The following is a 72,089-nucleotide window of genomic DNA, read 5'->3' on the forward strand; positions in this document are numbered from 1 at the left end:
GCAGCGGTGATGAAGATGGCGGTGGAGATGGCAGCGGTGTCGATGGAGAAGCCTTCCGGGGGCACTTCCCCGTTCCGGCAGCGTGCCGGAACAGAGACTCCTGTCCCCCAGATCTTGGCTTCGCGATGGCGGCGGCTCTGGAAGGTTTCTGTGGGTTTCGTCGAACGTCTCAGGGTTTTCGATCCAGGGGCATTATATAGGCGAAGAGGCGGCGCAGGAGGGCTTCTGGGGGGGCCCACACTATAGGGGGGCGCGGCCCCCCCCCCCCCTGGCCGCGCCGGGGTGTGGTTTGGTGGCCCTGTCCCCCTTCTCTGGCGGTTCTCGTGTGTTCTGGATGCTTCCGGTGAAAATAGGAACTTGGGCGTTGATTTCGTCCGATTCCGAGAATATTTCGTTACTAGGATTTCTGAAACCAAAAACAGCAGAAAACAGGAACTGGCACTTCGGCATCTTGTTAATAGGTTAGTTCCAGAAAATGCAGGAATATGACATAAAGTGTGCATAAAACATGTAGATAACATCAATAATGTGGCATGGAACATAAGAAATTATCGATACGTCGGAGACGTATCAGCATCCCCAAGCTTAGTTCTGCTCGTCCCGAGCAGGTAAAACGATAACACAGATAATTTCTGGAGTGACATGCCATCATAATCTTGATCATACTATTTGTAAAGCATATGTAGTGAATGCAGCGATCAAAACAATGTATATGACATGAGTAAACAAGTGAATCATAAAGCAAAGACTTTTCATGAATAGCACTTCAAGACAAGCATCAATAAGTCTTGCATAAGAGTTAACTCATAAAGCAATAATTCAAAGTAAAGGCATTGAAGCAACACAAAAGAAGATTAAGTTTCAGCGGTTGCTTTCAACTCATAACATGTATATCTCATGGATATTGTCAACATAGAGTAATATAATAAGTGCAATAAGCAAGTATGTAAGAATCAATGCACAGTTCACACAAGTGTTTGCTTCTTGAGGTGGAGAGAAATAGGTGAACTGACTCAGCATTGAAAGTAAAAGAATGGTCCTCCATAGAGGAAAAACATCGATTGCTATATTTGTGCTAGAGCTTTGATTTTGAAAACATGAAACAATTTTGTCAACGGTAGTAATAAAGCATATGTATCATGTAAATTATATCTTATAAGTTGCAAGCCTCATGCATAGTATACTAATAGTGCCCGCACCTTGTCCTAATTAGCTTGGACTACCGGATCATCACAATGCACATGTTTTTACCAAGTGTCACAAAGGGGTACCTCTATGCCGCCTGTACAAAGGTCTAAGGAGAAAGCTCGTATTGGATTTCTCGCTATTGATTATTCTTCAACTTAGACATCCATACCGGGACAACATAGACAACAGATAATGGACTCCTCTTTTATGCATAAGCATGTAACAACAATTAATAATTTTCTCATTTGAGATTGAGGATATATGTCCAAAACTGAAACTTCCACCATGGATCATGGCTTTAGTTAGCGGCCCAATGTTCTTCTCTAACAATATGCATGCTTAACCATAAGGTGGTAGATCTCTCTTACTTCAGACAAGACGGACATGCATAGCAACTCACATGAAATTCAACAAAGAGTAGTTGATGGCGTCCCCTGTGAACATGGTTATCGCACAACAAGCAACTTAATAAGAGATAAAGTGCATAATTACATATTCAATACCACAATAGTTTTTAAGCTATTTGTCCCATGAGCTATATATTGTAAAGGTGATGATGGAATTTTAAAGGTAGCACTCAAGCAATTTACTTTGGAATGGCGGAAAATACCATGTAGTAGGTAGGTATGGTGGACACAAATGGCATAGTGTTGTTTGGCTCAAGGATTTGGATGCATGAGAAGTATTCCCTCTCGATACAAGGTTTAGGCTAGCAAGGTTGTTTGAAGCAAACACAAGGATGAACCGGTGCAGCAAAACTCACATAAAAGACATATTGTAAACATTATAAGACTCTACACCGTCTTCCTTGTTGTTCAAACTCAATACTAGAAATTATCTAGACCTTAGAGAGACCAATTATGCAAACCAAATTTTAGCAAGCTCTATGTATTTCTTCATTAATGGGTGCAAAGTATATGATGCAAGAGCTTAAACATGAGCACAACAATTGCCAAGTATCACATTACCCAAGACATTTATAGCAATTACTACATGTATCAGTTTCCAATTCCAACCATATAACAATTTAACGAAGAAGAAACTTCGCCATGAATATTAAAAGCTAAGAACACATGTGTTCATATGCAACAGCGGAGCGTGTCTCTCTCCCACACAAGCATGATGTAATCCAATTTATTCAAACACAAACAAAAATAGAAACAAACAAACAGATGCTCCAAGTAAAGCACATAAGATGTGACCGAATAAAAATATAGTTTCAAGAGAAGGAACCTGATAATTTGTCGATGAAGAAGGGGATGCCTTGGGCATCCCCAAGCTTAGACGCTTGAGTCTTCTTAGAATATGCAGGGGTGAACCACCGGGGCATCCCCAAGCTTAGAGCTTTCACTCTTCTTGATCATAGTATATCATCCTCCTCTCTTGACCCTTGAAAACTTCCTTCACACAAAACTTCTCATAAACTTCATTAGAGGGGTTAGTACATAATCAAAAACTCACATGTTCAGAGGTGACACAATCATTCTTAACACTTCTGGACATTGCTCAAAGCTACTGGAAGGTAATGGAACAAAGAAATCCACCCAACACAGCGAAAGAAGCAATGCGAAATAAAAGGCAGAATCTGTCAAAACAGAACAGTCTGTAAAGACGAATTTTTAATAAATACTTCCGTTGCTCAGATCAGAAAACTCATAACTAATGAAAGTTGCGTACATATCTGAGGAACACGCACGTAAATTGGCATATTTTTCTGATTTTTCTACAGAGAAAACAGCCCAGATTCGTGACAGATAGAAATCTGTTTCTGCGCAGAAATCCAAATCTAGTATCAACTTTCGATTAGAGGCTTCACTTGGCACAACAAAACACAAAACTAAGATAAGGAGAGGTTGCTACAGTAGTAAACAACTTCCAAGACACAAATATAAAACAAAATACTGTAGCAAAATAACACATGGGTTATCTCCCAAGAAGTTCTTTCTTTATAGCCGTTAAGATGGGCTCAGCAGTTTTAATGATGCACTCATAAGAAATAGTAATTGAAGCGAAAGAGAGCATCCAGAGGCAAATTCAAAACACATTTAAGTCTAATATGCTTCCTATGCATAGGAATCTTGTAAATAAACAAGTTCATGAAGAGCAAAGTAACAAGCATAGGAAGATAAAACAAGTATAGCTTGAAAAATTTCAGCACATAGAGAGGCATTTTAGTAACATGAAAATTTCTACAACCATATTTTCCTCTCTCATAATAACTTTCAGTAGCATCATGAGCAAACTCAACAATGTAACTATCACACAAAGCATTCTTATCATGAGTCTCATGCATAAAATTATTACTCTCCACATAAGCATAATCAATTTTATTAGTAATAGTGGGAGCAAATTCAACAAAGTAGCTATCATTATTATTCTCATCATCAAATATAGGAGGCATATTGTAATCATAATCAAATTTATCCTCCATAACAGGTGGAACCAAAAGACTACTATCATTATAATCATCATAAATAGGAGGCAAAGTATCATCAAAGAAAATTTTCTCCTCAATGCTTGGGGGACTAAAAAGATCATGAAAACCAGCTTCCCCAAGCTTAGAACTTTCTATATTATTATCAACAATGGTGTTCAAAGCGTTCATACTAATATTACTACCAGCATGCAAATAAGATTCCATAGGTTTTTTAATTTTCGCATCAAACAATCCATGTTTTAAATCAGGAAATAGAATAAGAAGCTCATTCTTGTCCATTATGCCAAACTAGTGTAAACAAGAAACAAAAAGTTGCAATTGCAGGATCTAAAGGAAATAGCTTCGAGTACTTACGACGCCGGAAAATAGCTTAGTAGCCGAGGTCCGGAGTGTGAGTACCTTTTACCTTTCCTCCCCGGCAACGGCGCCAGAAAATAGCTTGATGTCTACGCCCCCCTCCTTTTCCTGTAGACAGTGTTGGGCCTCCAAGAGCAGAGGTTTGTAGAACAGCAGCAAGTTTTCCCTTAAGTGGATCACCCAAGGTTTATCGAACTCAGGGAGGAAGAGGTCAAAGATATCCCTCTCATGCAACCCTGCAACCACAAAGCAAGAAGTCTCTTGTGTCCCCAACACACCTAAGAGGTGCACTAGTTCGGCGAAGAGATAGTGAAATACAGGTGGTATGAATAAGCAGTAGCAACGGTGCCAGAAAATAGCTTGCTGGCGTGTAGTTGATGGTGGTAGTATTGCAGCAGTAGTACACAGTAAAACAGTAAACAAGCAGTAGTAACGCAGTATTTAGGAACAAGGCCTAGGGATTAGACTTTCACTAGTGGACACTCTCAACATTGATCACATAATAAATGCATACTCTACACTTTTGTTGGATGATGAACACATTGCGTAGGATTACACGAACCCTCAATGCCGGAGTTAACAAGCTCCACAATTAATGTTCATATTTTAGTAACCTTATAGTGTAAGATAGATCAAAAGACTAAACCAAGTACTAACATAGCATGCACACTGTCACCTTCATGCATATGTAGGAGGCATAGATCATATCAATACTATCATAGCAATAGTTAACTTCATAATCTACAAGAGATCATGATCATAGCATAAACCAAGTACTAACACGGATGCACACACTGTCACCATTACATCGTGCAGGAGGAATAGAACTACTTTAATAATATTGCTAGAGTAGCACATAGATAAATTGTGATACAAATACATTGCAATCATAAAGAGATATAAATAAGCACCTCACTATGCCATTCATCAGTGAATAAGTATTCTGTGAAATATAGCCTAAGAGACCCACACGGTGCACACACTGTCACCTTTACACACGCGGGACAAGGAGTCTCCGGAGATCACATAAGTAAAACTCACTTGACTAGCATAATGACATCTAGATTACAAGCATCATCATATGAATCTCAATCATGTAAGGCAGCTCATGAGATTATTGTATTGAAGTACATAGGAGAGAGATGAACCACATAGCTACCGGCATGACCCGAGCCTCGATGGAGAACTACTCCCTCCTCATGGGAGCAGCAGCGGTGATGAAGATGGCGGTGGAGATGGCAGCGGTGTCGATGGAGAAGCCTTCCGAGGGCACTTCCCCGTTCCGGCAGCGTGCCGGAACAGAGACTCCTGTCCCCCAGATCTTGGCTTCGCGATGGCGGTGGCTCTGTGAGGTTTCTGTGGGTTTCGTCGAACGTCTCAGGGTTTTCGATCCAGGGGCATTATATAGGCGAAGAGGCGGCGCAGGAGGGCTTCTGGGGGGCCCACACTATAGGGGGGCGCGGCCCCCCCGGCCGCGCCGGGGTGTGGTTTGGTGGCCCTGTCCCCCTTCTCTGGCGGTTCTCGTGTGTTCTGGATGCTTCCGGTGAAAATAGGAACTTGGGCGTTGATTTCGTCCGATTCCGAGAATATTTCGTTACTAGGATTTCTGAAACCAAAAACAGCAGAAAACAGAACTGCACTTCGGCATCTTGTTAATAGGTTAGTTCCAGAAAATGCACGAATATGACATAAAGTGTGCATAAAACATGTAGATAACATCAATAATGTGGCATGGAACATAAGAAATTATCGATACGTCGGAGACGTATCACTGGCCGCCGGCGTTTAAACGCCGGTGAGGTCAAACACCACGGTCAAAGTGGACTAGTTGTTGCTTGCGTGGCTGCTGAGGTGGACACAGGTCCCACCTGTCCGTCTCTAGGGCTAGAACTGTCTCGGTACATTTAGTGTTTTAGATTTAATTTAAAAACCAGAAAATCACTAAAACTTTGCAGAAATAGATAAAAATCATTTTAACTCAGAAAAATATAAATAATATATCAAAATGCTCACAAAAAATAAGCTCTACTCAAAAAATATAAAATAAAAATGTGTGTCAAAAAAAATTCACTTATTTTTAACCTTATTAATTATGCCATTTCATTTGATTTAAAACACAATTTGAAATCAATAATTATTAAGTTTCAAAAAACAAATAATAGCTAGTCAGTAACTAAATAAAAATTTAAGATTAGTTTTCTTTATCATAATTGCATCCACTTAAATATTAGTGATAATTCATAAACCATAATTTGCAAATTGTTATTTTCTATTTTTCTTTAAATGATAATAAATCAAGAAAATACTAAAGGATAATATTATTTTGATAATTCAAGACTTGTTTACTTAAACATCTTTAGTTAACAAGTTAATTATTCTAAAACCTAATAACAATTGTTAAACCCTAGTTTTTAATTAAACCTAAATAGGAGTTACCCAAATTATTAATTCTTGTAAGAATTAATAAAATGCTAAAACCATTATTAATTTGGTTTCAAAGTAATTAGTGACCACATCTCTATTAACCAATTATCATTTCAAGAGTTGTACCATAACTAGAAACCCTAATTCTAATATAAATAAGACCTTGAACCATTATTTTATGTGTTCATCATAAATTGTTTCAATTCTAAAACCCTTGGCAGCCTGGGGGGCACACCACCCCTTGGCGCGGGCCCACCCTTGGCCGCGCCATGGGGTGGTCAGCTGGCTGCCCTGTAGCGCCTCTTCGACCCCCCTCAGGACTCTATCTTCATTACGCTAAAATATTGACTTCGTCTTTTGTTTCGTAATTTCGAGAATATTTCCTGTACAACTTTTCTGAAATACAAAACATCAGAAAATAGGGAATTGGCATTGTGGCATATTGTTAATAGGTTTGTGCCACAAAATTTATAAAAGTGAAACGAAGTGTGATCAAAACATATAGGAATTGGTGTAAAACAAGCATGGATCATCAAAAATTATAGATATGTTTGCAACGTATCAACATCCCCAAGCTTAACTACTGCTCGTCCTCGAGTAGGTAAGTGATAACAAAATAAATTTTAAGGTGACATGAAGCCAACACATTCTTGATGAAGTTATTGTAAAACATTGTAAGCTGGGATCAAAGTACTCTAAACATAGTCATGATAGATATAATTCTAACAATAAAACTTAGCAACTATGTTATAACATGAGAAGTAACTCAAACAAAGGATCATGAATAATTGTGTATTGAAAGAAATTTTTTGTTTATGAGCATAGAGAAAACATAGGAAAGTGATACTCAGCATGTCCTTTATGAAGTAGCAAAACATAAATGCTAGGACACCTTTAAAGTTCAAAGGGTGAGACTAGATACAAGTAATTTGAGAACAAGCAATAGCATAATCATGAATCAATCAATAATAATTTTGGGACTATACACATTATACTAAGAATGACAACTATGCTCTCTTAATTGGTGCATAAGTAAGAAGATGAAGACTCAACATAAAAGTAAAAGAAAGGCTCTTTGCAGAGGAAGCAAAATTATGATACTCATTATCTTTGAGCTCTCATTACCCCTATCGTAAGCATCTTGAATGGTTAAAGTTAATGTGAGGGCAAATATGAGTTATATGATTGACAATCACAAGTTGAAAATCTCGTGCCCCTTGAATACGAGTACCTAAATCTCATGCCACTCAACTTAGATCCCAAATAAGTTTGTGTCATTGTAAGTATATATGTATCATCGATAACGCCAACGGGGTACCTCCTACCCCATGATATAGAAGTACTCCTTCCTAGGAGCAATCCCATGCCAAAATGACAAGACACACAGACAATGAGCCTCTCACCAATCCTTTCATTTACTATGGCCATAGCTTTTTTTATTGATGATGCTTCATAGAATGCTCACTATGGTTCGCTATAAATTTCCACCATGAATGACGCATGACTTAAATTGGTCGTCCAGACGTTTCTCTAACATATATACAAACTCCATGGACTTACAAGTTTCCGTTTTATTTCGCACCGCTAGGCATCCATAAACAAAAGAACAAGATATCAACTAAATAGGAATAAGTGCAATGTTGAAAGCGTGCCCCATGAAAGCATGGTTGTGCTAACTCCCAACTCGCAATTTGCAAGCATATAGACTTCATAAGATAGTCACAATGGCTCAAGTTTATTAAGTACAAGAAAGTAAATGTGCCATCAAGTTCGTGATAGCTTTACTAACCATTTTTTTCATGACAAAATTTAATTTGGAAGATAAATAAAAACCTGATGAATATACTTGGAATAGCAATAATGCTAGTAGGTAGATATGGTGGACACAATTGGCAAACTTTAGTTTTTGGTGGTTGGATGCACGAGTAGAGTTCATACTCAGTACAGGCGAAGGCTAGCAAAATACTAGGAGCGACCAAATAAGAGAGCAACAATGGCCATAATCATGCATAGCGACAAAAAGTTATCAATCGAAGCATAAAGTGATATTACAAGTCAGAAACTAAATGATCATAGAGGCTTTAGTTGATTGGTTGTAGTCATAACAAAGTATAAGCATGTGCCAAGTCAACCCAATAAAGCATTAAAGGAGAATACCACAATATTATGCTTTGTATGATGGAAACAACACATGATTCTTTCAATGGCACATTATGCACTCTCAGCTATTTGAGACAAGTCATGCTACAATAATAAATACTAAGCATATAAAAAAAAAAAACATCCAACATGACATGCCAAAGTCTGTGCCATAGTCTAGACAAGCGTCCTTGTGCATCACTATAAGCATGAAACATTTTACTCGTCTCCAACACCAATCAACTTATTTGAAATAACTCTCATAGATGAAAATCAATATGGACCAGAGAGCTAATCATACATAAATATAAAAAACTAATAAGCTCTGGAAAAAATCCGAGTGAAAAAACAAGAGCTAAACGCATTACTAGCAAACTAGAACACTCGCAGAACAATAAGAGCGAAAACTAGAGCTTTCTATGCAATTAAAACGGAGTGTGTCATTCTCCAAAACAAGTATGTTGGGATCCAACCATATTCTACAGTAAACAAAACAAAACAAAAATAAAGATGCTCCAAGAACAATACATAGTGTATGAAGCAATAAAAATATAGCGTATAGAAAGATGATCTGATGCTTTGTTGATGAAGATGGGATGCCTTGGGCATCCCCAAGCTTTGACGCTTGTACCTCTTGGATATTTCTTGGGTGACATGGGCATTCCCAAACTTGAGCTTTTGTCCATTCTTCATCTCATTACATCATTCTTCTCTCCCTGGTGGGGAGGTGAAAGTCATGATGCCCTTCCCCACATCTATCTTTGCTTCCAGGAGTTTTAGCAGAGATCGTCCAAGCGTGATTTGTATCTTTCCTACACATTCAATGACAAGATAATCAGTAGATATCATCCTTCCTAGGATCCTTGTATGCACTCTTAGCAACTCCAGTGGGTAATATAACATCATTATTTGTAAGAGGTATTTCTTCTCCGCCCTCAGAAAGTCCCTAAAGATTTAAAGACTCATAAGTATCTTTAGGCATAAGACAAAACTTAGACATAATATCACAACGAGCATAAAAGATTTCACAACCTATATCAATTTTTACTGAAGGGAGCTAACTTGAGGGTTCAGAATTTATTGGAACATGATCATACTTTTCCCGAAGCATACTATAACATTCTTTCAAGCAAGTTGTATTTGTCTCAAGAGTATTTAATCTAGCATAAATGCTCACAAGGGATGAATCAAAATTACTTGGTGAGCTATATGTTGCAATCAACTTTTTTGTGGCATTAAAAGCTTGATCTCCATCACAATGAAGGAAATCTCCTCCCGGCCACTACAGTGTCCAAAGCATATATATAACAAAGAACAAGACCAAAATAAAAGCTAATAAGAAGCAGACCTAAAGTCATTTTAGGTTCTGTTTTATCATAAGAATTATTAATTCTAGACCAAGATTTCTTAAAACTCTCCTCACTCCCTTGTTTGAAAGTGAAGATCACTTCCTCAGGTGTCATAGTAACAAGATTAGACATAGAAGCAACTTCAAATATAACTAATTTTTGTGTGTTTTTTATATAATGAAGCAAACAAGACAAAATAAAATAAAGTAAGCAAAACTATAACAAAGTAAAGAGATTGGAGATGAGAGAACCCCCTTGCAGAAATCCTCTTTCTCCCCGGCAACGGCGCCAGAAAATCTTGATGGTGCTTGACGTTGACATGGGTATACCCTTCGGGTACCCATTATTAGTATACCTGGCTCGGCCCAATATGGAGAAGGCCCAAGAAGGCAACCCGAAGAAGTAGTTGACTAGGACACTTGTAAAACCCTAGGATGGTTGCATATATAAAGCTAGCTAGGGCACCCGATAGAAGGAGGGAGAAGAGAGAGACAACATAGCTCCGCTACGGCGGCACCCTGTAAACATACATATGATCATATACTAGATTGCTAGCAGCACGGGGATCCTCCACCGAGGGGACCCGAAGCTGGGTATATCATGTGCCCAAACTCGCTCCCGGAATCTCCGTCGTCGCTCTCTCCCGAAACCAAAATCTACAATACGTAGGAATTGACGAGGTGATCCCTCGTCAGACGTAGCGTAAATTTCACTGATGGGGAACCCCAAGAGGAAGGTATGATGAACACAACAACAAGTTTTCCCTCAATAAAAAATCAAGGTTTAGTCGATCAGTAGGAGAAAGGCGTGACTTCTGAAGGTGTTGCTAGCTGACTTGTGGCAGGGCGCACTACCGGCGTCAGCAACAACGTGGAACCTGCACACAACACAACCAAAATACTTTGCCTCAACTTACAGTGAGGTTGTCAATCTCGCTGGTTTTGCTGAACACAAAGGATGAAACGTATCACGTGGAAAGAGATGTTTGCAGTGTAATTAAAGAGAACAGTGCTTGCAGAAAGTAAACAAAACATGATTGCAACAGATGAATTTATCAGTGTAAAAGTAAGAACCGGAGTCCACAGTTCACTAGAGGTCTCTCCATAAAGATAAATGACATGCTGGGTGAACAAATTACAGTTGGGCAATTGACAGAATACCGACCATACATGACAAGATGATTACTATGAGATTTATTTGGGCATTACAACATAATACATAGACCGTAATCCAACTGCGTCTATGACTAATAATCCACCTTCCGGTTATCGTCGAACCCCTTCCAGTACTAATTTGCAAGCAACAGATTATCGCATTAAGCAATATGTGTAAAGTAAACAACAGAATTACACTTGGATAAAACATTGTTGTTTGCTTCCTAGTAGCAACAACACATCTACAATCTTAGAAATTATTGTCACTCTTCCAGAAAACTAGAGGCATGAACCTACTATCGAGCATAAATACTCCCTCTTAGAGTCACAAGCATTTACTTGGCCAGAGTATCTACTAGCAACGGAGAGCATGCAAGATCACAAATAACATATGACAAGTATATAATCGATCTCAACATAGTATTCAATATTCATCGGATCCCAGCAAACACACCATGTAGCATTACATAAAGATGATCTTGATCATGATAGGCAGCTCACAAGATCGAAACATGAGGCACAAATTGGAGAAGACAACCATCTAGCTACTGCTATGGACACATAGTTCAGGGATGAACTACTCACGCATCACTTCGGAAACAGGCATGTCGATGTAGAGGCCTCCGGTGATGATCTTTCCCTCCGACAGGATGCCGGAAAGAGCTTCAGAACCCTCCCGAGCTAGGGTCTGCGATGGCGGCCGCGATTGAACTTTTCATTGATGGAGGCTTGGTGTTTAGGTTTTTACCGAGATCGTGAATAAATAGGCGCAAGGGCGAGGTCGGTGGCCGCCTGGGGGCCCACACCACCCCTTGGCACGGGCCCACCCTTGGCCGCGCCATGGGGTGGTCTGGCCGCCCTGTGGCGCCTCTTCGACCCCCTCTGGACCTTGTCTTCGTTACGGCAAAATATTGACTTTGGCTTTTGTTTCGTCCAATTCCGAGAATATTTCATGTAAAACTTTTCTGAAATACTAAACACAGAAAACAGAGAACTGATGATGTGGCATCTTGCTAATAGGTTAGTGCCAGAAAATATATAAAAGTGCAACGAAGTGTAAGCAAAACATATAGGAATTGGTGTAAAACAAGCATGTAGCATCAAAAATTATAGATACGTTTGCAACGTATCAGTAGGTCAACTACAATGTTCAGCTATGATGAACATCTTCAGTGTAAGCTATATAGATGAACATGAATGTTGGTGACGGGCGTGAAACTCATTGTTTTCATATTAGATGCACCGTCTTACCCTAGTTTGCAACTATATGTTGAACACAAATAATATTTGTCTTTAGAGTTCGATGTATTGTGATTTATCTTTTCAATAACCATTGCAACTGGTTGCGCTGTAGTAATTTAACTAGAAGTTGCGTATGAACTATGCATTAGAAAGTGCCACACAAAGTTGCTCGATATGTATTTCATTGTTTCTTTGGAGTTATGTTAACAATCTTATGTTCTCTTTTAGTTTGCGTTGAAATTTTAATTTTATATTTTATCTTGATAATACCATTCTTGAAACTTGAATATTTTCTAGTTATACTTTGTTATTATGGTTTTTTTGCCTTTTTTATTTGCTTAATGCAGTTTATATATTTGGAGATGTGTGTTGCACATGCACATTTACCAGTGTAACAAATAGTCCTCGCAAATAACGTGATGACAAATGTGGTCCTATTTTCTATTTCGGGTAATTGTCGCTTTCATCTCTTAGGGCACGTACAATGTGATGATATCAACCTTCTCTTAGAGATATCACGTTAGATTTTTGCTTAGTTGGAGGAGAGAGAATGAATAGAGAGAAGGTTGTCTCCCCTTAGCTAAGGGATCATCTCTTAGGAAATAGGGGAAGACTATTTTCTCCATTATATCACATATGTCTTCCCTTAGCAACAAATTTCCTACCAAAATTTAATTATTCGTATTAATTGCTAGAGATGGCTGTAAAAGATAATACATTGTAAGACTTATATCTAATGCTTTCTCTAGCTGATGTGGCAGGGTAAGGGAAGGCATGCCTTCTCTACCATTGTACATGCACTTAGGATCACTTTTATTTTTCGTAAAGATTCAGATATTGGGCACCCGACAAACTAGCAGATGATAGCAGTTTTTTTCGTTGCGCTCTTTGAAACGAAATCTTTTTTTGAACAATCGGGTTTCCTTTTTGAGTTGTCATGATCGTGGTGACGAAGGATGCCACCTTCTCCCCATGTTTGATGAGAACAAAAGCATATTCGTTTTCGTTTGTATAATTGTGCGCCAGAAATAAATAAACTGAGACCCTATCTTATTTGCCAAGTTGACAAAAAGGTCTAAGTGACAGCAAAGGCCCCACAGTTCTCCTCGCCGTTGCTCTTTCTAGATCTTATCGCCCAAGCAATGGCCGGCCGCTTTGCCTGGGCCCAAACCCAAATAATTTTCACGGACACTTAAAACCCACGCAACATTGGACCCACTTGCAGTGACTAAGACTCGTTTGGCTAGCATTGGATCCCGGTAGCAACAGATCTCGGCGGAGTCCACCGCACGGAGCAGCTTAAATCGGCCACGGGCCACCCATTCCGCCTCGTCTCACTATCCTCCATCCCGTTGTCGTCGCCTCCTCCCGAACCACTCTCCCCATCCCCGAACTCCAGAACCGGCTCCAATGGCGGCGAAGGAACCGATGCGCGTGCTCGTCACCGGCGCCGCAGGTACGGCGCCCAGCCTCCTCCGATCCGCGCAGTTTCCGTCTCGGTCGGCTCGGATCTGGCCACGTCCTCGAGATCCGCTTATCCAGTGGGGGTTTGAGTGTGCTTTGCTAGCTAGATCTCTTCTTGCACCGCGTGATCTGATCCGTTCGTTCGTGGTTGAACTGTATTAGCTAGGAGTAGCGGACCAGTCAAGTGCGAGAGCTCACTCTGCGTCGCCTAAATTGGTTTGTTGACTCTAGTTTGACCCCAGTTGCTGTGTTTCCGCTGTTTCATAGGCTGATCTGGCGGTCTATGGTAAGGATTCGTGGGTAGACCTGGTAGTAGTCGCTTGATCCAGGAATATGGTTTATATGTTACAGATTTATTGCAACAACTGATTGTCTTGTCATGCTGTGACTCTTACTCTAGCTGCATGGCTTTAGTGCAGATCTCGGGGTAGTTGCGTGATCTGGTTAGGGATCTGAACTCACTGCTGTTCTTGATTTCATAAGCGAGAGTACTGCACCAGATCGGTGGGCACACTGTAGCTTTAAATTTTGAGAATAGTCGGTCTAGTTTAGTTTAGTTGTGTTTAGAGGGTCAATTTATCTTTTCTTGTCAGATGACCTGATAAGCTTTAGTAGTGTTATGCGTGTAAGTAGTGCTCTATTTTTGTTTAGGGTTATGCTAGTTGTACTCTGTGTATTAGCCCATTTGGTGCCTCAGTGCAATACATCAAGTGTATTTCACGGCATGGTATTGGAACCACATGCAAATACTGGTCTCTACTTGCTACCTAGCAAATCTGCGGTGCTGGCTCATCTTAGACAGCAATGTAAGATTTGGTAGGTAGCTGGTGGGTATGGTTTTGTAAGAGGCTCTGATACCATGTTGGAAAGCATGCTTAATGCATTGTGTCGATGCCCAAATGGCTACTATATTGAATATAATTTATGTAATCCTAGATGAGAGTACAGATAATCCTTACACCATTAACACTAATTCAGTTTGGCTAAGGTACAGCGCATAACCTCCTCTGTTCTGTGCAGTTCTGTATGCTTATCCTGTGGGGTTTTCAGTGTGCTTTGCTAGCTACATCTCCTCTTGCATCTTCTGATCTCATCCGTTAGTGGTTGAACTGTAGTGGCAAGTAGTAGCGTATCAGTCAAGGTGGAGAGCTCACTCACTCCTAAATTGGTTTGTTGACTGTAGTTTGACCCCGGTTGTTGTGTTTGCACGATTTGATAGGCTGATCTGATGGTCTTTGGTCAGGATTTGTGGGTAAACCTGGCAGTAGTGGCTAGTATTGTTTATATGTTACAGACTTGTTGCACTAACTGCTTGGCTTGTCATGATGGGACTTTTAGTCTAGCTGCATGGTTTTAGTGCTGATCTCGGGATAGTAGCCTGATCTGGTTAGGGACCTGAACTGACTCCTGTTCTTGATTTGATAATTGAGAGTATTGCACCAGATCGGTGGACACTCTACCTTTAAATTTTGAGAATAGTTGGTCTAATTTAGTTGTGTTTAGAGGATCGATTTATCTTTTCTTGTCACATGACCTGATGAACTTTAGTAGTGTTGTGAGTAAATGGTACTATATTTTTGTTTAGGGTTATGTTAGTTGTACTCTGTATATTAGCCCATTTGGTGCCTCAATACAATACATCAAGTATATTTGACGGCATGGTATTGGAACCACATGCAAATCCTGGTTTCTACTTGCTACCTCTCAAATCTGCGGTGCCAACTCATCTTGGTCGGCAATGTAAGATTTGGAAGGTAGCTAGTGGGTATCGTTTTGTAACTGGCTCTGATACCATGTTGGAAAGCGTGCTTAATGCATTGTGTCGATGCCCAAATGGCTATTATATTGAATATAATTTATGTAATCCTAGATGAGGGCACAAAATCTCACTTGCACTTTGTCTCAGTTTAGAGGGCACCTTTTTCTCTTCCAAATGGCGTGCCTGAGGAGGCTTAGGGCCACTTCTTTTCGTCTTCTCCAGTGGCTTCTGGGAGAAGCTTCTTCCCAGCAGCTTCTCCTAGAAGCCTGGAATCCTGGATCAGCCTTAGTATTGTTTTGTGTGTAAAATGGCATCTGTATTTAGTTCAGGGTTACTTGTATGCTGTAATGTTATAATCATGGATACTGCATGACATGGTGTCAGTACTGGTTGCGGATTCCGTGCTGCCATCTCCACTACTTAGTTCTCATTTGTTTGCCCTTAAGAGTGGTGATTGCTCCTCCTGGGACAATGGCCTTATAAGGTTTGGTTGGGTGTGGGTAGCAAGTGTGGTCTCGAAACCTGCTCTGTCTTTTTCTTACATGTTGTTTGATATGCTTAAGTTATTCTGTTGAAGCTCGGATCATGGGACGCACATGAGTTTTCTCTGATATTGCGGAAATCTTAGTAAGTAGCAGGAGCTGACTTATTTCTTTGTTGGGCAGGACAAATTGGATATGCTCTTGTTCCGATGATTGCTAGGGGAATTATGCTTGGTGCGGACCAGCCTGTTATTCTGCATATGCTGGATATTCCACCAGCTGCTGAAGCTCTTAATGGTGTTAAGATGGAGTTGGTTGATGCCGCATTTCCACTTCTCAAGGGTAAGTTGATTTCTTTAATTTATTTTTGATTTTACAGCATAACATCTCTTTCGTGAATTATTATGTTTCTTGCCGATGCTTAAACCTCCTGTTGGTGCACTACAGGAGTTGTTGCAACAACTGATGTTGTTGAGGCTTGCACTGGTGTGAATGTTGCGGTTATGGTTGGTGGATTCCCCAGGAAGGAGGGAATGGAAAGGAAGGATGTTATGTCTAAGAATGTTTCAATCTACAAATCTCAAGCATCTGCCCTTGAAGCCCATGCAGCCCCGAATTGCAAGGTATGAATTCCTGGGATATATATACACTGCACCTCTCTCTGTTTTTTCCAGAGGTAGAATGCATTCAGTTAGGTGGTGAACTGGTGATAGATTTTGTATTGAATGTGTCATAATGCATGTGATAAAATAGACGAATCCTAAGTTACAAGATTCAATTGGACACCCCACCTCCTTCACACTTGCATTTGATTCATTAAGGATCACATCAACAAAATGCAGACTAATTAAAGGACAAAACTGAGCATAGTGATGCATTTTATACTGAAACGTGTCATAAGAACATAATAAATACATTGGCCTCTAATTATACTAGTATGTTTTAGTTGGACAATCCACTCTTATCTATCACATTTGCATTCATTAAAAAGGTGCCTTTGAGGTCAAGCATATGACTCAGTTATAATGTTTCCTAGTTTTCTTCAAAAGCCTTGCAAACTTCAGTATGTTTCGCCACAGTTCTGAACTGTAGATTCAAAAAAATTGTGCTATATTTTTGCAGGTTCTGGTTGTTGCCAATCCAGCAAACACCAATGCTCTTATCTTAAAGGAGTTTGCTCCATCTATTCCTGAGAAGAACATCAGTTGTTTGACCCGCCTAGACCATAACAGGGCACTTGGTCAGATCTCTGAGAGACTTGATGTCCAAGTTAGTGATGTGAAGAATGTTATCATCTGGGGCAATCACTCTTCCAGTCAGTACCCTGATGTGAACCACGCCACCGTGAAGACTTCCAGTGGCGAGAAGCCTGTTCGCGAACTTGTTAAAGACGATGAATGGTAAACCAGAAATGCTAAAGCCATTGTTGGTGCTAATTCCATTTTCTTTACAAATAGGATTAATGGTTTAATCCCCTTTACGCAGGCTAAATGCAGGGTTCATTGCCACTGTCCAGCAGCGTGGTGCTGCAATCATCAAAGCGAGGAAGCTCTCCAGTGCTCTCTCTGCTGCCAGCTCTGCTTGTGACCACATCCGTGATTGGGTTCTCGGAACCCCTGAGGTCTGTTTCAGTCGCTCCAACCTGTTCTGTATGTTAGGCTTAGTTACGCGCCTCTGTTAACACATCTAGTTCTTCCATCACAGGGAACATTTGTTTCCATGGGTGTGTATTCTGATGGTTCATACGGTGTGCCTGCTGGGCTTATCTACTCCTTCCCAGTAACTTGCTGCGGTGGTGAATGGACAATTGTTCAAGGTGGGTGCTGACGTAACACTTTGCTTCCTAGGAACAAATTTTCGTGTTCTCACTTTTCTAATGTTCTATGGCCTGTTGACAGGGCTCCCGATCGACGAGTTCTCAAGAAAGAAGATGGATGCCACAGCCCAGGAGCTCTCGGAGGAGAAGGCTCTCGCCTACTCGTGCCTCGAGTAACTGCATACCAGGGAGCAGCTGCCGCTCTGATGTTTTGAATAAAAGGAACATTTTGGCTCCATGAAACTCATCTCCACTCAGAACAGTTGCACATCGTGGTGCCTTTAGCTGGTTTTTCCAGTGTGTATGAATGAGGCTTTTGTAGCTCTATTTTCGCCTGATGATTTACAGGACAGGATATTGGCAGGAAGATTGGAACAATTTGACGTCTGATTAAAACCAACCTCTTATTATCCCTGTGTGTATGAATGAGGCTTTTGTAGCTCTATTTTCGCCTGATGATTTACAGGACATGATATTGGCAGGAGGATTGGAACAATTTGACGCCTGATTAAAACCAACCTCTTATTATTCTTGCCTGCCTAGTTTTACATATTCTTCTATGGATGACGCTTGGACAGTGACTGCTAGTCACTGCGAAGTTTGGAAATAGAGCTACAAAATACTGTTCAAGTGATCAATTTGTGAGGGAGTGGATAAAAACTTGCATCGGCTTTAGAGCATGTTCCTCTTGCATTTTCTCTAGCTTCTGTACAGGCGGTGGCTCCAACAGTTACGAAACGTTTTGCCCTGCTCCTCTGTTTCAGGCGGTGGCAGGAGGGGGAGGGGACCTCATTCCTCCTCCGTTTTGTAGTTAGGGTTTGTCTGCGATGGTGCGTCGTTGGGGTGGTGCGAGTGGCGCCCAGACAAATAAATCTGCCTCAACTCCACTCCCACACCGGCGACGATCTTCATGGTGGCGTCTCGGAGTTGTTGGCAACGTGTGCTTGTCGATCTTTCAGGTCGGTAGTTTGGTTTTCTCGCTGTTCTTCAGATCTGGCGAGATCTGTTTCTCGACGTGTCACTCGCGTTTGTCGTTATCCACGACGGCGCTGGGGATCGGGGCGAGGTGGTTTTTCTGGAACGAAGATGTTGGTCCGGAGGTGGTGGATATGCTGTTCTTCTCCGACTTCGTCAATGGGAATACAGCACGGGGACGTCCCCCGGTCGATGTGCCACAACGACATGTGTCTCGCTGCTTGCAGCAGGCCTGTTCATCGACTCACAAAACCTCGTTGGTGATGGTACTTTTTTGGATCTTCCAATGGTGGAGGCTCGGCGTCACTTCTTGCGTCCGTCTCGGCGGCGTTGGAATTGGGCGGTGGCCGCTGGGTGTGGTGGTTGCAGGAAACCCTAGAGATCGTTTTGTATTTTTCGATCTTTTAGGATTTTATCTGCAAATTCTGGATAATTATTTTATTCCGGTTTGTCTTTTAGTTTCCACATGTGTTGCTTCATGTAACTTGATTTTCGATTAATGAAATATGTGGTTCTAAAAAAAAAAAAGCTTTTGTACAGGCAAAGCATCTTACATGTACGCTTGAGGAAAGATCGGTTTTATATCCTGGTGCATGGACGATTCCAACGCACACAATAATTTTTTTTCTGAAACGGAGGCAAAAGATTTGCCCCATTCTATTAATTAAGGAGAAAAAAGAAGTTTACAAGGTGACCCAGCGAGACTTTACGAACCGCCCACTCTCGCGGCATCAAAATACTCACATGCTTCGCCCCCGTGGCGACCCAAAGTTTTAGCTCTTTTTTAATGTTCCCGAAAACCACCGTTGGCGAGCATGTTTGTGCCTAAAAATTCTAGCGTTTCGCTCATTCCAAATCTCCCAAGAGGTGAGGAGAACAACGGACCCAAGAGCTTTCCGGTTTGGCATAGAGGCACCGGTCATGAGGCTCCACCACTCATGAAGAGACATAGCAAGCCACGTGTGGAGTTCAATGGAATATAAACCGAGCCACTCTTTGATTAGACCCCAAAGCCTTTGGGTGAAACGGCAATGAACGAAAAGATGATCGATGGACTCCGCACTCCTCATGCATAGAGGGCAATTGCCGCAATTAGGCCAACCTCTTTTTTTGCAAACGATCCGCGGTCCAAAGCCTATTTTGAAGGGCAAGCCAAGCAAAGAACTTAACTATTGGAGGTGCCCAAATCTTCCAAACGGTCCTTTTAAAATCTGAGGCAATGGTGCCAAAGAATTGTGCTTTGTAAGCTGATGCTGCCGTGTAGTGGCCATCTTCCGTGAGCGTCCAAGAAATGGAATCCTCCACATCCTCGTCAAAGTTGTAGCCATTAAGCACAGTCCAAAGATCAATAAATTGCTCCAAGTGAGCAAATGTGAGATCTCCTTCAATATGGATCATGCCAATCCAAGCATCATTTTTTGTAGCCTTGTTGATCGTCCAATTCTTTCCCTTAGACTCCGCATAGATGAGAGGGGCGAGGTCTTTAGGTTTCAAGCCATTAAGCCAAGGGGCGTCCCAAAACTTCGTCTTCTTCCCATTTCCCACAACGATATTTGTGGAAGCATAGAAAAGGTCCATGTCCACGTCCGTGCAAGGATTTCCCAAGCCAACGCAAATCTTGGCCGGGTCCGTCCATTGTAACCAAGGCCACTGCAATCTAAGGGCTCTTGCGAATTTCTCAACATTAAGCACTCCAAGCCCCCCAAGATCTTTGGGGCGGCAAACCGTCTCCCAATTAACTTTGCATTACCCTCCCGTGACTTTGTCGGTTGCCGTCCAAAGAAAGGCTCTCTCAATCTTCTTCATGTTGTCGAGAACGGGAGGCGGAATGACAAGGGGAGTTAGGTGGTAGATAGCTTGGGAGGCAATGACGGACTTGACAAGAGCGGTTCGACCGGCCATGTTAATGAATTTGCCATCCCAAGTTGGAATTTTCCCGGCCATCTTATCAATTAGAGGTTGAAAATCCACATTCTTCAATTGCCACACCGATAGTGGAAGTCCGAGGTATTTGATAGGAAATTTTTCTCTACGAATCGGAAGATCTTCAAGTATATCATCCAAGGCAACACCATGACAATGAATAGGGACAACGGAACTCTTTTGGAAGTTAGTGCAAAGGCCGGTGACCTCTCCAAAAGCCTTATCAGACGATCTATGATGTCGTCACTGAGACCTTGAACAAGGCTGGTTGCATAGAAGCCATCTCGATTGGTTATTCATAGGTGAAAGAATATGGACAGCTGGTCGATTGGCAAAGAGAAGTCTGCCGCATAATAACTCATGCTTATATACTGCAAATCAGCCAACAGGAGAGGATGCAAAGCACCTGTTTGTGTATTGTGCAATCACATTGGGTGGGCTGGTTTTCACCAGGTCGTGCCAGCAGCAAATCAAGATTTAAGCAGTTGGTGGAGACAGTGCAGGGCCTCCATTCGGGGAGCGGCTCAGCGACGACTTAACTCCCTATTGATGTTGGTGACCTGGAATATTTGGAGAGAAAGAAATGGGAGAATTTTCGGAAACAATTATAAACCCATTCAGCAAGTCATCGATCAGATCAAATCTAAGGCCCGGCTGTGGACGATTGCCAGTAGGGGTTGTCTCCTGATACCAATAGTTGTGCGTACCTAATGAAGACTAGAACGGTCATTTTCAGATGCGCACGAGTGAGGATGAAGTGCGGTGAAAACACCAGTGTTGATATGTGGGGTCAATCTAGAAGTCCCAAAGAGCTGCCAGAGGTAACAAATCTGTCCGGGAGGCGGACGAGGCGGTACACCCTCTCAATAAGCACCCCGGCAAAGATCAAAGTGAAGTTAAAATTGCACCGAGCTGCGAGGCTATTTCGATGTGAGGCGTTTAGCTTCCCACCGCAATGCCGATGTGGTTGTCGGATGGCAATTAATTTACATTCCAGTTAGAGCTCTCACCCATGCGGGAGTTACCTATCTTGTGATATTGTAAATGCCCTTTGGCATCTCTGTTATGATATTTAATATATTTGCTAGGGTTAAAAAGAGAACTTTCTCATATCAAGACATTTAGTTGCAGCTAATTAAGATGTGTCTTGATATGGTCATCTTGTGATATTGTAGATGCCCTTTGGCATCTCTGTTATGATATTTAATATATTTGCTAGGGTTAAAAAGAGAACTTTCTCATATCTAAAACTAGAAATTAGCACAATCCAAGACGTGTTCTCTTCTCATAGCCATAGAGATTTTCCATTTGACTTCCTTGTGAACCTGGAGCATTTATATGATACATGTTTGCTTAAAATAAGTATGACGCTGTAAGGTTTTTGTTTCCAATAGAAATGGAATCGTTGAGGGATCCATCTTATTAATTCTAAAAAAAAAACATTTACCATTGAGCTAGATTGTTAGACTGACATGGTCAGCAAAGAATTTGGTATATTTATTATCTAGAGGCTTTGTAGCCATAGTCTATAGACATCCTGTTTTTCTCGTTGTGCAAATTGTCTTGAGCTCATCCTAACATCTGAATTGGGCAGGCACATTTGATGAAATATAGCCGTTAATTTGTTCAAGTACACACATTTGAGCGTCCTGAGCATATCAAACTTGAGATTCTTACAAAAGGGAGTGGATTACTAAAGAGAGTGGATGACTTAACTCCACTTTGATCGTTGCCGGGGTGCTTATTGAGAGGGTGTAACACCTCGGCCGCCTCCCGGCCAGACATGTTACCTCTGGCAGCTCTTTGGAACTTCTAGACTGACCTCACAAATCAACACTAGTGTTTTCAAGTAGACGTTTGTTTTTTCATACATTCACTGCCCTTGTAATGAAATCGAGTTTGAGATGGAATATCTTTCATGCCAGTATGTACACCGAATATGCAGTGCACTTAACCTTGAAGGTAAACCTGAAGGCAAATAGTTAGTACATGAAGGCATGAATGGGCAAATAGATATGTTTTGATAAAGAATGGGCAAATAGATATTGCTAATATGCTGCATCTGATTAATTCTGAAGTTTTATGAAGAACAAAAGGAATGTTGCTACTGATATTCATTTTTTATCTTCTAAAGAAGGTGAAGTCACCTCAATTTCCCAGCATTTTCTCCAGGAAGATGGGGAGTAAAAAAAGGGAGAACAAAACAGAGAACAGTCTAATCTCCCAGGTAGATAACTAAGCTTGCTTTCCCATTGTTACAAGATGGCCAAGTCCCTCATCTCTCCGGCCTCGTGCAGTATATTGAGCCAGAACTCCATGTCCTCGTTTCTCGAGCTCATCTTCAGGCTCAGATCCGTGTCCAAGGCGCCGAGGTCCATCACCTCTGCCAGGTCTGTCGACGACCAGAAGCTGTCGTCGATGACCACCGCCGAGCTGACCTCCTTGACAAGCTCGTGACCGTTGCTTGCGCATGTGTTGGCCGCGTTGTCGGCCGGCAAGGATGATGCCGCCGCTGAATCAGTCACGGTCACCGTGGAGCAGGTCATGCTGCTGCTCGACCGCTCCGGCGACGCCGTGAGCTGCTCATGCTTGACCTCGCCATCGGCAGTAGCGCTGTTAGCCTTGGCCTGCTTGCGTGACTTCTGCCGGCCCTCGCCACCTTTGGCTGCGGTGCCCTTCTGGTCGTCCTCCACCCTCTTCTTGAGGTTTGTGTGCCAGACGTTCTTGATCTCGTTGTCAGTGCGTCCCGGCAGCTGCGCGGCAATCGCGGACCACCTGTTGCAAAGAAAAGAAAACAGTTCAGAGCTGCAACTGCTAAAAAAAAATGCACCCAGCGCGCAAGATTCAGATACTACAAATATTTGATTCACAACGTACAGGGCATCACAGGTATTAGATTAAATAGTGGACTAATCTGACGCACTTCTCCTCCTCCTCCTCCTACTACTGCTACTTGTGATAGTTAATTCACAAATGCTCTTGGATTCAGCAACTGAGGTACTGATTGATCATGTGTAATTAAACAAGGAAACAATGGAGGATCGCTCTGGTTGGGCACTAGATATCGTTGCATCGTATAGCCACAATTTATAATAGCAGCAGTAGTCTGGACTATTGGACAGAGTGTGGTCCACCTCCAGTGGTGGCCGGATGATGGTGATGCTGTTAGAACCTGCATCAATATGAAATCCACAGGATTTTCATATGCATCATATACCTGCACGCAGCAGCCACTACCACGCGCGCACCACTCCACTGACAGCCGTGAAAGGCCAAATGAGATGGAATCTCTAGCGCGTTTCGAGCTTTGGATTGGTTTACTTGCATGTGGGGGTTTAAGAACACGAAAGTGCAGAATTAAACTAATTGCGAACGCTTTTGTCCTTTTTGGAGTATAATTAAGCTAATGTTTCTAGGAGGCTATGGCCGTCACCAATCAATTGATAGGACGTTAGGACCGTACATCAAAGTTCAGAAAGACGGTGCATCTTTTACTGTCTGCAGTTCTGAATGATCTGCATGTCCAATAATGGACTTTTAGAGATCTACTGACTTAGCCGTGCAATGACGCAAGATGAAGAGATGCGCACATCACGCAATTTCCGAGTAGAAATGAACAAAATTGGATCAAAGTAAAGAAAGGGCTATGCATGGAGCACTTTCAACAGCGTTACTGGTAACTTTTTCTTACGTGGACCAAAATCACAAAACCGTATTTACCGAGGGAGATTATTGTAAAAAAACGAGATTTTATAATGACAGGGGGGAAAACCGAAAAAGGATGGAATTTTACCTGTTGCCGAGGGACTGATGGAGGCGGATGATGCGGTCCTCCTCGTCGGCGGTGAAGTTGCCCCGCTTGATGTCCGGCCGGAGGTAGTTGATCCACCGCAGCCGGCAGCTCTTCCCGCACCGCAGCAGCCCTGCAGAAACAGCAACCATGAGACCACGCATTCGCTGGTACTCGGTGGCCCGGCGGCCGGAGAGGAAGAGAGAGATGCCGAACTCACCGGCGTGCCTGGGAAGGGCGCGCCAGTTGGGGTGGCCGTGCACGGCGATGTAGTCGGCGAGCACCTGGTCCTCCTCGGGGCTCCACGTGCCCCTCCTCAGCCCCTCCTTCTCGCAACAAGGTGCCCTCCCCATGAACCGATCCAAACTAACTGAGACCTCTCCCCTTGCGGCTGGCGGCGGCCGGCGACGTGATCGATCGGCGCGCCGCCTGTGTGCGGCCGGGGGGAGACCGGGAGAGAGACAGACGGGGTTAGCAGTTGCCGGGCCTCCCTCGCGGTGGAGTATTTAAGGGCGACGGGTAAACGTGCTGCTATAGATGCAGTGAGCAGGGCTGCGGCTGCGGCTGCGGGCGCGTCTGGAATTTTTTGTTCCCATTCGGTGGGTGGACGTTTCCGTTTTGATTCGTCTATTGCCCGAGGCATTGATTGGATTAGAATTACGGTCAACTTTTTGTTTTTCTTCATCCTTTCAGGTCTGAAATTGTTGTCCTTTAGAACCACCCCGTGGTTGGATAGTTAGAAGAGGTGACACCACCAACTTACCAGTGTTTAAATTCCAGGTTTGGGCGGAATATTCTTCAGTGAGAGGCGACGTTCCTGTCGACGGCGAGGCATCTTGTTAACTCCGTTAATCTTAAGACCCGCCGGATCAAGTTTATGAAACAGTCTCTCGAAGGTACTCACATGCGTTGGGTGTTCATGCGTTCATAGGGGTGAGTGTGTATACGTATTTGTGAGCTTCTGCATCTGTAATGTGTTTCGCAAAAAAAGAAATTGTTGTCCATCTCATTCGATTCTGCAGGTTTCGTCTCTCCCTAGCCTCGATCCTAAGGATCAGGTGGCCCATCCATCGAGCTATGCCGATAGCGATAAGAGGGTGACGAAGAAACATAGGGGGTAGGGTGCCAAGCCGACCCGAAAGGGGGGAGGGGCACCGGTGCCGACCTCAGATGGTAGAAATAGACCTAGTGGGCTAGTGTTGACATCCACTCTTCGTCGACTACTTTGGGATGATGTGAATCTAAACTATGACATCTATTTGATCACTCTCTAACTTCCTTTTGTTCCATATTGCAACCCTAGCTCGGGAAATTGGAGGCACTGAAATCACGAGGAGGAAAATGGAGGGTGATGCAGCATGAGATGGAACCATCCATAGAGGATGCGACGGTCTTCTGCTTTCGCGACCGACTTCTAGTTCGGATGGTCGGTGGACAAGGAAATAAGCGTGTGTTTGGTTCATGGACAAATATGTATGGGATGGGATGGCTCAAATTAGATGATCCCATTTTCTGTTTGGTTTCAGGCATCTAAGGTGGATGTGATGGAATATGCTTAATTAATGATTGATGAAAAAGGATAAGTATGCCATTAATAGAGGGGTTAACTCGTAATTAACGGGCTCCTTTTCTATTCGTGGCCGAGGCCGAACCTAGCGAGGTCGCCCACCCCGCTCGCCGTGCCGTGGCCGTGCGGGCACCGCCGGCTATGAAGACCGAGCAGGGATCCGCGATGCTAGTGCCGTGGCTGTGCGGGCGCCACCGGGATGTGAAGATGGAGTCGGGATCCGCGATTGAGCACACCGATGTCGCTATCTCGCCCCTCTCCATCTGCTTCATCGATTGCCGCCCAGTTCAAGGCATCGTCGCCCAAATCTGAGGCTCCGCCCAGCAGGCTGATGTCTAGGATCGATCGGTGCGGGGAGATGCGGAGCAGCGAGCTCAATTGGCGGGCAACGGCGAGCTCCGGTGGTGACCGAAGCAAGGATCCACAAGAACAACATCGTTCATGGAGATGTGGAAGCTCGAAGAGATGGGAAGGTAGCCAACCATAAGCGGCGCCCCGGCTTGCGGCAGCACAACGCGCCGCGGCCCAGTCAAAGCGGCTGCCGACCTTGGACGGGATGGTGGCACGACGACGAGCGAATTAGGAAAGGGGGAGATAATTGGGCCCCCATCCACAAAATTAGAAAAGGTGGGTGGAGAGGTTCGGCCGATTTTGAGGGATGAGCCGCTCCACCATTTTTAGGGAATATTCCCTCAGGTGGATGGTACCATCCCTCTTACTTTACAAACAAACACATGCAAAAGGAGGACCATCCGTTCCCATCCCTCTCTTGGTCTAGAACCAAACACACGGTAAGTGTCTGGCGTCCAGGGGGTGGGGTGTAGGCACATCGGCGCATGAGTAGATATGGCGCCTTCAAACCTAGACGGAGGGCTACGACGACGGTGTCAACCTGGGGTGGCGGAAGAGGACTTGTCGGACAATGTTGACCGCCACTTTATGGATAAATTTAGGATGGTCTGGATCTTAATTGGGTCATCTATTTCACCTCCCTCTAACTTCCGTTTGTTTATTGTTGCAACCCTACTTGGGGAAATTTGCGGTAGGGGCATCGCGAGGAGTAAAGTGGAGGGTGGCGCCGTACGAGATGCCATAGCACATGCGGCGGTTTTATGCTTTCGTAACTGACTTCTCAGAACTGGGAGGGTCGATGGACAAGGAAGTGGCCAACGACCGGCGGGGTGTTGTAATTTTCTTTGTGATTAACTTTCCTTACATATTTTTATTTAAAAATAATTTATTATTAAACGGTCCGTAAATAGAGACTATCATGTATTCATATATGATTGCATTAACAAAAGTAGGCTAAACGAGTCTGGCCTAGCACAAAATATTTTAAAAAAATGGCAAATTATGTTAGTTACTCATTAAAACTTACCATATACATACAAGAATGCTACTCTTACAGGAACAATAGCCCAAAAAACGTGGGCTTTTAATCAATAAATAAGATAGAGCTTTTCTTTTTTTTTTGCCTTCGTTTTAGAAAAAGAAACTACAGCTAGCACCGGCCAACAATTAGGAAAGAGAGTACTGAAATGCTTAATTTTTTTATGGCAGGCGCAAAAGATCCAGGATCGAGCTTACTGGGCAATAGCTAGCTGCTAGCTAGGTGGCTGCCAGCCATGTCTTATCCCAGTTGACAAATATATCAAAATTAGCACGCATTAATCCTTATATCCTTTTTGTGCTATTTACAGTCAGCGTATCTTTTCTCTGGGCAATTAATTTATTGCACTGTATTAAAATATAAAGGAAAATACGGAGTAGAAGAAAAGAAAGAAAAGGACGATCTTATGTGCATGTGGGCAGACGTTCGGTCTGTTCGATTTGCTTGGTCGGTCTTTTCGGTCTTTCATAATTTCGGTCATCTAGAAACAATACCCGTAATAATTTCGGTATTTACGGCTTTCTGCTATTCAGTCTTCGGTTTTTTGGGTCCGGTCTTCGGTCATGACCACCTAGATATGTGCAACCAACTAATTTTCGTTCTTCGGTCATGACCAAATATTTTTTCTATTTTCTGTTTCATTGTCGGTTTTTTCAGGTTCGGTCTTAGCGTTACGGTTTTTTGTGCCCACCTAGATATGTGCAACCAACAAGACAAATAAAGTACGGAGTACTAGTACTTCCTCTGCCCCTTGAGCAGTCTTTTTGGGACACACGGAGCACTACCTCTAGCCATAAAAAGATGTACTCCCTTCGATCCAAATTAATTAACTCAATTTTATCTAGATATGAATGTATCTAGACGTGTTTGTTAAGAGCAAGTCCAGCAGAGACCCTATATCCCTCCCGATAGCAAATATAGGGGAGAAAAACGAAAAAACGGCGTCCAGCAGGTCCCCTACCGCCCTCCCGAAACATAGGCGCCCCCGACGCAGACCCTCCCTCTCCCCTACACTTCGGGGCAGTGGAGGCGCCCCCGATCCGTCGCCCCGAGCAACCGCTCGCTCTCGGAAGCCTCCTCCCGCCACCACGCTCCTGACCAGGTTCGTCCCCCTGGGTAATTTCTTTAATTTCGTTCGAATTCGAACTCAAAATCGAGTTCTAGAATCCAGACCAAACGGGATCTAGGGAGAGGAAGAAGAGTAGAGGGGAGGGGAGGAGTTGGCGAGGCAGGCGACCTTGCCGCCGTCGGGGCGGAGGCTCCGGTACTCGCCGGCCTGGTGGACGGCGTCCTTGAGCTGCAGCAGCCACCGAACGAGGTCGCGGCTGCCGTTGCCCCTCGCGCCGCGGCTCCGCTCGACGGCGCCCGCCACGGCGTGGAGCTCCGTGAGCGCCCCATCCAGATGCTTGAGCGCATCGGGGACGCCGCCGTTGAGCGAGTCCAGGCGCGGCCTCATGGTCGTCTGCTTGTCCGCGTACCGTCTCCCGCAGGACCTCTGTTCTTCTTCGATTTCACTCTGCGTGTGTCAACTTTGCTCTGAAATTATTGTTGCTAGTTGGATAATTGCTTTAAATTGTTGTCCAATTGCTGGGGAAATTCTTGTTACTACAATTTTGCTGTGTAATTGATGCCTAAATTGCTGTCAAATTGTTGTTCAATTCGCTACTACAATAATGTTGCAGATTGCTAGGCAATTTTTGTCCTAATATTACTATCTACAATATTGATGCAGAAATCTTTTGATGGCGGACCAATCATATTGTGATCTTTTGCGGAGTCAGATCATTGCTCAGAACTCATCTATTTGAGCTTCACAAGTTGCGCTGAATAGTTGGGCTGTTAAGATTAATGTGTTGTATGAACTATTTCTGGTGGTCTTTATGTGTTGTATGAACTATCTCAGATCATTGCTTGGTACTACTCTTTATTTTGTCACAGTTATGAAATATAGTCATTTGAATTCTAGCGGTTACAAAACTAACCGTTTACAAAGTTAGTTACAAATTATTGTTAAAATATATGTAAATGTGATATAGGGGAGATGATATAGGGGAGCTGCTGGAAGTGGACAATATGTAGGGAGGGAATCTATTTAGGGGTGTCCCCTACATGGAGATGTAGGGAGGAAAATTTAGGGGTCCTGTTGGACTTGCTCTAACTAGATACATTCGTATTTAAACAAATTTAAATCAATTAATATAAATCGGAGGAAGTAACATAAATCTAAGACCGTCTTTTTACAGAGGGAGTAGAAAACCATTCCCTGAAGTTGTAAAATGTTACAAATGAGACACCAAGTTGGTTTGTGATAGCAATGCGAAACAACATCTGCATACGCATCACATGTTACTTATTTAGAAGAGATCTTGCCACGGCTAAACGAATATTCATGTTTTCAATCATATGATCTAAGGGTATATTCGCACGCATGATTCCCCCAAAGCTAGGACCCATTGTTTACGGTCAAATTTGGCAGAGTTCCTTTGATACACCAGAATCTACATGTAACTAGCTGAGCGCAAGCTGACTCGGCAGGCCAGAGCGTCAATGAAGGAGCAAAGCCGAGTTGCACCAGGTGATGGACTGCAGCTATCCAGGAGCCCATGGCGATCAAGCTTAGTCAGATATTTGGAAAGTAGAGTCAGATTCAGGCTAGAATGGCTGACGCTTCTAGGTTGGCTACATGACCCGATCTGCAAGTTGTGCCATGTCCACCAAGAGACGGTGGAGCACCTCACCCTTGTCTGCCATTACTCGGCCGCCGTGAGGGAGAAAATCTTCGCTTGGAATGGAACCTTCGGCGTCCCACCGGCTCCAGGCGGGAGGTCGCTTAACGACTGGTGGGATGAGACGATCTCCCACCTACCAAAGGAAAAGAAGCGGGGGGGGGGGGGGGGGGGGGGGGGGGTGGTGGTGCAATCATCTACTTCATGTGGGGAGTCTGGAAGGAGAGGAACATGCGGGTGTTTCAAAACACCGCATTGCAGCCGACGGTCATGGCGGCTCTTGTCAAGGAGGACATTGCCCAGAGGGCGTACGCGCGCACCCAGGATTCCAGGGACGGGATTACAGCCTAGTGCTTTTGGTTTCCTTTTTGGTCTTTGTCTTTCGGTCCGCATGCGGATCTTCTGTAATTACAACTCTTTTCTATCTAATCGGATGGTAGTTCGACTGCCCGTTCATCAAAAAAAGAATAAGGCTCTACACGTTGTAATCCTTTTCTTGTGCGCAGTAACGGGCCAGGATTGGAGCAGGCATTGGGCTATAACCTAATCACAAAAAGAAGAAAATTGTAATAGTACATAAAATTTGGTACGATGGCAAATATGAACATATATTTCAAATCCATTGTTACTGGTCCAATAGTACATAAGAGGTAACTAAAAACTATAAATAGCAGTAATGGGGATTCACAAGGTAGATCCAAATCACTTGTTTAGTTCATGCGAGCCTCCGATGACCTCACAACAGTAGAAGATTTGTGTTTGTTGAGATTGAAGGTTCGGTTTGGGGAGTTAATTTAGTTTGGGTAGCATCTTCAGTTTGGGGACATTCTTCACTTTGAGGTTTTCACTGGTGGAAAAAGGGCCAAAATCTCCATATCGAGGAGCATTTGTTGATTAGTTTTATGTTGAGATCAATGGATAAAATCTCTTATTAATATTTTGTTCATACAACATGAAACTGATTTAAAACAATTGTTAAAGCACACCACAATCACTCAATGCTCAATCAGCCAATTAGGAAGGAGTTCGTCTGTTGTTCCTAAAATGCTAAAACAAGAAGTTACATAGTTAAGACTTGCATCGACCATGGGAACCAGAAGGCATCCATCATTCAAGAGGCACAGCTGTGGCGATCAGCCGGCCGTCCAAGCGCTGACAGCCTCTTGCATCGACCAAGGGAACCAGACTAGGATTTTATTTTCACCTAGCTCGTTGTAAAGCTTCTTTTATGATGTCTTTTTCCTTTTTTTTTTAGTTACTCTGTACTACTCTGTACAACTCCTTCTGTATTGCAATGAACAGCAGGTCCAACTGCCTTTTCATAAAAAAAAAAAGACTTGAGATGAGCCGCAACCAGTGCCGATGTGCCGTGCCGAGGAGAAGGATCAATCAGCTGGAGTAGAGGTGGTAGAGCAGAGGAGCCATGTCGTGCTGAGTCAGGCTAGGGTGATGCCAACTGACGATCCTGTGGCGATATCAGCGCAGAAGTGCCGGATCAGGAGGCGGCGGCCATGCATAGTGTTGCACCGCCGCTTGTAGCACAGGAGGTTGCAGGGCAACAAGCGGATACAGGAGGCACCGGCCAGGTAGGGTGTGTTGGGGAACGCGTATTGAAAATAAAAAAATTCCAACGCATAACCAAGATCATACGCGAGAGAGGAGGAAACATAACATACACTCGTAGATCGAATTACCGGAAGTTTGTCGATGACGAGGTTGATGACGACGCAAGTCGATTCCCGCAACTAGAATTGTCTGGTCTCGAGAAGATGTATTATCTGACGAACAAGTGTTGCACGTGCAACAACTTCATGGTATCCACACGTACGAGATCAGCTACACAACGTCGAAGTATGATCAAGCACACCATCGAAACGGCAACGCTTCTAAGAGCCCGACTAGATTAGATCTAGGCGGGAGTAGAACTCGGGCATCACTCCGTGAAGAAGTTGAAGTAGATCTCCACGGTGGTCCTCCGGTGACGTCGGCTAGGGAGGCGGCAAGGGGCGGCACGGTGGTGGTGGTGGTGGCCTGCCGCGGTAGCAGCGCAACTATGGTTTGGGGAGAGGGGCGAGTTGTGGTGCTTTGCCCGGCTCCTCTCCTCCCCTTTAAATAGGAGTCCGACCGGCCCTTGCACCTCGTCCAAACCGGCTAGGGGGAGTTGGAGTTCGGGATGGACTCCCCCCTCCCCCACACCCCAAACTGACATAGGGGGAGTTGGAGTCCAATTGGACTCCTCCCCCATCTGAATTAAGGGAGGAGAGTCCACCATGGACTCTCCCCATCCTCCTTATGCGCCAGCCCTGGTGAGGCCCATGGTACCCCTCGGGTACTTCCCCTTCCGGACCCTTCCAACCTTCGGAAATATTTCGAACTCTCTAGAAAACTTCCGAAACAATTCTAGATCCTTTGGGTACTTCCGTATATGACCGAAACCATTTGTATCACTCTCGGACACTCTCTTGACCATTCCGGAGTATCCCAAGACTCTCCAAACATCCTTCGGAACCAGTTTGCTTATTTATCTTCATTCTTCCCTCTTTGCTTCAGATTTTTCCATAAGAACGTAATTTCTTGTATCACACAATTTAAAACAAGGATTTGCACATCTTTGTGATAATTAGTCATTATTAGAAAGGCTAGAAAGATATTTCATCAATTGCCTGACTTAATATATTATTTAAATGTGGATAAAGATGTTGTTTTTACGACCATCAACAGCCTCAAGCTTAAACCTTGATCGTCCAAGACCTAGAAACCTAAAATCATAACAAACTCAGCGTCTAAAACTGAAATAATGAGAAAGCATGTTCACTTACAACTGGTATTCTCATCCCTCAATCGCTCCTTTCATTCTAAAGCTTAGCATAGATAGAGTAAGTGCAAGAACATGATACAGTCTTTGTCAAATCAAGACAATCAAAATAATGATTTTATGACCATGAATAACTAGACATTAAGCAAATATTCTAATTCATCTAGTGAACTCTCCGCTTTCCAAGGAACACTAATTAAAAGTTTCATATTAGCATATTAAGTGTGAATGATCATGTCGAAAGAAGCATAAAAATTGAGTGTCTCATTGACGCCCACATCAACAAATCAAGGCTATCAAATAATTCTTTTCATTCTTTTGCTTTTCAAGAAATTCAACTCATTAGTAACGAGACCATGCCAAAACTTTGTGTATTTGACTAGACTGAATAGCTTGGATAAAAAAATTATGTAACCATGTTTGGTCATGAAAGTGATGTTTCACTTTTTGTTTGCAACGCAAACCATGCGAGTGACGTACTTTTCACCATTATGGTATTGCTGCCATGAATTTTACTCAACTTAATAGCCGAAATCCAAGAGTTTTATATGTGGGGATCATTCGTAGGCCAGCTGAATTGTGGCAATCATGAGTGCGAAAGAGATTCGAGTATGCATAAAGAAAATTTTGGCAGATCAAATTTTGGCTAGCAGATCAAATTTGGCATGCTCTCAATCATCACTAAACATTCATTTCATCAAACAAAAATCCTTTCAAAAGTACCATCAAGTCTATCATCATATTTATGGGTTGATTATCTACAAGGTTAAACTCCGACAATTACTCAATGTACAAGTCATAATTGCAGACTTTTTCTTGCTATATTTATTTGGCAATATTATTTCCAAGGCAATACTCGGTTAACTACAAGAACTAGAGTAAGAGCTTAAACAACTAATTATCCATAGAAATAAAAAGTTTTACTATAACTCCCTTAGTTTACTTCCACTAGCACAATATCTTACAAATACTACTACCTAGCATAGAATTTCTCACACCAAAGTGGACATACAGTTTGCAAGTGACTTCATAACTCTCTTCCTTATGATTTGTTCCTTCAAAAATCAAAGTATATCACTCTCATTAATAATATTAAAGCAACGAGGCAAATGGCGATCCACCTCTCACGAATAAAGATAAAAGGATTTTTGTTTTGTTTTTTATAACTGGGTTTAGAGAAAAGAAAGGATTGACAAAAAAGCAAGATAAAACAAACGAAAAACGAAACAAAAAAACAAGTGAGAAAGAAAAGTGTTGGAACAAGTCCAACATGAGTGTTTCAAATCTCACGTAGAGCTGATGTACAACCTTATTATTACACAAATAAAATTCTTAGGGAACACATCACAAAGCTTAGGTTGTTGCAAGCCCTATTCAGGCTCATTATTGTGGTGGAGGAAAGTCCTTCAAGTTCCATTGATCACTCCAACGGATGAATTGGGACACGAGGTTTGCAATGGAGAGTCGACGGTTGATGACGAGGCTGATCATGTTCTGGATGTTGCCTTCGAGCGCGTACATGCACTCATATGTGGTGTAGGGATTTGACGGCTGTTGCTCCTGCTCGGGTCCTCCTTGTTCTTCTTCTGCTTCATCATCTTCTTCGGGTACCTCTTGTTGGGCTGATTTGTTTCAACATGTGTATCATAATGTAAACGCCCATCCTCGATAAAGTATAGACCATTAGGTAAAGGAGCAATTGATAAGAAAATATCTACATTTCCTCTTCCCAACCACGCCACAAGCATTAAGAGTAACAAAACCGAGACGACAAAAACCTACCAACGGCTGCAAGTTACCTATGTTGATATATAGTGCTCTAGGGAGGACGGTGATCACTCCTCCGCAACAAATGGGACCACGGGTTTGATGAGACTGATACACCAAATAAAATAAAACAAGAGCTCCCAAGCTCAGCGTCAAGTTGCAAACTGGGTAGCAACTTTTGTAAGGACCATCATGTCCTCTTCATTAACTCTCCACGAGCCCGCATGATGTTAGCAATAACATAGTACAAATAGCGATGAGTGATGTTAGGAAACAAAAGTTAGGATGGCGCGCGTTGTGTGTTAGGAAAAGTTGTGTTCGAGTCTATTTTCATACTATGTATGAGTCAATTTTTTAAAACCAGAGTTGTACTAGGCTAGGTCGTATTGGGCACGTGAGTCGTGTTGGATGCAGTATGTATCCCCTATATAAATGAATGAAAAGGACCGAAAAAACTACCAGTATTGCTGCACGAAATTATTTCTTGACATAACTCGAAATTGCTATGCCACGCCACCAGTATGCCGCAATAGTGACGTCATGTTGGTGGAATACCATGTCAATGCCACCAAATATGAAATCTCAACGCCACTACCGAACTATTTTTTACTAGTAAATGTAAGCATATTTGAAAGTAATAGTTACGACAAACCAGCGATCCACATTCAACAAGAATTTGCTTGGAAGCAATAGTCTTTAACCAGCAGAGCAAAATCCACTTTTGATACTGGCGGAATGCTCACCGTTGTTGCATTTTATCTTCACAATGATCCACCAGGTGGTAGAAAAATTATATTCTTGCCCTGATCCACTGTCTGATCACACAACGTGCAAATGTTTTCAAGTTTTTTTCGATAAAGGAGCATCGCCCCAACCTCTGCGTCAATAGATGCACACGGTTTGCTTTATTAAAAATAGTATCAAGTCACTTAAAGTTTATCATCACTTATTACAATCATGGAAAAGCTAAGATCGATACATGAATCAACCAGCTGAAAATATGGCACTCGGAAAAGCTATGCATTTGCTATTCTATTAATATGCCGCCACCCAGTAGGCCGGAAAAAGAAGTCCTGAGCAACCACTAGCATCCGGTTGCATCCAATAACCATACCCCCCCCCCCCCCCCCGCTGCTCCATCGGGAGAAGGAAAACCCATTTCTGAATTGAATGAGCAGCTCGCCGGATAACCTGCAAAAAATTAGTTCCAATTTGCTTGTTAAAGATAATATCATTTCTAGTCCTCCAAAAAGCCCAACAAATGGCCAACACTCCAATTCTTATTTTTTGTTTGTCATCTTTCTTCACACCATTCAGCCATCTACCAAACATATTAGTAACATTAGCTGGTGGCGGAATATTATAAGAAAGGTACATCATTCTCCATATTATCTTCGCAAAAGGACAATGAATAAACAAATGATTAACAGTTTCTGCGGAATCACAAAATCAACACTTTTGACATCCTTTCCATTTCCGTTTAGCTAATATCCTTAGTTAAGAGCACCTTATTGCTCATGAACCACATAAAGATTTTGATTTGCAAAGGGATCTTTAACTTTCATAAATATTTGCGAAGATAAATAGCATGCCCATTCATCCAATCAAGGTACATAGACTTGACTGAAAAAACACCCGAATCAGTAAGCTTCCAAATAAACCTATCCGGTTCAGATGTTAGATTGATATTAATAAGTCTTTGACATAGATGTAACCATTGTATCTATTTATTATCATTAAATCCTCTTCTAAAAGAGATATTAATAGGTTCAGCTGCAAGCACTGTCGAAACTAACACATTCTTATGTTGAATAATATTATATAAAGCAGGATATTGATGAGACAAAGGAGTATCCCCCATCCACACATCCTCCCAGAACCTAACCGATGTTCCATTCCCCACTCTGAAAAAACCTCTCTTGAAGAAATCCTCTTTAACATTCATGAGGCCCTTCCAGAAAGGTTAATCAGTCGGTTTAACCTCTACTTGTGCCAACGTTTTATTTTTAAGGTATTTATTACATAAGAGCTGTTGCCACATACCTTCCTCTGAGAGAAGTTTAAACAACCATTTGCTCAACAAACATTTATTCTTCAATTCCAACACCTCAATTCCCAACCCCCCCTCGATCCTTCGGTCGACACAAAATATTCCATTTAGATAATATATATTTCCTCTTGTGCTAATCGGATTGCCAGAAAAAATTTGATCTACAAAAATTTAACCGCTTTCTCACCCCAATTGGTATTTCCAAGAAGGAGAACATAAACATAGGAAGACTAGTAAGGACCTAATTAATAAGAACCAACCTATCACCATAAGACGACATTTTACTTGGCCAACACCTCAATTTGGAAGCAAACCGGTTTGCAATAGGATTCCACTCCGCATTTCTCTATTTTCTATAATGTACCGGAATTCCCAAATATTTTAAAGGTAAGATTCCAGATTCACACCCAAAAATATGTCTATACTGGTGTTCCATCTCCTTCGCCTTCCCAAAACTAAAACATTCACTCTTATGAAAATTAATCTTTAAACCGAATAGTTGTTCAAAAAATGCATAAGATTAGTTTCATATTAACAGCCTTTGCAATATCATGTTCCAAGAACAAAATTGTATCATCCGCATATTTTAGAATAGATATTCCCCCATCAATCTAATGAGGCAACAGCCTCCCTACTTTACCTTCATCCTTAGCCCTTGCAATAAGAATCGCTAACATATCCGCGACAATGTTAAAAAGAAGGGATTTCTATTTTCGTGCCCTCGGGTCCTTAGTTGTGCTCAGTTTTCCCCAGCTCCTTAGTTTTTCCTCAGTTTTACCCAAGCGTTTGTCTGAAACCATCACACGTGATGTAACGCCCGGTTGCCCGACGGTTGACCGTTATCTTCTGACTAGTGGGGCCACGTAGAGCCTGCAAAGACACGTTAGACCATCCATCTTTGTTTGACCGTAAGCATCGCTGTATCCCTGACCAAAACGCGAACGAGTGGGGCTTCGCTATATCAAATGACAAGTGGGGCCATGGCGCTGATACAAGGGGCAATACACGGGTAGGATTAGATTTTTAAACGGAGCTCTACAGCGATGGCACGGAGGAGGTGGCCTGCGGAGTGCCGAGATGAGATCGACGTCCACAAAGAACTGCATGAGGCGAGACCAGACGCATTAGATAGATATGAACTAGACGCGTTTAACCATGCAAAGAAGAGAAGAAATGGTCAACGACATCGACGACTACCTCAAAACTTTGACTGACCGTGTCCGACACGAACGCGAGCAATGTAGAGAAAACTAGTGTCTCTCCTTTCTGGCGTGTATAGATGGGTGCTAGAAGAGTGTGGTGGCGAAGGGAAAGACCTCACGGTGGTCTGTGGCGTCCAACATAGCGGGGCGGCGTGGCCGTGCCCACATCGGCGTGGATGCATGTTCGGCATTGGCATCAGCATGTACGTTCGGCATTGGCCTCGGTGGTATCTCTGGTGTGTCAGTGATCGAATGAGGGGACGGGATTGAGGGTGCATATCCCGACGGTGACCTAGCAGTGGCGTCGAGCATAGCCGTTCTGACCATGCCGATATCGGCATCGGCAAAGTTTGGAGGCTGTGGTGCTCGAATCAAGGAGGGATTTGTTTCTTGTACGCCAAAAGTGATTTGAAACAAGTTTCGTGTTGAAGGTTAGGTAACGAAAGTTTGTAAGTAAGCCCAAAATTATACTAGCGCCATGGTGAGGTTCTTTTTGATAGAGCTATACGGTTGGGCAAACTTTTTTGACACTTTTTAGATAGGGTTCCTTGTTGTTACACGTATGGCATCATGTATGGCAAATTTGGGATCATTTGGAGATGTTCGAAAAAATCACTTTGCTTAAACGCATGCCGTTTCGTCTCACCGACACCAGCTTTTCTAACAAGGTGATTTATTCTACCTCCTCTAAATGACCTCAAATTTCATACAGCTGATCTTCTATACATAGATAGATAGATTGTTTCGTTTTTATATTTTTTGAACTTTTTATTTCCCTTTATAATATCCAATTGATTTTCAGGTCAAAACCTCGAAAAACAGCATCATGTATGGCATCATTTTCGCCATAAATTTCAAATTTTGTGAAACTTTCCCTTTTAGATATTCCTTGTTGTTATAGATATGGCATAATGTATGCCAAATTTGGTTAGGTCTCACTGAAACCAGCTTTTGTAACAAGTTAGGTTTTTTCGACCTTCTCAAAAGGGATTTTTTTCTACCTTCTCTAAATGACCTCAAAAATCATACAGACGATCTTCTATACAAAGATAGGTAGATTGTTTCGTTTTTACATTTTTTGAACTTTTATTTCCCTTTATAATACCCATTTGTTTTCAGATCAAAACCTCGAAAGTTAACATAACTAGATGGTGAACCCTTCCAAACTTCAAATACAGAGATAGATAGATTGGTTCGTTTATCATTTTTACCGTGAATAGTAATGGCTACAAGAAATCGGTGATGGTCTATCATTTTTTGCGTGAAAAGTAATGGCTACAACAAATCGGTGATGGTTTATCATTTGGGATTTTCGTGAAAATTAATGGCTACAACAAATCGGTGACGGTTTATCATTTTTTGCGTGAAAATTTATGGCTACAACAAATCGGTGATGGTTTATCATTTTTTGCGTGAAAAGTAATGCCTAAAAGAGTTTATAATTTTTAGCGCGTGAAAATAAATACGAGAAAACCGCCATTTAGCAAACTTAGAGAGTGGAAGGTAACCGCCGACAGAGAGAGGGAGGGGTTATCCTGCCCGTTAGATCATACGATCAACGGTCGACGGGCACGATCCGCGTGACATGGGCTAGACCAATCAGGGCAATGTTGCACGTGTGAGAGAATTTGTGGAGGGAGAGGGCAAAACTGAGTAGTATCAAGAAACCAAGGGCACCTATGTAATAAACAGACTAAGGGATTCAAATATGAGATTTAAAAAATGAAAAATGCGTGTTTTGTAGAATAAAACCCATCTTGGCCTATCTCAAACTATTTGCAATACAAATATACATGAGTGTGAGAATTGTGGCCTCATTTAGACAAAGTATGTTTTGGGGAAAGCTGTTTTGGGAAGGGCTTATTGTGGAAAACCATGCACCTTCATAGCTACTAGGTGATTTGAGAAGGCCTTTGAGAAGTGGCAATTTGTGGTAAAACTTGATTTATCTATGACTTATCTATGTTTTGAGAACTGGAAATTTGTGGTAAAGACTCCATGAGTATGTGCCACTATTTTTCGGAATTTTTTGCACATTAAATGACTCATTTAACTAGTTAATCCCATTTGTTGACTGTCTGTTGACCAGCTACTTGAGGGTAAAACTGAGCATATTGCACTAGCCAGTACTAGCACTCAAGGGGAAAACTGAGCACACAAAAAATGCTAGTATAATGCTCGAGGTTATAACTGAGTATATCTAAATTTTCAGGGTTAGACTCGAGGACGCGTGTTGCGGTGCAGAAATGAAAGACGTGCAATATTTGACGCGTAGACGCCGGTCGCGGTGCAGAAGTCGAAGACGTGCAATCGTGGACGCGTGGCGCATTGCAGAAGTCCAAGACGTGCAGACGTGCAGCGGTGGACGCGTAGGACGCGGGTCGCATTAACCACCACTAGCCTTTATAGACGCCTCCTCCCACTATCTCTGTCACTCTCACTCGCCTACGCAACGCCGCCTCTCTCACGTCCCATCATCTTCTCCAAAGCAAAAACCCTCTCCCTCTCCCTCTCCTCTGCCGGCGAGATGGACAAGGAGAATGCCAATCCCATCGTCCACGGCGCCGTCGGCTCCAAGCGCGACGCCTCCTCTTCGACGCCGTCCCCTCAACGGACGTCGCCGCCGTCCCCTCAACGGACGCCGCCGCCTCCGCCGCCGGTGCATCGGAGGCTGCTGCCGCCGGTCGCGGTCAGATCCCACCGGGATGGGACCCCTACGAGCCGGTGCCGTACGTCCCGCCCCCGAACCGCTACGACACCTCCATAGAGGACCCATGGAACGAGGTAATAACTACGGTTTGCTTCCTTTTTTGTTCCCCATTCCTTTTTGAACCCTATTTGTGCTGGTGTAGATGGATCTGTGGATGGATGAGTATTGGGCTAATATTTGCGCCGATTTTATTCCATTTTGCTTTGATCCCTCCTTGATTTCGTTCAAGATTTGGGTTTCGGCCGTTCGGTTAATTTATGCAAGTAATAATGGGATCTCAATCAGTTAATTTATGCAAGTAATCATAGGATCTCAATCAGTTATTTTATGCACGAATCAAAAGATATCAACCGTTTAATTTTGCAAATAATCTGGAATGTGTTCAAGTTCAGATCTGGAATCTGTTTCTTTGCCTATGATGAATCGGTGGGCACAGATTTTTACAGGGAGGGTTCAGCGAACCATTTCTGTGTACAAATCTGTTGTGCATGAGCTTTGGTTCGCTTACACCGTCCCTGTAGACATATAATCGTGTCCACTCTAACTGAGGCTGCCTCTGTTTTTCCTAACTTTGTTATCATGCACGTTTGCAACTCATTCACTAATAAATTCCCGTTTGATATGGATCAGCTGTTCGGCAGCGACGTCGGCAGCGACGACGAGCACCATGACGTCAAGACTCGCCAGGTGCTGCGGAGGCTGCAGGTCGGCCAAGATGTCTCCTACCTCGACGTCGCCAAGGGTGTCTACAGTGCCCCTTCGCACTAGGAGGCTCGGCGGCACTGACTTCAACTGCGTCCTCACGCATGCCGAGAACATCGGCCACACCAACCCCAAGGTCGGCGCGTCGGTGAACCCCAACTCCTTCCGCGCCAAGCACTTGGCGCTCGGCATGCACCTCCGCAGCATCCAGCGGGTGGAGATCTCCGGCGGGCGCATGCCTCCGCTCAAGCCCAAGGCTCCCAAGGGGAGCAACAAGTGGAGGCAGAGGCAGATGGGGTAGGCGGAGTCCTGGACGTGTGCTGCTGCTGCCTCCTCCATTTTGTTGTTGGGATCCCTTTGTTGTTAGTTAGGGATCCCTCGTTGTTATGTTGTTAGTATGATGGTGCTGTACTGCTGTGAAGAACCTCGAACCCTACTATGTTTGGCTGCTGAATGCAGCTTATTATCTATATTATCTATCCCTATTCTACTATATGACCTTGTGAATTTATCGTACATTCCCTGTAGATTTGCTTCTAGATTTAACTACATACATATGGACCAGATGGAGTACTAGATTGGGCTCCCTACTAGATTTGCTGCCATATTGGGAAAACAACCAGGGCCAAAAGGCACAAATAATAATTGAAGAAAGACAGAAATGCAAGCTTCTCTAGATTTGATACTAATTATGTGAAAAAAGGCAGAGAGAAGGAGGCAGAAAAGGTACTCTTAAAAGGGAAATGCCAATGGCCGAGAGAGACAAAACCCAGCTCCTGCTCACGTGCAACCAAACGCAATCTCGTCCTGTCCCACGCGGTCCCTTTCTACCAGCCCCACGCGACGCGGGCCCACACGACGCGGCCCCACACGTCAGAATGGAGCGGTCAACTTAACGGGAATCCTGCCGTCTGAGCTGCCTTCTGCGGGTTTCAAACAAGGACTTGGGGAAAAGTGAGGAAAAACTAAGGGGCTGGGGAAAACTGAGTACAACTAAGGAACCGAGGGCACGAAAATAGAAATCCCTAAAAAGAATTGGAGATAAAGGGTCCCTCCTGACGTAATCCTTTCCTGGTTTGAAAATTATGCCCAACAACATCGTTAACTCTTATACCAACAGTCCAACACTCCCCCCTTGCACAAATTGCTTTATTCTATCGCACCAAATAGGGTCAAAACCCTTCATACATAGAACTTGCTGCAAAAAGGGCCATTTAACCTTGTCATACGCCTTTTCAAAATCAATCTTAAAGAGCACCCCATCAAGCTTCTTGCTATGCAACTCATGTATTGTCTCATGGAGAACAACAGCTCCTTCAAGAATGTGTCTCCCAGGAATAAAGGCTGTTTGAGTTGGTCTAATTATTTTTTGTGCTACTTTAGATATTCTGTTTGTTGTCACTTTGGTAAAGATTTTAAAACTCACATTAAGCAGACATATTGGTCTATATTTCTGTATATGTGTTGCATTTTCCTTCTTAGGCAGCAAATTAATCACCCCAAAATTCAATTTATACAAGGGAAACTCCCCTCTCTAGAAACTCTCAAATAGAGCCATGAGATCATATTTAATAATCCCCCAAAAGTGTTGATAGAATTTCGCAGGGAACCCATGAGGTCCTGGTGATTTATTATGTTCCATTTGAAAAATAGCATCGTGAACCTCCTCCATGGAGAAGTTGGAAATTAATACCGTATTCTCCTCCGCTGACAATTGCGGAATATCTTCAATTCTACTTTCATCCAAAACAACAGAACTATGCTCAGGGTTACCGAATAATTTCTTATAATACTCCGGAATATAAACCCTTACATTATCATCTCCAACAATAGTACCCTCATCTTGCTCAAGTTGGTAGATCTTCTTTTTCCGATGTTTACCATTTGCTATTAAGTGAAAGTATTTAATATTATCATCCCCTTCCTGAATATATTTTACCTTGGCCCTTTGCGCCCACTTAATCTCTTCCTCTCTTCGCATGTTATAATTTTTCATTAGCTTGGTTTAACTCAGTACGTTCCACCAAAGATAGCTGCACTATTTCCGCTTTAATATCCAACATGTCTATAATGTTCAATAACCTTTACTTCTCCCTCTTATATTTTCCACTTAATTTTTTTGCCCAACCACGTAAGAATCTATGCAAATGCCTAATCTTATTCTGCCAAGTTTGAATCGGATTCTTTCCAAGATGACCCGCTGCCCATTCACATGTAATGAGATAATAAAACCCCTCTTGTTCTAACCAAGCCAACTCAAATGAGAAACGCGGTTTTTGACCTATATGTGCTTGAATCCCCGCATCAATCAACAACGGGGTATGGTCAGACCCAGAGCGAGACAAAGCCCTGACTGTGACCAGGGGGAATTTTTGTTCCCATTCAACACTCGCTAACACCCTATCCAGTTTTTCATATGTAGGAGTTTCTCTTCTACTAGCCCAAGTAAATTGGCGCCCCGACATAGCAATTTCTCTTAAGTTTAAATTCTCACATCGCATTAAAAATAAAAGGCCAACGAGGATTAAAGTTAGCATTACTTTTATCCTCAGGTTTTCTCAAAATATTGAAGTCCCCGGATAATAACATCGGTATCGTTTCAGATTTGCAAGTTCTAACTAATTCTGCAAGAAACTCATACTTATTTTTATCTTGGGCCGCTCCATACACCGGCACAAGTAACCATTGAAAACCATCTACTTTTGAAGTAATAGCCAATTTGACACAATAATCTCCACTATCTACCCTATTAACCACCAAAGTAGCCGTGTTAATCCCAACCAGAATTCCACCCGATCTCCCAAGTGGCGGCAAGCAAAACCATGCAAACTCCTTCCCCGCAGCCAAATCATGAAGGAAAGGCACCGCAAAATTAGATCTTCCAGTCTCAAGTAAAGCTATAAAATCTAGGTCATACTCCCTAATTGATTCCTTTACAAACAAATGCTTCCCCGGATCTTTAAATCCCTCACTATTTCAAGTAAAACCTTTTAGATTAGTCATTGATACTTAGTGTTTTTGAATCCAGCCCGGTTGCTCCTCCTTACCGTTTTAGTATCAAAAATTTTCTTCTTATGGCCCTTTCTCTCATTAGGAATTACTAACGGTTCATCCTCCAAAATATCCTCCCCATCCAAATCAAGACACAAATTTGAAGCATCTGTGACCGCTAGACAAAAGCAGTATCCTTTACCAAACTATCTGATTTTTTAAGCATGGTTAAATTTCTTTGTAACTCAACATCCTTAATTAATCTAGCAGAGGCAACACAATCGGAATGAGAATTACCCAAAGAAACCCCCAAAGCTACATCATTTTGGACTATATGATCATCAGTAAACAAAGTAATTGAAGGGGATTTCAAAGGAGACTTACCCAGCACAGGTAGCTCCGCACGCTGCTTGGCGATCTTCATTGCCCTCTCCATTTGAGTGGCATCGGCGTTAGGTTGAGCACTAAGTCTTCCACTCGACCGTACTCCACACACTTCCTCTTCTCGAATCCATCCAAACGCTATGACTTGTTGAGGAGTATGCATGAACTCCGTAGACACTTTCTTACTTGCGGCAGCCGGAGCATACCCAGACTTGACCGCATTCTGTTCATCCAAAACATTGTGCTGATAATCTTTATCAAAATTCATATTCAACACAAAATCAGCCGGTGGTTTTGTCACCTGAGTCATAGTGATCGACGTAGTCATGCAAGACGGCCCCCATGCAAACCAGGCCGGCCCCTGCAGCACCAGCAGACGCCCCTGGGCGAAGCACATTCGCTGGGCCGGACTCCGGCCGCTCCTCACTAGGCAGCCCACCACGCTGCTGCTCACCTGAGCGAGGCGCAGAAACAAGGGCAGGGCCCGCCATAACCTGCCCGTGCAGCCGAACGCGCTGCTGCTCCTGGCCCGCCTCTGCATGTCTCGGACTGCGGACCGCATGCGTGATCGACGTCGCCGCAACCCCGCTTCCCTCTCCGCTGCATTCCATCACAGGAAAATCGGCAGCACATTTCGGAGGAGCATCCAAAGGGGTCGAGTTAAGCATACACTCGCCCCTCATATCCGCAACATCGCTGAAAAAAGTGAGAAGTTTCTTAGGATTTAGACAATGCTCATTTGAAAAATAAAACACAGTATCATACCTCACTGTATTTGTAACCACTCCCAAGTTATGAACAGTATTATTGGGTGGCGATGTTGAACCCCCATTCTCTCCTTTATCCCCCTCATCCTCTCCTGTATTCTTAGTTCTCTTTGCATTACGATCGGGTTCAACTCCTTTATCTTGATTTTGTTTCTGAGGATCATCATCTCCTCCATCACCAGGTGCTTCTGACATGGAAACATCTATAGCCGCATGGTGTGAAACCCCCTCAACCTCAAATTTGAGCCTAAAGAATTCATGTTTGATCTTTAAATCCCAAGTCTCTGGAATAAGAGCTGTATCCAGGCACGTGATAAACATACGGAGCACATTATGATGCCGAGTGAACCCAATATCAATCTCTTTTTTCCTACCAAACACATCTCCTAAGGCCCAAAGAGCAAGATAATCATCGAGCACCACAGGTGGTAAAACGTATACCCGTATCCAAACATCCTCAGGAGACCAAACAGGCTGAACCTCTTTCTTCCAAGAATCAAAAGACAAGATGACGCCCAAAATGTTGCACTCTCACCAGCTCATTCTTACTTGGGAAGTTGACCTTGAAAACATTGTCCTCCACCTGTTGCACTTCCCACTGGTAACTAGGATCCACCGCAGATGTGTGATCACCTGCTCCACAGAAAGGGTGCCACCAGACACCTCAACTCTACCCAATCGAGTGTTCTCCACACGTGGCCTAACAGAAGCAGACAGAGGTAACTCCCAGAACGCCAAATCCAGATGACCAAGCCCATACATCGCTAGTCGTGGGTGTGGAGCCTTATGCAAAGGGCAATCTTTTGTAGCATGATCTGGTTTCTGACAGCAGTCACAGAGAATCGCCTCACAGTCATTGAGAAAATGCCCATTTTTGCGGCACCTAAAACAACTCGGTCCCTTCCTCTTATTAGCAGCCACAAATTCTGCCTCGGACATCCCATCATGGTACTGTACTTGGTCCTTGGACCCAAACCCGGCCACAGCCATAAGCACTTCCTCTGCCCGCTGTGGCGCAACTTTTTGTTGTGATGGCGTCGTCCTAGCAATCCCCGGCTGTCGAACAAGGGGGGCAGCCGGCTGCTCAACACCACCTCTCGTAGCAGTATGAGAATCCACATCAATCAACTCAGGCCGGCCAGCAAGCTGCTTTGCAAACGCCTCTGCTGCCTCATTAACCATCTTCTGTTGTGCCTCAGTAAGCCCAGGGACAGCAGCAATATACCCACTACTAGCACTCCTAGAATTGAAATCAGAATTGGGAACAAAACGGCGGGAATTGAAACTATTGTTATACCCTACATTGCGACGGCCATCATTGAAGTTATTGAAACCTTGGTGGTACCTGCGGTCACCACCAAAATTTTGCCGTCCTTGACCCGCTTGAAAAACCCCGTCGCGGAACACATTCGCATGATTGCCATCGCCTTCTCCGGCCTCTCCTCCAGACCCCGCTGTTCCGCTTGGCCCTCCATCAAAGTAATTCGCGCTGCGCCCACCACCGAAACCATCCCGCCAGCCCGAACCACCGTGACCTCCCGGCGGCCTTCCCCGGCCAGGGTTACCACCACCACGATTCGCCATCGTCGAGGCTTGGAGGAGAGCGCGTGGCGGCTGCGATTGGATATTATTCGTATGGAGAAACTGAGATCCGAACCCTAACCGGTGTCGTACCCCTCGAGCAAACTAGGGAATACGTCCGATCGCACGATTAATTTGTGTAATGCTATGGCCAATACGACCAATATTCACAACATTATCATTAACACAAAACGGTGCAGAGCCCAATTGGCCCAAAGGTACATAATTTGAAATCTGATGATGGTCAGATCTCGCCGGCGGCCATACGCCCCGACGTCGACATAATCTGTTCTTTCGTTGTCTCCTCTGCACCATTACCCACTCAGACGCATCAAAAGATTCGAGCATGAACGTAGTCGGAGAAAGAATTGGTGTTTGAAACTGAACTTTCCTTGTCATTGGAGTGAACTTCGAACACGGTGAGCCTGTACTTCTAAGACTGTCCGGTGTACCTGATAAAAGCTGCATCGCCGCTGCCCTTTGACGAAGCCTCTTCTGCTCACGCCGGCGAACCGCGGAAGACGTCGAGGACGGGAGAGTGCAGGACTCTGCATTCGGCGTCTTGCAGTATGCCGACAAGGCTTCGAGGGAAATCTCCACCGGCAGGTCTTCATCTCGCCCTTCGTCACCGTCCTCGGAGTCCTCGCCGGAAGAGAGCGACCAGAATCGCCCTCCGGTCGCCCCCAACGGGCCTCCGCAAAAAACGGACATGATATGATCAGAGTGAATAGTCAAGTGTTTCACGTTGATGTAGATTCAGCCATATGCTAGGTGTCCCTTCTCTGTGGCACCGTCAAGCTTAGTAGCAAACGAACTGTTATATTTTGGCTCAACTTCTGTGGTACCGCCAATCTTCGTAGCGCTGGACCAAACTCAGGGGCTAGACATTGAATCAATGTCCACGGAGCCTGCGGAAGGGCCATATATATTCATTAAAGGATCGTGTCAAGGCTCTAGTGACTTAGTATATCACTCGTCTACATATCGATGTGCCGTTACAACGAACTAGGAAGCATTGGCGCGGCGGCACGCCGCGCCCGTGGTGCTAATATGTTATAAATTTTTGGTGTTATCTAGTATGGAGAGTGCTTTTGATAGTCTACAAAGCGATGTATTTGAAGAATAATGCTTTAGACGTGTGGTAGAGCAGATTTTTTTTGTCCGGACTATAATGTTTACCTCTGATCAGAACGATTCACAAGCAGGGGATACTGTAGCTTTAATAAGCAGCAGATGCCAGTGCCGAAGGCTTTCTAGCTGAGACAATAATTAGGTTCAAAATATGTACATAACAGCTAGAGTGATCAACTGTAGCCAACAGTGCGTGGAAAGCACTTGGTATAGTAGGACAGTAGGTACGCTCACAGTACTACATTTTTGCTTTAGGTTCTCAAGCTAAATTGATCTGTTTTTGTAGACAGATCTCCGCTGTTGTTGCAAGAATAAACCAAAAGGTAAAGCTAGCATGTTTTGCAATTGTGTGTTCAGTTTGTGGTTAAATTTAGTGTTTACCTCGAAGTGGTAACTTCTTTATTTATGTACGAAGAGTTCTTTTTTTTTTGAGAATACGAAGAGTTCTTTGTTGATGTACTTCTTGGTTGGTGTAGTAGCTCATGCCTTGGCCTTCATCTTTTTTTTTTCAATCGTGCAGCTGACATCCTTCAGAAGGGAAAATTGTTGTTTAGTAGACGTGTCTATGTAGAAATTGTATGCTGGGCAAACTTCATTCCTATTTAATCCGAGTAATAACTCTGTAATCTTTACTTCTTCATTCGAGGCAGGTGTCGTCTGGTCGGCGAGGATCCTGAAGCTTTGCCATCTTCTGGTGCATTTGGCATTTCTTCAGGCGGACAGAGTACACAGATTTTTATGGGTATGTCGGGGTTTTTGTGCTGCTGCCTGATGATAGTGCTACTGCTAGAGAAGTAGTGCCGATTAGTTCAGAGTTTGAAATAAGAAATGTTCAGTATGTGCAATTGTTGTGATACGAAATGTTCAGTACATGCAAGTCGCAAATAGGGAAGCTAACCTTCTGAATATGCCAAGATCCAGTGTTTTATTTCCTGCAAACTATTAAAGGAAATGCATAAATCATACTGTAGTTATTGCTTTTATGATCACTTAAATAAACTATTTCAAGAGGAAACATGCTAAGAACAGACCAAATTTACCTCCAAAAAACGTTCTCAAGGTAGGTATGTCCATTGTCATTTAGTTCGAGCAAACTAGAAACCAGCGAATATATATTACTGTTAAGTTATGATTAATGATAGTTCTCAACAATATATTCTAGACTGTTATGAGATCAGTTAAAGCGACACATAATCAATTTCTTGATCTATAAACGTTAACCAAATACTAAAATGATTTGAATTGTAAGCTTTACTGAAGAAACAAAATATATCTACCATCAGACCTTACCGAATCAGCCTCTATCCTCATAGGCCTGTTCAAAACAACATAATGAGTAATGACAATGCAAAGTATCTGCTATGAATAGTGCGGCGTGGCTCAGCATAATAAGAATGGAAAGAGTAAACCAACTTGGCTCGGCAGCTTTTATCCTTTTCTTTTCTCTATATAGACCTCCTGCGTTTAGGTCCAAATTTTATCCTCCATATCTCCTCATCACTCTCTACACATGCAGTTCACCAAAGCTCAGCTCACCCTATTGATAATTGAAGTGTTGTAGTAATATTTTTTATGAGCAAATGGTGCACAAATGATAATGACAGGTGTATCCTCAAAATTTCAAGCCAAGAAACATGTTTGAAATCATCAAATTTTGTACACGCTAAACAACATGCTTGTGGTACCAACATCTACCTTTGGACGAAAAGGGCATGTGTATCAGTTCATTGTGCAGATAAATGGGCCAATAAAATTGGGATAAAAGATCATGAAAAAAGCTAAGAAAAAAACCTGTAAGAAGTAAGCCCTCATCGAATATTAGATTTAAAGTGTTGATATGGTTAAGGGGATGCACAGCTTCAACATCACTACTTCAAATGCTTGACTGGGTACCTGTGCTTCATTGAGAAGTTCACGGTATATTTTGGTCAGACAACTTCCTAGCTGGCCACCACTTATAGAATTGATGAAGACCACACAAGCGAAAAACGCAGCATGGCAGGCGACAGAATGTAGGTTGCCAGAGGATAAAAATAAAATGTTGGGATCTATCAAAGAAGCTGATCGAGCGCACCTGTCGGCTAGGCTAGAAGAGGAAGGCATGTAGGAGAAAGAGACTCACCGAGATGCGACACATCCCACAAAACGCTGTTGAGCTCTTATCCCGTAGATGTTGGAGATATGCCCAAGAGACAATAATAAAGTGGTTATTATATATCTTTGTGTTTATGATAAATGTTTATATACCATGCTATAATTGTATTGACCGAAACATTGATACATGTGTGTTATGTAAACAACAAGGAGTCCCTAGTAAGCCTCTTGTATAACTAGCTTGTTGATTAATAGATGATCATAGTTTCAAGATCATGAACATTGGATGTTATTAATAACAAGGTTATGTCATTATGTGAATGATGTAATGGATACACCCAATTAAGCGTAGCATAAGATCACGTCATTAAGTTATTTGCTATAAGCTTTCGATACATAGTTACCTAATCCTTCGATCATGAGATCATGTAAATCACTTATACCGGAAGGGTACTTTGATTACATCAAACGCCACTGCGTAAATGGGTGGTTATAAAGGTGGGATTAAGTATCTGGAAAGTATGAGTTGAGGTATATGGATAAACAGTGAGATTTGTTCACCCCGATGACGGATAGATATACTCTGGGCCCTCTCGGTGGAATGTCGTCTAATTAGCTTGCAAGCATATGAATGGTTCATAAAGAGACCACATACCACGGTACGAGTAAAGAGTACTTGTCAGGAGATAAGGTTGAACAAGGTATAGAGATACCGATGATCAAATCTCGGACAAGTAAAATATCGCGTGACAAAGGGAATCGGTATCGTATGTGAATGGTTCATTCGATCACTAAGTCATCATTGAATATGTGGGAGCCATTATGGATCTCCAGATCCCGCTATTGGTTATTGGTCGGAGAGAGGTCTCAACCATGTCTACATAGTTCGCGAACCGTAGGGTGACACACTTAAGGTTTGATGTCGTATTAGTAGATATGGAATATGGAATGGAGTTCGAAGTTTTGTTCGGAGTCTCGGATGGGATCCAGGACATCACGAGGAGTTTCGGAATGGTCCGGAGAATAAGATTCATATATAGGAAGTTATTTTATAAGTTTGAAAATGATCCGGTGCATTTATGGAAGGTTCTAGAAAAGTCCGGAAGAAATCACTATGGAAGGCGGAGTCCCGGAGGGACTCCACCTAGCATGGCCAGCCAACCCTAAGGGGGTGGAGTCCCAGGTGGACTCCACCATAGGTGGCCGGCCACCCCACCTAAAGGAAAGGTGGGAGTCCCACCTTGGGTAGGACTCCCTCCTTGAGTAGGTTTCCCACTTTTGGGAGGTTTTGTTGTTGGGGTCTTATTCGAAGATTTGGACTACAACTCTTGGGGACTTCCACCTATATAATGAGGAGCCAAGGGGAGGGGCCGGCCAAACCAAAGCCATCTAGGCCGCAGCCCCAAGTGGCCGGTGCCCTACACCCCCTTTCTCCCCAAACCCTAGCGCCCCTCCTCCACATACAACTCCCGCAGCGCATAGGCGAAGCCCTGTCGGAGTTCTCCACCACCACCGCCACCACGTCATCGTGCTGCCGGGATTCCGAGGAGGATCTACTACTTCCGCTGCCCGCTGGAACGGGGAGAAGGACGTCGTCTTCATCAACACCGAACGTGTGACCGAGTACGGAGGTGCTGCCCGATTGTGGCACCGTCAAGATCTTCTACGCGCTTTTGAAAGCGGCAAGTGATCATCTTCTGCAACAACGAGATCTAATCTCGTAGGCTTTGGAAATCTTCAAGGGTTAGTCTCGTTCATCCCCTCGTTGCTACCGTCTTCTAGATTGCATCTTGGCTTGGATTGCATTCTCGCGGTAGGAATTTTTTTGTTTTATATGCTACGAATCCCTACAGTGGTATCAGAGCCGTGTCTATGCATAGATTGGTTGCACGAGTAGAACACAATTGTTTTGTGGGCGTTGATGCTTTGTTGTCTTTAGCTTGAGTACTTTGCATCTTTGTGGCATAGTGGGATGAAGCGGCTCGGGCTAACCTTACATGACCGCGTTCATGAGATTTGCTCCATGCTCGACATGCAACTTGTATTGCATAAGTGCCTTTGCGGGTGTCTGTCTCTCCTACTATAGTGAAGATTCAATTTACTCTTCTATTGACAACAATAGTATCACCGTTGTGGTTCATGTTCGTAGGTAGATTAGATCTTACTCGAAAACCCTAAACCACGTAAAATATGCAAACCAAATTAGAGACGTCTAACTTGTTTTTGCAGGGTTTGGTGATGTGATATGGCCATAATGTGATGATAAATATGTATGAGATGATCATTATTGTATTGTGGCAACCGGCAGGAGCCTTATGGTTGTCTTTAAATTTCATGTTGAGTAGTATTTCAAAGAAGTTGTAATAGTTCCTACATGGGAGAACAATCATGAAGACGGCGCCATTGACCTTGACGCTACGCTGACGATGATGGAGATCATGCCCGTTGATGATGGAGATCATGTCCGTGCTTTGTAGATGAAGATCAAAGGCGCGAAGATAAAGGGGCCATATCATATCACATATGAATTGCATGTGATGTTAATCCTTTTATGCATCTTATTTTGCTTAGATCGCGACGGTAGTATTATAAGATGATCCCTCTCACTAAAATATCAAGATAATAAAGTGTTCATCCTTAGTAGCACCGTTGCCAAGACTTGTCGTTTCGAAGCATCACGTGATGATCGGGTGTGATAGATTCAACATGTGCATACAACGGGTGCAAGCCAGTTTGCACACGCGGATACTAAGGTTGCCTTGACGAGCCTAGCATGTACAGACATGGTCTCGGAACATGGGATACCAAAAGGTAGAGCATGAATCATATGATTGATATGATGAACACTTTGAGTGTTCGCCATTGAAGTTACATCTTGTCTCGTGATGATCGGACTTGGTGTGGTGGATTTGGTTCGTGTGATCACTAAGACAATTCGAGGGATATTGTTTTGAGTGGGAGTTCACCTAAATTTTTAACTTTGTTGAATTAAAATTTGAACTCAATTTGTCATAAACTTAGTCTAAACTATTGCAAATATATGTTGTAGATTATGGCGTCCCCATCAATCAATTTTAACCAGTTCCTAGAGAAAGAAAATCTTAAGAGCAATGGTAGCAACTTCACCGACTGGTTCCGTCATGTGAGGATTTTCCTCGCTGGTGGAAACCTGCAATATGTGCTCGAAGCACCGCTAGGTGACCCTCCTGCAGAAACTGAAACCGATGAAGTAAAGAATGCTTACGAGACTCGGAAAACTCGGTACTCTCAAGTTCAGTGTGCCATCCTATGCAGTCTGGAAGCCGATCTTCAAAAATGTTTTGAGCACCACGATCCTCATGAGTTGGTCAATGAGCTGAAAGCTATCTTTGAAACTCATGCGGCCGTGGAATGCTATGAAGCATCGAAACACTTCTTCAGTTGCATGATGGAAGAGGGCAACTCCATTAGTGAGCACATGCTCATCATGACTGGGCATGCGAAGAAACTCAGTGACTTGGGAATAGTGATTCCTAACAGACCGGGGATTAATCGTGTCCTTCAATCACTGCCACCTAGTTACAAGAACTTTGTGATGAACTACAATATGCAGAACATGAACAAAGAGTTACCTGAACTCTTCGCCATGTTAAAATCTGCTGAGATTGAGATAAAGAAAGAGCACCAAGTGTTGATGGTCAACAAGACCACCAGTTTCAAGAAACAGGGCAAGTCTAAGGGCAAATTCAAGAAGGGTGGCAAGAAAGCTATCGCGCCGCCTGTGAAGCCTAAGACTGGCCCCAAGCCTGATGCTGAGTGCTATTACTGCAAGGAGAAGGGACACTGGAAGCGTAATTGTCTGAAGAGCGGCCTTGTCAAGAAGAAGAAAGATATATCTGATATACATGTTATAGATGTTTATCTTACTAGTTCCCGTTCTAGTGCCTGGGTATTTGATACTGGTTCGGTTGCTCATATTTGTAACTCGAAACAGGAACTACGGAATAGATGAAACGTATCGAGGGATGAAGTGACGATGCGCGTTGGAAATGGATCCAAGGTCGATGTGATCACTGTCGGCATGTTCCCTCTACATCTACCTTCGGGATTAGTTTTAAACCTCAATAATTCTTATTTTGTGCCTGCGTTGAGCATGAACATTATATCTGGATCTTGTTTAATGCAGTATGGTTATTCATTCAAGTCTGAGAATAATGGTTGTTCTATTTTTATGAATAATATCTTTTATGGTCACGCACCTGAGAAGAATGGTTTATTTCTATTAAATCTCGATAGTAGTGATACACATGTTCATAACATTGATGCTAAGCGAATTAAATTGAATGATAATTCTACTTATATGTGGCACTGTCGTCTTGGTCATATTGGAGAGAAACGCATGAAGAAACTCCATTCCGATGGATTACTTGAGTCACTTGACTTTGAGTCACTTGATAGATGCGAAGCATGTCTAATGGAAAAAATGACTAAGACTCCATTCTCTGGTATTATGGAGCGAGCTATAGACTTATTGGAAATCATACATACCGATGTGTGCGGACCAATGAGTGTAGCCTCGCGCGGTGGTTATCGTTATGTTCTAACCTTCACAGATGATCTGAGTAGATATGGGTATATCTATTTCATGAAACATAAATCCGAAACTTTCGAGAAGTTTAAGGAATTCCAAAGTGAAGTAGAAAATCAACGTAACAAGAAGATTAAATTTCTGCGATCTGATCGCGGAGGCGAATATCTGAGTTATGAGTTTAGCATGCATTTAAAGAAATGCGGAATACTTTCACAGTTGACACCGCCGGGAACACCACAACGAATGGTGCGTCCGAACGTCGTAATCGAATTCTCTTAGATATGGTTCGTTCTATGATGTCTCTTACTGATTTGCCGTTATTGTTTTAGAGTTATGCATTAGAGACAGCTGCATTCACTTTAAATAGGGCACCATCTAAATCCGTTGAAACGACACCGTATGAATTATGGTTTAATAAGAAACCTAAACTGTCGTTCCTTAAAGTTTGGGGTTGCGAAGCCTATGTAAAAAAGTTACAACCGGACAAGCTAGAACCCAAAGCGGAGAAATGCGTCTTCATAGGATACCCTAAGGAAACTATAGGGTATACTTTCTATCACAGATCCGAAGGCAAAATCTTTGTTGCTAAGAACGGAACCTTTCTTGAGAAAGATTTTCTCACTAAAGAAGTGACTGGAAGAAAAGTAGAACTCGACGAGGTTACTGAACCTTCTCTCGTTGATCAGAGTAGCGCAGTACCGGAAGATGTTCCTGTGCCGCCTGCACCGGTAACATAGGAAGCTAATGATAATGATCATGAAACTTCAAACGAGATAGCTACTGAACCTCGCAGATCGACAAGGGAACGTACCACTCCTGATTGGTTTGATCCTTGTCTAAATGTCATGATTGTGGACAACAATGATGAAGACCCTGCGACGTATGAAGAAGCGATGGTGAGCCCAGATTCCAACAAATGGCAAGAAGCCATGAAATCCGAAATGTGATCCATGTATGATAACAAAGTGTGGACTTTGGTAGACTTACCTGATAGCCGCAAGGCTGTCGAGAATAAATGGATCTTCAAAAGAAAAACAGATGCTGATGGTAATATTACTGTCTATAAAGCTCGACTTGTCGCAAAGGGTTTCCGACAAATTGAAGGTGTTGACTACGATGAGACTTTCTCACCTGTAGCGAAGCTAAAGTCTGTGAGGATTTTGTTAGTAATAGCTGCATTTTTCGATTATGAGATTTGGCAGATGGATGTCAAAACGGCGTTCCTTAATGGAGACATTGAGGAAGAGTTGTATATGGTACAACCCAAAGGTTTTGTCGATCCTAAAAATGCTGACAATGTGTGCAAACTTCAGCGTTCAATTTATGGACTGAAGCAAGTATCCAGAAGTTGGAACAGACGCTTTGATAAGGTGATCAAAGACTTCGGGTTTATACAGTGTCATGGAGAGGCCTGTATTTACAAGAAAGTGAGTGGGAGCTCTGTAGCATTCCTGATATTATATATAGATGACATATTATTGATTGGGAATGATATAGAACTATTAAGCAGTGTAAAAGGTTATTTGAATAAGTGTTTTTCAATGAAAGACCTTGGTGAAGCATCGTACATTTTAGGCATCAAGATTTATAGAGATAGATGAAGACGTCTAATAGGGCTTTCACAGAGTACATACCTGGACAAGATTCTAAAGAAGTTTAGAATGGATGAAAGTAAGAAAGGGTTCTTACCTATGTTGCCAGGTAAGGTCTTGAGTAAAACTCAAGGTCCGGTTACGGCAGAAGAAAGAGAAAGGATGAATCAGATCCCCTATGCCTCGGCAGTAGGCTCTATCATGTATGCCATGCTGTGTACTAGACCGGATATAGCACATGCTATCAGTTTGACTAGAAAATATCAAAGTGATCCAGGAATGGAACACTGGACAGCGGTCAAGAATATCCTGAAGTACTTGAAAAGAACTAAGGATATGTTTCTTTTTTATGGAGGTGACCAAGAGCTTGTTGTAACCAGTTACACCGATGCAAGTTGGAACACTGATCCTGATGACTCTAAGTCTCAGTCTGGGTACGTGTTTATATTGAATGGTGCTGCAGTAAGCTGGTCTAGCTCGAAGCAGTGCACGGTGGCAAAGTCTTCAACAGAATCGGAATACATAGCGGCTTCAGAGGCTTCATCAGAAGCGGTATGGATGAAGAGGTTCATTGTTGAGCTTGGTGTGGTTCCTAGTGCATTGGACCCACTAGTCATCTATTGTGACAACATGGGTGCCATCGCCAATGCACAAGAACCAAGGTCACACAAAAGGCTGAAGCATATCAAGCTACGTTATCATTCGATTCACGGATACATCAAAGATGGAGAAGTAAAGATTTGCAAAGTACACACTGATCTGAATGTAGCAGATCCGTTGACTAAAGCTCTCCCTAGGGCATAGCATGACCAACACTAGAAGGCCATGGGTGTTAGGTAGCTTACAATGTAATCTAGATTATTGACTCTAGTGCAAGTGGGAGACTGTTGGAGATATGCCCAAGAGGCAATAATAAAGTGGTTATTATATATCTTTGTGTTTATGATAAATGTTTATATACCATGCTATAATTGTATTGACCAAAACATTGATACATGTGTGTTATGTAAACAACAAGGAGTCCCTAGTAAGCCTCTTGTATAACTAGCTTGTTGATTAATAGATGATCATAGTTTCATGATCATGAACATTGGATGTTATTAATAACAAGGTTATGTCATTATGTGAATGATGTAATGGACACACCCAATTAAGCGTAGCATAAGATCACGTCATTAAGTTGTTTGCTATAAGCTTTCGATACATAGTTACCTAATCCTTCGATCATGAGATCATGTAAATCACTTATACCGGAAGGGTACTTTGATTACATCAAACGCCACTGCGTAAATGGGTGGTTATAAAGGTGGGATTAAGTATCTGGAAAGTATGAGTTGAGGCATATGGATCAACAGTGAGATTTGTCCATCCCGATGACGGATAGATATACTCTGGGCCCACTCGGTGGAATGTCGTCTAATTAGCTTGCAAGCATATGAATGGTTCATAAAGAGACCACATACCACGGTACGAGTAAAGAGTACTTGTCAGGAGACGAGGTTGAACAAGGTATAGAGATACCGATGATCAAACCTCGGACAAGTAAAATATCGTGTGACAAAGGGAATCGGTATCGTATGTGAATGGTTCATTCGATCACTAAGTCATCGTTGAATATGTGGGAGCCATTATGGATCTCCAGATCCCGCTATTGGTTATTGGTCGGAGAGAGGTCTCAACCATTTCTACATAGTTCGCGAACCGTAGGGTGACACACTTAAGGTTTGATGTCGTATTAGTAGATATGGAATATGGAATGGAGTTCGAAGTTTTGTTCGGAGTTTCGGATGGGATCCAGGACATCATGAGTAGTTCCGGAATGGTCCGGAGAATAAGATTCATATATAGGAAGTCATTTTATAAGTTTGAAAATGATCCGGTGCATTTATGGAAGGTTCTAGAAGGTTCTAGAAAAGTCCGGAAGAAATCACTATGGAAGGCGGAGTCCCGGAGGGACTCCACCTAGCATGGCCGGCCAACCCTAAGGGGGTGGAGTCCCAGGTGGACTCCACCATAGGTGGCCGACTGATGACCCACAAGTATAGGGGATCGCGGCAGTCTTCGAGGGAAGTAAAACCCAAATTTATTGATTCGACACAAGGGGAGGTAAATAATACTTATAAGCCTTAACAACTGAGTTGCCAATTCAGCTGCACCTGGAAAAGCACTAGTAACAGGGGTGATGTGAAAGTAGCAGTAATATGAGAGCAGTAGTAACAGTAACACAGCAGCAGTAATAGCAATATGAGAGCAATGGCACCAGAAAATAGTTGATACTACTTCCAATGACATATAGAACGAGTATATAATGATGAGAGATGGATCGGGGTTCCCATCGATCTACACTAGTGGCAACTCTCCAATAAGTGACAAGTGTTGGGTGAACAAATTACAGTTGGGCAATTGATAGGATTGATAAAGCATTAAGATAGAACATCAATTCATTAATCATGTAGGCATGTTTTCCATATATAGTCGTACGTGCTCGCAATGAGAAACTTGCACAACATCTTTTGTCCTACCAGCCGGTGGCAGCCGGGCCTCAAGGGAAACTACTGGATATTAAGGTACTCCTTTTAATAGACTACCGGAGCAAAGCATTAACACTCCGTGAAAACATGTGTCCCTCACATCACCGCCATCCCCTCCGGTTGTCCCGATTTCTGTCACTTCGGGGCCTTTGGTTCCGGACAGCGACATGTGCATACAACTTGTAGATACAATCTAAGCAATACATATAGAGCTCAAATCTAAGATCATGCCACTCGGGCCCTAGTGACAAGCATTAAGCATAACAAGATTGCAGCAACAATAATTTCACAAACTTTATAGATAGACTAATCATAATGTATCATCCATCGGATCCCAACAAACACAACACCGATTACATCAGATGGATCTCAATCATGTAAGGCAGCTCATGAGATCATTGTATTGAAGTACTGATGAGGTCTAAGACCCCGTGTGTGGCCCGATCTCGCGGATTGACTTCGAAACCAAGAGGGGAGATGGGAAAACGCGAGGAACACGAAGAACACGACGAACACGAGGAACTCCGAGACTCACGCACGCACACCAACCCGATACACCCGATACTTACCCCCGTGGCTCGATGGACCACGTCAATAGAATCACCCGGAAGAGGCACGCGGCAGAATTCCCGGTGAGAGATTGGTGTTGGAGAAAAGGGGATTGGTGAGGGAGAGAGAGTAGCTTGTACTAGAATCTCACTCAACAATATCCAAATCAACAACAAGGATGGCCTTGATTACAGAGGGATGATACCCAAGGGAGACTAAGCTCAAAGGTAGGTTTGAGTTCAAAACAAGTCTAAAGAGCTAAAGGGGCGTCCTGGGGGTATATATATAGTCTTACAAGGCGTCACGGGCCGAAAAGGTACGAAGGAAACAAGTTCGGGCCGATTGGGCGACTTAAGCTGCGCAGGCCGGTCAGGGAGCCGGTCAGACCGGGCCTGGGACCGGGCAGGCCGGTCCAGACCGGGCCTGTGACCGGGCGGCAACCGGACGGGGTTCCGAGGCCCCGGTATGTTGCCCGGATGGCACGAGCGGAGAATCCGGTTTGGACCGGGCGGCCCGGTCAGGAGGCCGGTCAGACCGGGCTGTGGACCGGGTGGTCCGGTCAGGAGGCCGGTCTGACCGGGTTCTGGACCGGCCGTCCATCTTCTCTTCCTTGCGCTCTTCGGGCGACTTCCAGTCCAGCTCCATGTCCATCTTTGCGTCCATCTTCATGTCCAGCCGCTCCTCTCCTCCCTTAGACCATGGTGTGTCCTCCTCTTGGTGACCTTGATGCTCCTTGTACCTAATGACACATAACACGTCGGCATGAGGTAGCAATCCATCCAACGGGGTACCAAGATCAAGGGTGGTGAGGAGCGAGTTCACCTCATCATGTAGCGCTTTGACTCGGGCTCGTGTCATCGGTCCACTTGGGGGACTTGTTGGTCTTGGTGTAGCGACATCGGCGACCGGGGCTACATCATCTCCCCCCCCCCCCTTGGGAAAGAGTCGTCCTCGACTCTTGCACCTCCTCATCTCCATGATAGGGTGACAAGTCCGAGACGTTGAACGTGTTGCTCACCAAGTACTTGGATGTTGGTATGTCGATGACGTAAGCGTTGTCGTTGATGCGTTTGAGGACCTTGAAGGGGCCATCTCCTCTTGGCTTGAGCTTGGAGTTGCGCTCATGAGGGAACCGGTCCTTCCGGAGGTGGATCCAAACGAGGTCTCCTTCTTCGAATATCCTTGCCTTCTTCTTGGCGTTGATGCGGTTGGCTTGACGAAGAACATGTTCTTGTATGGTTGCCCTTGTCTCTTCATGTAGTTTCTTGACGGCGGCGGTGCGCTTGTCGAAGTCCATGTTGATGCGCTCGTGGAGGGGAAGCGGGAGTATGTCGAGTGCCGTGTAAGGTTCGAAGCCATAGACGACCATGAAGGGGCTCCTTGACGTAGTCTTGTGCTTGGCGCGGTTGTAGGCGAACTCCGCGTGGGGAAGGCACTCCTCCCATGACTTCAAGTTCTTCTTCACGAGGATGCGTAGGAGGGTGGAGAGGCTTCGATTGACCACTTCCGTTTGGCCGTCCGTTTGCGGGTGCGATGATGATGAGAACAAGAGCTTGACTCCAAACTTCGCCATGAGCGACTTCCAAAGATAACTCATGAACTTGACATCTCGATCCGACACAATGCTTTGCGGTACTCCATGTAGGCGGACAATTTCCCTGAAAAATAATGAAGCAATGTGTGAAGCATCGTCGCTCTTATGGCAAGGTATGAAATGAGCCATCTTAGAGAATCTATCCACTACAACAAATATGGAATCATGACCATGCTTAGTGCGAGGCAAGCCTAGAACGAAATCCATGCTAATATCGGTCCATGGTGCATAAGGAATAGGCAATGGCATGTAAAGACCATAAGGGTTGGAGGTAGACTTAGCTTGTAAGCATGTTGTGCACCGACGGCAAAGGCGCTCCACATCTCGCTTCATCTTTGGCCAATAGTAGTGGGTTGAGAGCATGACATATGTCTTGTCACGTCCAAAGTGACCCATAAGACCTCCTCCATGAGACTCTTGCAAAAGCAATTTTCGAAGCGAGGACTCGGGAATGCAAATCTTGTTAGCTTTGAACAAATAGCCATCATGCAAATAGAAATCATCCACTCCTCGCTCAACGGAGCACTTCTCAAAAATTGGAGCAAAGAAAGAATCGGAAGGATAGAGTTCTTTGATCTCTTCAAGTCCCAAAACATGAAAATCCAAACGAGTTAGCAAAAGGGTGTTTTTGCGGGAAAGAGCATCCGCCACAACATTGTCCTTGCCCTTCTTGTATTTGATCACATATGGGAAGGACTCAATGAACTCGACCCATTTTGCATGTCGTTTGTTCAAGTTGTGTTGGCTTTTCAAATATTTCAAGGACTCATGGTCGGAATGAATGATAAACTCTTTTGGCCAAAGATAGTGTTGCCAAACTTCAAGAACACGAACCAAAGCGTAGAGCTCCTTGTCATATATAGGATAGTTGAGGCGTGCGCCATCTAACTTCTCACTATAGTATGCCACGGGTTTTCCCTCTTGCATAAGAACACCACCAATACCAAGCCCACTTGCATCACATTCAATCTCAAAAGTTTTGGCAAAATTTGGAAGAACAAGAAGGGGAGCTTCGGTAAGGCGTTTCTTCAACGCATCAAAAGCATTTTGTTGGGCCTTGCCCCAAACAAACGGGACATTCTTTTTGGTAAGCTCATTCAAAGGGCAAGCAATGGTGCTAAAGTCTTTCACAAAGCGGCGGTAAAACCCGGCAAGTCCATGGAAGCTTCGGACTTGACCAACATTTGTAGGGGTAGGCCAATTGTGGATGGCCTCCACCTTGGAAGAATCAACTTCAATCCCATTAGCGGAAACCACGAAGCCAAGAAAAACCAATTTTTTTGAGCAAAGGTGCATTTGGGGAGGTTAGCATAAAGCTTTTCATGGCGCAAGATGCACAAGACCTCTCTCACATGTTGCACATGGTCCTCGAGGTTTTTGCTATAAATAAGAATATCATCGAAGTAGACAACCACGCTCTTGCCAATGAGAGGACGCAAGATGTGATTCATGAGGCGCATGAAAGTAGATGGTGCATTGGAAAGACCGAAAGGCATAACGAGCCATTCATAGAGACCGAGTTTGGTCTTGAATGCCGTTTTCCATTCATCACCAATAGCCATGCGGATTTGATGGTAACCACTACGCAAATCGACTTTAGAGAAAATCGTGGCACCACTAAGTTCATCGAGCATGTCATCTAAACACGGAATGGGATGGCGGTAACGGACGGTAATGGCATTGATGGGGTGATACGTCTCCAACGTATCGATAATTTCTTATGTTCCATGCCACATTATTGATGTTATCTACATGTTTTATGCACACTTTATGTCATATTCGTGCATTTTCTGGAACTAACCTATTAACAAGATGCCGAAGTGCCAGTTGCTGTTTTCTGCTGTTTTTGGTTTCAGAAATCCTAGTAAGGAAATATTCTCGGAATTGGACGAAATCAAAGCCCAGGGGCCTATTTTTCCACGAAGCTTCCAGAAGTCCGAAGACGAGACGAAGAGGGGCCACGGGGTGGCCAAACCCTAGGGCGGCGCGGCCCCACCCCTGGCCGCGCCGGCCTATGGTGTGGGCCCCCCGTGCCGCCTCTTGACTTGCCCTTCCGCCTACTTAAAGCCTCCGTGACGAAACCCCCAGTACCGAGAACCACGATACGGAAAACCTTCCAGAGACGCCGCCAACGCCGATCCCATCTCGGGGGATCCAGGAGATCGCCTCCGGCACCCTGCCGGAGAGGGGAATCATCTCCCGGAGGACTCTACGCCGCCATGGTCGCCTCCGGTGTGATGTGTGAGTAGTCTACCCCTGGACTATGGGTCCATAGCAGTAGCTAGATGGTTGTCTTCTCCCCATTGTGCTATCATTGTCGGATCTTGTGAGCTGCCTAACATGATCAAGATCATCTATCTGTAATTCTATATGTTGCGTTTGTTGGGATCCGATGAATAGAGAATACTTGTTATGTTGATTATCAAAGTTATATCTACGTGTTGTTTATGATCTTGCATGCTTTCCGTTACTAGTAGATGCTCTGGCCAAGTAGATGCTTGTAACTCCAAGAGGGAGTACTTATGCTCGATAGTGGGTTCATGCCTGCATTGACACAGGGACAAGGATGAAAGTTCTAAGGTTGTGTTGTGCTGTTGCCACTAGGGATAAAACATTGATGCTATGTCTAAGGATGTAGTTGTTGATTACATTACGCACCATACTTAATGCAATTGTCTGTTGCTTTGCAACTTAATACTGGAGGGGGTTCGGATGATAACCTGAAGGTGCACTTTTTAGGCATAGATGCAGTTGGATGGCGGTCTATGTACTTTGTCGTAATGCCCAATTAAATCTCACTATACTCATCATGATATGTATGTGCATGGTCATGCTCTCTTTATTTGTCAATTGCCCAACTGTAATTTGTTCACCCAACATGCTGTTTGTCTTATGGGAGAGACACCTCTAGTGAACTGTGGACCCCGGTCCAATTCTCTTTACTGAAATACAATCTACTGCAATACTTGTTTTACTGTTTTCTGCAAACAATCATCTTCCACGCAATACGGTTAATCCTTTGTTACAGCAAGCCGGTGAGATTGACAACCTCACTGTTTCGTTGGGGCAAAGTACTTTGGTTGTGTTGTGCAGGTTCCACGTTGGCGCCGGAATCCCTGGTGTTGCGCCGCACTACATCTCGCCGCCATCAACCTTCAACGTGCTTCTTGACTCCTACTGGTTCGATAAACCTTGGTTTCTTACTGAGGGAAACTTGCTGCTGTACGCATCACACCTTCCACTTGGGGTTCCCAACGAGCATGTGCTTTACGCGTCATCAAGCTAAATTTCTGGCGCCGTTGCCGGGGAACTGAAGAAAAGAAGATTTCTAACTCCCACGTCAACTACACGCCAGCAAGTAAATTTCTGGCGCCGTTGCCGGGGAGATTGATACGTCTCCGACGTATCGATAATTTCTTATGTTCCATGCCACATTATTGATGTTATCTACATGTTTTATGCACACTTTATGTCATATTCGTGCATTTTCTGGAACTAACCTATTAACAAGATGCCGAAGTGCCAGTTGCTGTTTTCTGCTGTTTTTGGTTTCAGAAATCCTAGTAAGGAAATATTCTCGGAATTGGACGAAATCAAAGCCCAGGGGCCTATTTTCTCACGAAGCTTCCAGAAGTCCGAAGGAGAGACGAAGAGGGGCCACGGAGGGGCCACACCCTAGGGCGGCGCGGCCCCCCCCCTTGGCCGCGCGGCCCTGTGGTGTGGGGCCCCCGTGCCGCCTCTTGACCTGCCCTTTCGCCTATAAAAAGTCTCCGTGACGAAACCCCCAGTACCGAGAACCACGATACGGAAAACCTTCCAGAGACGCCGCCGATCCCATCTCGGGGGATCCAGAGATCGCCTCCGGCACCTGCCGGAGAGGGGAATCATCTCCCGGAGGACTCTACACCGCCATGGTCGCCTCCGGTGTGATGAGTGAGTAGTCTACCCCTGGACTATGGGTCCATAGCAGTAGCTAGATGGTTGTCTTCTCCCCATTGTGCTATCATTGTCGGATCTTGTGAGCTGCCTAACATGATCAAGATCATCTATCTGTAATTCTATATGTTGCGTTTGTTGGGATCCGATGAATAGAGAATACTTGTTATGTTGATTATCAAAGTTATGCTATGTGTTGTTTATGATCTTGCATGCTCTCCGTTACTAGTAGATGCTCTGGCCAAGTAGATGCTTGTAACTCCAAGAGGGAGTATTTATGCTCGATAGTGGGTTCATGCCTGCATTGACACCTGGGACAGTGACAGAAAGTTCTAAGGTTGTGTTGTGCTGTTGCCACTAGGGATAAAACATTGATGCTATGTCTAAGGATGTAGTTGTTGATTACATTACGCACCATACTTAATGCAATTGTCTGTTGCTTTGCAACTTAATACTGGAGGGGGTTCGGATGATAACATGAAGGTGGACTTTTTAGGCATAGATGCAGTTGGATGGCGGTCTATGTACTTTGTCGTAATGCCCAATTAAATCTCACTATACTCATCATGATATGTATGTGCATGGTCATGCTCTCTTTATTTGTCAATTGCCCAACTGTAATTTGTTCACCCAACATGCTGTTCGTCTTATGGGAGAGACACCTCTAGTGAACTGTGGACCCCGGTCCAATTCTCTTTACTGAAATACAATCTACTGCAATACTTGTTCTACTGTTTTCTGCAAACAATCATCTTCCACACAATACGGTTAATCCTTTGTTACAGCAAGCCGGTGAGATTGACAACCTCACTGTTTCGTTGGGGCAAAGTACTTTGGTTGTGTTGTGCAGGTTCCACGTTGGCGCCGGAATCTCTGGTGTTGCGCCGCACTACATCCCGCCGCCATCAACCTTCAACGTGCTTCTTGGCTCCTCCTGGTTCGATAAACCTTGGTTTCTTTCTGAGGGAAAACTTGCTGCTGTGCGCATCATACCTTCCTCTTGGGGTTGCCCAACGAACGTGTGAAATACACGCCATCAAGCATATTTTCTCGGCGCCGTTGTCGGGAGATCAAGACACGCTGCAAGGGGAGTCTCCACTTCTCAATCTCTCTACTTTGTTTTTGTCTTGCTTAGTTTTATTTACTACTTTGTTTGCTGCACTAAATCAAAATACAAAAAAATTAGTTGCTAGTTTTACTTTATTTGCTATCTTGTTTGCTATATCAAAAACACAAAAAAATTAGTTTACTTGCATTTACTTTATCTAGTTTGCTTTATTTACTGTTGCTAAAATGGCCAACCCTGAAAATACTAAGTTGTGTGACTTCACAACCACAAATAATAATGATTTCTTATGCACACCTATTGCTCCACCTGCTACTACAGCAGAATTCTTTGAAATTAAACCCGCTTTCTTGAATCTTGTTATGCGAGAGCAATTTTCATTGTTAGTTCCGATGATGCTGCTGCCCATCTTAATAATTTTGTTGAACTATGTGAAATGCAAAAATATAAAGATGTAGATGGTGATATTATTAAACTAAAATTGTTCCCTTTCTCATTAAGAGGAAGAGCTAAAGATTGGTTGCTATCTCTGCCTAAGAATAGTATCGATTCATGGACTAAATGCAAGGATGCTTTTATTGGTAGATATTATCCCCTGCTAAAATTATATCTTTGAGGAGTAGCATAATGAATTTTAAACAATTAGATACTGAACATGTTGCTCAAGCTTGGGAAAGAATGAAATCTCTGGTTAAAAATTGCCCAACCCATGGACTGACTACTTGGATGATCATCCAAACCTTCTATGCAGGACTAAATTTTTCTTCACGGAATTTATTGGATTCAGCTGCTGGAGGTACCTTTATGTCCATCACTCTTGGTGAAGCAACAAAGCTTCTTGATAATATGATGATCAACTACTCTGAATGGCACACGGAAAGAGCTCCACAAGGTAAGAAGGTAAATTCTGTCGAAGAAACCTCTTCCTTGAGTGATAAGATTGATGCTATTATGTCTATGCTTGTGAATGATAGGACTAAGATTGATCCTAATAATGTTCCATTAGCTTCATTGGTTGCACAAGAAGAACATGTTGATGTAAACTTCATTAAAAATAATAATTTCAACAACAATGCTTACCGGAACAATTCTAGTAACAACTATAGGCCATATCCTTATAATAATGGCAACGGCTATGCTAATTCTTATGGGAATTCTTACAACAATAATAGGAGTTCACCCCCTGGACTTGAAGCCATGCTTAAAGAATTTATTAGTACACAAACTGCTTTTAACAAATCTGTTGAAGAAAAGCTTGGGAAAATTGATATACTTGCTTCTAAAGTCGATAGTCTTGCTGCTGATGTTGATCTTTTGAAATCGAAAGTTATGACTAATGAGAATCATCATAATAAAATTACTACTACAGCAAATGCCATTCAAGTTAGAATTAATGAGAATATAAGATTAATGGCTGAACTGCGTGCTAGGTGGGATAGAGAAGAAAATGAAAAACTAGCTAAAGAGAAGAATATAGCTAAAGTTTGGACTATTAGCACCACTAGTAATGCTAATGCTACACATGTTGCTGCACCTCCTACTAATACTAATAAAAGAATTGGTGTTAGCAATGTTTCCACTTCGAATGCAAAGCGCGAAAAACTGCCTGAAACTGCTGAAACTGCCTGTGATAAAGCTGCTGAAATTTTTTCCAACATTGGGGATGATGATCCCATTGCTTTAGATTATAATGGTTTGAATTTTGATGATTGCCACATCTCTGAAGTTATAAAGTTCTTGCAAAAACTTGCTAAAAGTCCTAATGCTAGTGCTATAAATTTGGCTTTCACGCATCATATTACAAATGCTCTCATAAAAGCTACAGAAGAGAAACTAGAGCGTGAAGCCTCTATTCCTAAAAAGCTAGAGGATGGTTGGGAGCCCATCATTAAGATGAAGATTAAAGATTTTGATTGTAATGCTTTATGTGATCTTGGTGCAAGCATCTCTGTTATGCCTAAGAAAATTTATAATATGCTTGACTTGCCACCGCTGAAAAATTGTTATTTGGATGTTAATCTTGCTGATCATTCTACAAAGAAACCTTTGGGTAAAGTTGATAATGTTCGCATTACCATTAACAATAACCTGGTTCCCGTTGATTTTGTTGTCTTGGATATTGAATACAATGCATCTTGCCCCATTATATTGGGAAGACCTTTTCTTCGAATTGTTGGTGCTATCATTGATATGAAGGAAGGTAATATAAAATATCAATTTCCTCTCAAGAAAGGTATGGAACACTTCCCTAGAAAGAGAATGAAGGTACCTTTTGATTCTATTATGAGAACAAATTATGATGTTGACACTTCATCTTTCGATAATACTTGATACACACTTTCTGCGCCTAGCTGAAAGGCGTTAAAGAAAAGCGCTTATGGGAGACAACCCATATGTTTTTACCTACAGTACTTTGTTTTTATTTTGTGTCTTGGAAGTTGTTTACTACTGTAGCAACCTCTCCTTATCTTAGTTTTGTGTTTTGTTGTGCCAAGTTAAGCCGTTGATAGAAAAGTAAGTACTAGATTTGGATTACTGCACAGTTCCAGATTTCTTTGCTGTCACGAATCTGGGTCCACCTCTCTGTAGGTAACTCAGAAAATTAAGCCAATTTACGTGCATGATCCTCAGATATGTACGCAACTTTCATTCAATTTGAGAATTTTCATTTGAGCAAGTCTGGTGCCATTTTAAAATTCGTCAATACGAACTGTTCTGTTTTGACAGATTCTGTCTTTTATTTCGCATTGCCTCTTTCGCTATGTTGGATGAATTTCTTTGATCCACTAATGTCCAGTAGCATTATGCAATGTCCAGAAGTGTTAAGAATGATTGTGTCACCTCTGAATATGTCAATTTATAATGTGCACTAACCCTCTAATGAGTTGTTTCGAGTTTGGTGTGGAGGAAGTTTTCAAGGATCAAGAGAGGAGTATGATGCAACATGATCAAGGAGAGTGAAAGCTCTAAGCTTGGGGATGCACCCGGTGGTTCACCCCTGCATATATCAAGAAGACTCAAGCGTCTAAGCTTGGGGATGCCCAAGGCATCCCCTTCTTCATCGACAACATTATCAGGTTCCTCCTGAAACTATATTTTTATTCCATCACATCTTATGTGCTTTTTCTTGGAGCGTCGGTTTGTTTTTGTTTTTTGTTTTGTTTGAATAAAATGGATCCTAGCATTCACTTTATGGGAGAGAGACACGCTCCGCTGTAGCATATGGACAAGTATGTCCTTAGGCTTTACTCATAATATTCATGGCAAAGTTTCTTCTTCGTTAAATTGTTGTATGGTTGGAAACGGGAAATGTTGCATGTGGTAGTGTATAATAAAATACTTGTAGAACATTGAGCTTTGATAACTTGATTCTTTGCAAATGTTTTGAGATATTTAGATGGTAAGGCTTGCTGGATAAATGAGTTAAAATTAGTAGTGGATTGTTGTCTTTAAGCTTGTGCCGTACTACAAACTCTATTTAAATAGTTGAAGGCGTAGTTGGACTTGATAGCTTTCCATGTCTGAGAGTTCATCGTAATAACTAAGTTGTGCTGAAGGTCGAGGGAGCTAGCGGGGTACTTGTGCCACCGTGAACGGCCCTCCTTGGAGTAAATTTTAATCATGCTCTTAATGATGAACCTGCTAGTTGTTTGCAATAAGCTTGTGAGTTCTTTTTGACTAATGTTAAGCTACGGTTTTTGGCACTTCCACCATCCAAATTTGCTAGCCTCTTCGGTACTGTGCATTGCCTTTTGCTCACATTGAGAATTGTGCATACTTCGCCGGTACATCCAAATCCGTGGGAGAACTTTCTCTTGTTCTCCTACACATAAGCCCATACATCTCCTCAAAACATCCACCATACCTACCTACCACAGCATTTCCATAGCTGTTCCGAGATATATTGCCATGCAACATCCATTTTTACATTACATGCCATGTTGTCATTTATTATTTATATATTGCTTTGCATGATCATATACAGCTGATGTGTGGTTTACCCATGTTACGCTAGATCATTGCACATCCTGCTACACTGGCAGAGGCATACAGTTTCATACATCATGTTTCATTCATTATGAGTTATTTGTACCAAAAAGTGTGTTGTCATATTAGGATGTTGCCCCTAAAAATGGAAAGAGCCGTGGAGGCCATCAAAAAGAAAAGAAAAAGAGAAGAAAGAAAAAAATGAAAAGAAAGAAAAAAAAGAAAAAGAAAAAAAAAGGAAAAAAGAAAAAAAAGAGAATAAAGAAAAAGGGGGCAGCATTACTATCTTTTATCCACACTTGTGCTCATGTTTTAGCACCAGCATTATTCATAGTCATCATTTGTGCTCATGTTCAGCACCTACATTCATATGAGAGAGTTTTCATGTTTTACTAGTATAACTATGTGGGGAATTTACACTATAGAACTTGGGTTGTATATTCCAATGATGAGCCTCCTCAAAAGTGCTCTAGGTCTTCGTGAGCAACCAAGTTGGATGCACCCCCACTAGTTCCATTGGAGAGCTTTCATACACATATAGCTCTATGTGCATCCGTTGCATGGCAATCACTACTCCTTGCATAGCTTCGATCATAAGGTTTCCTCTTGTCTAATGGTCATTTACAGCTTTGCAAGCCTTTCTTCCATTTGGCCTTCCAAACCCCCATTAACGTTCTTTATGCCATAACATCCTGGTGCTAATACCAAATGCTTGCGCTCACCGGTTGAGTAGACTTCGAAACAGTTGATTCATGATGTTCATGTTTATGTTTACTTGACTGAATCCTTCTTATGTTGTGAAAATTTACTTGATGCTTGGAATGAAGGATAGAACTTCTATGCTGAATACTTAATACATCTTTAATGAACTTTGTACGGTTGCATGTCTTTAAAGCAATAGTTCATGAAAACTTTTAGCTTGTCTAACTCTTGCATTATCATCTCTTATGTCAATATAGATACTTGCTTTGAATGATTTGATCTCAGCTCATATGCTTTACAAATAGTATGATCAAGATTATGATGGCATGTCACTCCAGAAATTATCTGTGTTATCGTTTTACCTGCTCGGGACGAGCAGAACTAAGCTTGGGGATGCTGATACGTCTCCAACGTATCGATAATTTCTTATGTTCCATGCCATATTATTGATGTTATCTACATGTTTTATGCACACTTTATGTCATATTCGTGCATTTTCTGGAACTAACCTATTAACAAGATGCCGAAGTGCCAGTTGCTGTTTTCTGCTGTTTTTGGTTTCAGAAATCCTAGTAATGAAATATTCTCGGAATTGGACGAAATCAAAGCCCAGGGGCCTATTTTTCCACGAAGCTTCCAGAAGTCCGAAGACGAGACGAAGAGGGGCCACGGGGTGGCCAAACCCTAGGGCGGCGCGGCCCCACCCCTGGCCGCGCCGGCCTATGGTGTGGGCCCCCCGTGCCGCCTCTTGACTTGCCCTTCCGCCTACTTAAAGCCTCCGTGACGAAACCCCCAGTACCGAGAACCACGATACGGAAAACCTTCCAGAGACGCCGCCAACGCCGATCCCATCTCGGGGGATCCAGGAGATCGCCTCGGCACCTGCGGAGAGGGGAATCATCTCCCGGAGGACTCTACGCCGCCATGGTCGTCTCCGGTGTGATGTGTGAGTAGTCTACCCCTGGACTATGGGTCCATAGCAGTAGCTAGATGGTTGTCTTCTCCCCATTGTGCTATCATTGTCGGATCTTGTGAGCTGCCTAACATGATCAAGATCATCTATCTGTAATTCTATATGTTGCGTTTGTTGGGATCCGATGAATAGAGAATACTTGTTATGTTGATTATCAAAGTTATATCTACGTGTTGTTTATGATCTTGCATGCTTTCCGTTACTAGTAGATGC

The 72,089-nt window shown here is 43.2% G+C and overlaps 2 protein-coding genes and 2 long non-coding RNA genes across 9 annotated transcripts; 2 read left to right on the plus strand and 2 right to left on the minus strand.

Annotated features, from left to right (window-relative positions):
* The first annotated feature begins 13,588 nt into the window (after positions 1–13,588).
* On the plus strand, positions 13,589–18,221 carry LOC127300519 (malate dehydrogenase, cytoplasmic). The gene is made up of 7 exons (XM_051330651.2): positions 13,589–13,746; positions 16,179–16,337; positions 16,443–16,618; positions 17,118–17,395; positions 17,481–17,616; positions 17,700–17,811; positions 17,894–18,221. Exons 1-7 carry the CDS (start codon positions 13,701–13,703, stop codon positions 17,986–17,988), a joined length of 1,002 nt encoding a protein of 333 aa, XP_051186611.1. The 5' UTR covers positions 13,589–13,700; the 3' UTR covers positions 17,989–18,221.
* A 4,517-nt stretch (positions 18,222–22,738) lies between these two features.
* LOC127300525 (transcription factor MYB30) lies at positions 22,739–25,035 on the minus strand. Its single transcript, XM_051330655.2, has 3 exons — positions 24,720–25,035; positions 24,503–24,632; positions 22,739–23,484 (listed from the first exon to the last, which is right to left on the minus strand). The coding sequence occupies exons 1-3, from the start codon at positions 24,850–24,852 to the stop codon at positions 22,965–22,967; spliced, it is 783 nt and encodes a 260-aa protein (XP_051186615.1). The 5' UTR covers positions 24,853–25,035; the 3' UTR covers positions 22,739–22,964.
* Positions 25,036–28,367: 3,332 nt separating this feature from the next.
* Positions 28,368–29,418, plus strand: LOC139831037 (uncharacterized). The gene is made up of 2 exons (XR_011745064.1): positions 28,368–28,558; positions 29,189–29,418. It is a non-coding gene; the product is annotated as an uncharacterized lncRNA (long non-coding RNA).
* Positions 29,419–48,717: 19,299 nt separating this feature from the next.
* On the minus strand, positions 48,718–50,447 carry LOC127300534 (uncharacterized). 6 transcript variants are annotated; one of them, XR_007851380.2, is made up of 5 exons: positions 50,074–50,447; positions 49,323–49,786; positions 49,181–49,214; positions 48,916–49,065; positions 48,718–48,810 (listed from the first exon to the last, which is right to left on the minus strand). It is a non-coding gene; the product is annotated as an uncharacterized lncRNA (long non-coding RNA). The 6 variants fall into 6 exon arrangements; XR_007851375.2 differs by having other exon boundaries at positions 49,323–49,597; positions 49,696–50,447; XR_007851365.2 differs by having other exon boundaries at positions 49,323–50,447.
* Positions 50,448–72,089: the final 21,642 nt, after the last annotated feature.

The sequence above is a fragment of the Lolium perenne genome, chromosome 1 (assembly GCF_019359855.2).
Source record: "Lolium perenne isolate Kyuss_39 chromosome 1, Kyuss_2.0, whole genome shotgun sequence".
Lineage (NCBI taxonomy): Eukaryota > Viridiplantae > Streptophyta > Magnoliopsida > Poales > Poaceae > Lolium > Lolium perenne.

What these genes read in the sequence shown, in the direction of transcription:
- LOC127300519 (XM_051330651.2), top strand. Translation starts at nt 13,701, where the DNA reads ATGGCGGCGAAGGAACCGATGCGCGTGCTCGTCACCGGCGCCGCAG. An exon ending in GCTCGTCACCGGCGCCGCAG is followed by an intron (nt 13,747 to 16,178) that starts GTACGGCGCCCA and finishes TTTGTTGGGCAG; the next exon opens with GACAAATTGGATATGCTCTT. An exon ending in ATGCAGCCCCGAATTGCAAG is followed by an intron (nt 16,619 to 17,117) that starts GTATGAATTCCT and finishes ATATTTTTGCAG; the next exon opens with GTTCTGGTTGTTGCCAATCC.
- LOC127300525 (XM_051330655.2), bottom strand. Translation starts at nt 24,852, where the DNA reads ATGGGGAGGGCACCTTGTTGCGAGAAGGAGGGGCTGAGGAGGGGCACG. An exon ending in CGCCCTTCCCAGGCACGCCG is followed by an intron (nt 24,633 to 24,719) that starts GTGAGTTCGGCA and finishes CTGTTTCTGCAG; the next exon opens with GGCTGCTGCGGTGCGGGAAG. An exon ending in CATCAGTCCCTCGGCAACAG is followed by an intron (nt 23,485 to 24,502) that starts GTAAAATTCCAT and finishes TCTTTGCAACAG; the next exon opens with GTGGTCCGCGATTGCCGCGC.